This window comes from Phocoena phocoena, chromosome 7 (assembly GCF_963924675.1).
Source record: "Phocoena phocoena chromosome 7, mPhoPho1.1, whole genome shotgun sequence".
Taxonomy (NCBI): Eukaryota; Metazoa; Chordata; class Mammalia; order Artiodactyla; family Phocoenidae; genus Phocoena; species Phocoena phocoena.
In genome coordinates, this window is record NC_089225.1 from 114,035,509 (window position 1) to 114,099,577 (window position 64,069).

Here is a 64,069-nt window from a genome sequence, read left to right on the forward strand (position 1 = left end):
GCGTGTGCATTAAAATGCCTGCACACAAAACAACACATCAGGCAAGAACACACACGAACGGCACAGATGGACTAAGCACAGGAGCCCCGCCGCCTCTGTTAGGGGAGAGACGGGGGACGAAACACATCAGCAAGCGAACGAGGAGGGGCTGCCGTTGCCCAAGTATGACGACACACCAGGAACTGAGAGCCTGGTCATCTCAATCCTTGGTGTCAGACGTCCCTCCACGCCATCTACACAAAAAAAAACACATAAGGAAGGAGGAAAACAGGCCAAGGTCTTCTCTTCAGCAAAACCACCATTAACATAAGCGAACGTGATACTTTCAAGTGCGTACATACAGAAGGATAGCTACACTTTTATAGAAGGAAATCTTACTATAGATGCTACCTCAAAGTATATTTAATTTCATTTAATGTTAGGTTTAACATAATAGAAGTAAAACTAGTGCATTTTCTAAACTTGAAATATTTCTGCACCACAACAGTCTGTACCTTTGATTTTAAAAATCCCTTGAAATGAAAAAAAAAAAAACAAAACACCAAAACTGGTTTTGCATTTTGAAAGATCACATCATGTGCACACACACGTACACGTGTGCACACCCACCCACACGTGTACACCCCATGTGTGTACATACACCCCACTACATGTGTACACAGGTGTACACACACAAAACACATGTGCATTCCACACATACACACACACATACCCCCCCATAGGCACACCTTTTAAGTTCCTTTTGCTGGAAGCTCCACTTCAAGAGCACCAATTATCCTTATGTTGGATTGTCTTGTCTATTCTTAATGTGAACTAGGTTTACACAGTTCTTAATAAAAACCTATTTAACTTACTTCATTTACTGGGTCATCTAAACCAGGCTGGGTGCCCCTCTGCACCCAGAGCTTCTGAGTCAATATGGTCTGCCTGAGAATCTGCATTTATAACAGAGTTGCTGGCACCGTTGGTCCAGGGACCACACTCCGAGAACACTGCTTTTCGTCCCCCGCTTGATCTCAGCCTTGTCTGTTTTGCTCCTTGCTCTCTGTAATTCATTTATTGGTTCTTTATTGATACTGTTTGGTTTTCGAGTTGTTTTCTGAGGTCTGGAACCTTATTTTCATTTCTTAGTCTTTTGTATATTTTTGATGCTTATCTTATGAGTCCGTGTTCTTATCAAACTATTCTCTCAGCCAGAGCATGGGAGGAGGTTTCGTTCTGTTCCCTAGCTATGTTTTTCCTAGGTTGGGTGTGTAGTCATCTTTGCAGGCTATGACCCTGTCCTGTGCACTGAGTCACTTATTTTCCCGTGGTTGTTTGCACACAGCCTGGTCACCCCACCCCTTTCCATCTTGTTCAAGCCTGAGTGACTGTGTCCAAGTGTCCCACTGCATCTTTAACCCTTGTCCCTCCAAGCCTGGCAATGATGTTTTTTTCCCATCGGAGGCACAGATGTTTGTGTTCTGGATGACTTGGGATGCTTGAGGGGCTGGTGGCAGAAGGAAGGTCTCCACGACCTGGGAGGGGTGTTGTTAGAAGCCCGACCTTGCTTCCTCCTGAAATCCCGTGAAATGTCCTGGACTCACAGTGGGAGAGTGGCACGCCCAGTCCCAGATCCCAGGCCACTCGCATGGTCGGTGTGCCTGGAGCCTCCCCTTCGCCCAGGGAGGGCCAGCCCACAGCCTGCCCCATTTCTGCTATGCCACAACCTCCCAGGGTCCGTATGTGCAGACGATCCAGGGTTCCCAGCCCCCAGTCACCAGCCGGCGTGTTTCCAAGGCAGGAGGGCGGGCCCGGGCGCCATCTGGTCTGCGCCTCCGCTCTGCTGTGGAGCCCTCCCCTCTTTCCTCAGCAACCTGTGTCTGAAGTTTATGACCTAGCTAGTTTTTTGCTGGGATTCTTTTTCTAATTTGTCATCGTTTCCTTTCTATTCGTTCAGGGACCGGGGGCAGGAGCGTCTGCCTCACCTGCTATCTTTGACCTTTTCTTTCATGTTCACAAGCAGGGACAACTCTTAGCCCCACAAGAGCATATCTGATTTGGGGATGCTGGGAATGTCCCTGAGAAGGGAAAACGTAGTGTTTTAGGGCCACGACTGGAGCGCAATCCAGGTCAAAAGAGCAAAAAGTAATATCAAGGCCAAGAAGGGAGTCGTCCCCCAGGCAGGTTCCGGACCTGACGACGTCCTCCCAGGCGGGACTCGGGCTCCTTAGAAAGCGAGGCGCTTCCCAGACGCCCTGCGGCCGGCGAAGCCCGAAGCGGGTGGGCCGTGCGACCTGGATGCCGCGCCGGGGCTCAGATGTCGCGGTGCCCACTGCTCCTGCACGGCCCGCCCCGCCCTCCCCTTGAGCTCCTGCCCCCTCGGTACCTACCACCCACCCCCTGCAGCCGCGCTGACTTTCCAGACGCAGGACCGGTCGTTCCCCGCTCCTGGGAACTGACTCCAGGGCTCCCCTGCTCTCCCACCCTCCCCACCTCGGCCCACCTCCGGGACCCTGGCCCATCTGTACACGGCCCCCCACCCCTCGCCTCGCTGCTCCGGCCTCTCAAGAGTGATCCTCAGGGCTCTGTGTGTGACCTTCCACTCGGGCCCCTTCCCCCCGTGCCCCATCACATCCTCATCCCCCGCAGGTGGCCGCGGGCCTTCCCACCTCCCTCAGTGCTGACCCCTCTCTGCAGAGTGCCTGGTACCCACTGGAGCTTTATAAAGGTGGGAGTGCGAGTGGGGGCAGGTGAGCGTGGGAGCCTGGAGCTCCCGCCTCCTCACGTCAGGGCCCGGGTCCCTATGCCCCTCCCCAGGGATGGACCTCGGCACGCAAGCGCTCGGGGCAAAGAGCTGAGGTCAGCCCTAGCCGGCCACCGTCGCCGGGGGACCTCAGACTCCAGGTGCCCTGCTCCCTCGTCCCAGGGCATCGTGGGGCCTCCCCCGGCATCCTGAGGGTCTGCGGCCACCCAGACTGGTCCTCCCGAGGACACAGAGCACGGATCCAGACCCAGGCTGCTGATACAGGCTGGACAACCCCTGCCGGGCACTGCGGTCCTCCTGCTAGGAGCCCCAGGCCAGACCTGAAAGGACCCGTGGATGCTGAGGCCTTTCCCATCACTCGACGTAGCGGGAGTGCGGGGTGGGCCTCTGCCCCCCGCTGGGGACCCCCGAGTGCAGTCCCAGAGGGTGGAGACCCCCAAGGCCCAGGCTGTCAGACTTGCTCTCAGCGAGCCCTCGGGGATGGGTTTTCTCTCCTGTGTTAACTCAGCCCTGGCCTAGACAGGGCAGGGAGGTAGGGCTCCCGCCACGCTGCTTTGGGAGTGTCTTTCTTCACGGGAACTGGCAGCCTGGATCAAAAAAATCATCTGCAATTCAACAGAAGCTGGGGTCTTCCTGGGAAGCAAGATTGAACTCCGGGAGCGCGGCTCCAAGGCCCCCTGGCAGCGCTCACGATGGTGTCCCTGGTCTGGGGCTGAGCCCCATCCAGCCCTCCACCCACCCAGAGCCTTGTCAGAGCACAGGCGTGGCCGTGAGACCCCGGGAACCCGCCGACAGCTGAAGCCCGCAGAGCCCTCGAGGCGCCTTCCCCTTGGAGATCAGGAGGGTGGCCAGGCCCTTCCCTGCCCTCGAAGACACTGACTTGGGAATCTGACTGATGTAGGAATCAGAAGCACAGACCCACTCTCCCACGCCCATCTGAGGCTGCAGGCACTGGGCTCGGGGGTAGCACCCATGACACCCCGCTTCTTCATCCTGGTGTCTGGGGGCCCCTCGCGCTCTGCTGTGTCCTTAGAACAGGCAGACATTTGAAGGCTACTGTCCCATATTTTACAGGGAAACCGTTCTCACGACTCCCGCACCTGCTTCAGGAAGGTGTCCTGTCGGCGTCCAGCTGACCACATGCCGGCCACGGCTTCCGTGCCTCTCCACTCCCGCCCGGCTCCCTTGGCAGGTAGTTGATCTTGGGAGGGCCCTGCCTCAGAGGATCCGCTAATTAAGTGAAAACTCCTGAATCAACAGAGACGGTGCCCACGGAGGCCTCTCCTCGCCAGGCTGGAGGTTGCCGGGCTCTGTGGCCCCTTCTCAGGTCCACGCGTGTCCTCGCTCGCGGGCAAGCTCGGCTGAGACCACTGAGAGGCGCAGGCATCAGAGCTGTGCCCACCACTGCCCGATGTCCGGCCACAAGGGATCAGGGAACGTTCATTTTGGAAGAGGGAAAACCAGCAAAGCAAAGTGGCAGAGGTACCAACGCCAGCGGCCCCGTGAGATGCCCGCGGCACTGGGCCAGGGTCCACCGCTCAGCACGCTCCCCCCGGTGCCCTGAACCCCCAATACAGGGCACACTGGCCACTGGGCTCAGGTTAGAAACCCCAGGGTGGGATCACAACTTCCATCCCGTCTGGGCAGGGGGCACCGAGCGCCATCACACTGTCTGGGAAGGTCTTTAAGGACGTGGAGAAAGAGAACACAGCTGACTCCGAAGTCCTCTTCCTTGTTGCCGCCTGGAATCCCTAAAGTGTGTAAAACGGTCACACGGTACTGGCGCATCAGGAAGTGGGGAGGAAAGATTGTAAGGAAATGGGGTACTGATGCCACCGGCTGGGCTGGGGCACTTCCCCAGAGCCCTGACCTCCAGGGCCCCGCCTGGTCATCACCCAGACAGCAGGGAGGGCAGGAGGTGGGAGCGTCCCTCTCCGGTCCTGACATCCCCTCCCGTCCCCGGGGTCGGGGCTCGAGCAGCGGCTGGTAGGACGTGCCCAGCTCAGCGGGGCCACGGTACCCAGACCGCGCTTGGGAAGGGGCTTTGGTGCCCAGCACTCCTGTTCCCGCCCAGCCTCGGGGTCCGGCCCACGGTCCACACGAGGTATGTGCACGGTGCCCCGCCGGGCCCGGCCCACGCCGTCACACACGTGGCCCCGACGCTGTATCTCAGAGGAGCTGGGCCACGGGTGGAGAGCCGGGCGTCTTCTGGGTGGAGCAGCTTGCGGAGAGGGACGCGGCAGAGGCCCCGGGAGACAGAGGCTGCAGGCAGGCCCGGGGAGGGGTTGGGTGGCCGGCAGGGCTCCGGGGACCACAAAGCAGGGCGGCAGCAGAGGGCGCACCCCAACCCGGGCGGGGAGGAGGCGGCGGGTGTCATGGACGGTGAAGGGCCGGGAGGCCAGCGGCTCTGGCGGGGACCCTCCCCAGGGAGCAGCCACCACGCTGGGCAAGCCCATGGAAACTGCTCAGAGCCGCCCCCCAAGGTGTGGGCAGCCGGCCTGGGTCCAGGCGGGGTGCCCCGGGGAGGGCAGGGCCCACCTTGGGAGCTGCTGGATCCCAGCGAGTGTGGGGCCGGCTCACAACGGCCGGGGCTGTCGACAGCTGCTGGGGACAGCAGGGTACAACCCCGAGGTGGGTCTCAGTGCCGAGCACCTTCTCCAGGGATGGACCTTCCCGGCCGGGCCCCTCGGGAGACGGTCAGGACCGCCAGGAGCACTGCCAGGCCATCCCCGTGGCCTTTAAAGGGCCTTTCAGTCGTTGTGTTATGGGGTTCGTGGTGGAGAGACTGGCGGCCCCTGAGATGTCCACGTCCTGGTCCCGGAACCTGTGGCTCTGACCCTGTGTGGCAGACGGGGCTCTGCAGATGTGATCGGGGACCTTGAGACAGGACCCCCGGCTTATCTCGGTGGGCCATGTCCTCACAGGGCCCTCAGGAAGGGAGGCAGGAGGGCCAGAGTCAGAGGAGACGTGCGGACAGAAGCAGAGGCCAGCGGTGCGAGGAAGGGGCCGCGAGCCAGGGCCTGCGGGCGGCGCCCAGAAGCTGCAAAAGCCAGGGAACCGGCCTCTGTCCGCTGAGCCTCCGGGAGGAAACAGCCCTGCCGGCAGCTGGACCCAAGGCCCCCTGCGAGAGGACACAGGTGTCCTCTGACCCCCTAAGTCCGTGGCGGCTGTGACGGCCCCACCCCAGGCCCCACCGAGCGCGCCCCGCAGAATCACGCAGGGCTCCGGGCACCCACCGCGGGCCCCTCCCGCCTGGACACCCGCTCCATGTGCCGGACACCGCCCTTCACAGGACGGCTCCCCACCGCTGCCTCACCCGGGCTCCAGGCCTGGCCCTGCAGGGAAAAGCCAGTCCCCCGGCGTCCCCATGTGCGCTTGCTGCAGCTTCCTCTGGGGTGCGTCCCGGCCCCGGGGTGGGGCAGTGGTCCACCGCCAACCGGCTTCCAGAGCAGCGGCGTCGGGGTGCAGGAGCGGCTCCGAAGGAGGGCGAGGTGACTGCACACTCGGCCGGCCCTGCACCTTCGAGGGAAGCAGCAGCAACAGACATGGACCCACGAGAGAGCAAACGTGATGAGACTTGTTGGCGGAGAGAAAAGGGCTGTTTTATGTTACAACAAAGAAGAAGGTCTGGGGTCTTTCCAGTCACCTCTGACCAGGTAAAAATTATCATTAGATTTTTTTTTTTGTACTCACAGATGTAAAACCTGCTGACAGCTGGAAAAAGCCAGAGCAAGACCAGAGATGCCTGACTGCACAGCACGGCTGGCAGGCAGTGACTGACGCCATGACGCTGGCTTCGAGTTCGTTCTGGAAACAAGGGTCCTAAGACCCAGGCGTCACCGCCATCACCGCCGCCACCCCTCCCTGCCACGGGCAGCCACGCTTCCTCGGACAAGTGGCTCATGTGCCGGCTTTTTGCACTGGGGATTTCTTGCCAGCTGGAATTCTTTCTGCATCTAAGCTACATTCTCTTGGCAAGACTGTCGCCCTTCGCAGAAGGGATTCATTTTCGTTTCAGCTTTGACGGGTGCGTTGCAAGTCTTGCTTTTTATTTCAACAGAAACGGGTTTTATTGCATTTATCTCCTAAGAAAGCAAGCCTCACATTAAGTACACAAATACTATAGATGTATATATGTGGAAAACTGCCCTGAGAGCAGGTCATCTCGGCAACCTCAGCACTTGGGGGGCTGGGGGTGGGGGAAGACCCTCCTGCAGAATGTGAAGGGGCCAGAGGAGGGTGGAGGTGCCCTCGGGGTGCCTGGCTGTGTGGCGACCGGGCGCCAGCGGGGGCGTCCAGGCCTCAGGATGGCAGAGAGCTCATGGCAACGGGACCAGGATGCGGCTGTCCGGCAGCCAAGCCAGCGCTCGGTGCCCAGGCCTCCTCATCCAGGTCCGGCCCACAGGGCGCACGCTGACCACCTGGTCGGCCCCTCGGCTCCAGGCTCACGGTGCCCGGTACCCGGACGGAAGAGCCTACGAGGTGAGGGTGAGAGTTGTGAGTCCACTGAAGACCTGCCCACAGGCAGCCTGGGCTGAGGAGGCGGGGAAGCCGGGGCCGGCACTGGGGGAGGGGGCAGCCACCGACCCACGAGCTCTGCGGGGACTCCGCCGCCGGCCCCCCCCCCCCCCCCCCCCCGCGGACATGCTCTCCTCCAGCGGCAGCACTGCCTCCCCGCTGAGGGACCAAGGGCAGGAAGGGTGGCAGCAGCGAGGCTCGGGGCTGCATGCACCCACGCTGCAGGGGGATGGGCTGGGTGCCCCGGGACTGGGACAGGAGAGGAGGCAGCAACAGGACAAGGGGCCGGGGCCAGGTCAGGGGCCTGGAGTCATCCCTGGAGGCACATGCCGCGCTGACGCAGACACACTCATCCCTGGCCCCCTGACAGAAAACTGAGCTCTGGACACGCCCCTGCTGACGCGCCGCCCACCTGAGCCCAGGTGAGCCCCCAGGGCCACACAGGTGAGACGCACAAACTCAAGCAGAAACACTGGCGTCTTCACCGCGTTTCAGGTGACGCCTCCAGAGGGAGAACGGGTGGGAAGCAGCAGCGCAAGCAGGAGGGGGCTTAGCACTGGCTCCCGTCCGGCCAGGGCCCTGGCCTCACTTAGCGCACGTCTGGGAGATTAAAGTCGAAGTCCTCCTTCAGGCTCCCAGACTCCCACGAAAGGGTTCCAGCTGTACACTCCACCGTGACACTCGGGGAAGATGTGGCCTCCCCGGCCCGAGTGTCCCTGCGTCTCGGGAGGGAACGCTCAGCCCGGGCGAGGCTGCCCCCGTGACTCCCAGCCGTCTCTTCACGGCGCTTCCCAAGCAGACGAAGGCTCGGCAGCGAGGAACGGGTACGTGCTCACCCTCGTGTGCTTCTGGCGTGGGGACTGACTTTACAAGAAGGCTCAGTGGGAAACTCGGAATTTAACAGGACCCTGGCCTCTGCTCCCAGCTGTCCCCACGTGCTTCCCTGCCCCACCTGGTCCCCACCCACCAGGCTCTCCGTCCACCTCCGGACGCAGCTCTTGCCGGGGGTCACATCCCCGGCCGTCTTCCCGGCCCAGATCCTCCCAGGACCTCGGCCCGGCCACCTCCCAAAACCACGCTGTCCCCCGACCTCAGCTCCCGAGTCGGTGCTGGGGTGCCCCGGGGGCCGGCCTGGACCTCCTCGGCCGACACGCTCGCCCCGCCGGTCACCGGGCCTCACGGCATCCAGCGCTTCTCCGCACGAGGGACCCGACAACTGGAGCTGCGGTTGGTGTCTGTTTCTTCTTTGCCCTCCGTCCAGGGCCGCAAACGGTGCCTGGGACCCAGGAGGCTCCACACACCCACGTGTTAAAGGACCCACCACCACGCAAACCATGCCGAGGAAAAGGCCTTTTTAAAAATGAAAAGCTGGGATTTTATTACAGTCACTAGCATAGCCTCGTGATTAACAAAAAGTTAATTCCGTGAAACTACATGGTACCAACCTGAGTACTTTCCAAATCGCCAGGAGCAGCCGGGTCTAAGCACGGAGCTTCAGAGCCTCAGCGAGGAAGCACCACTTGCGAAACACACGGCATTCCTCTTCTTACAATTTTTCGTCAGTAATTTCAAAACTAGCCAGTCAACCGTATAGATGGGGAATTTATTTACGTGTTTGAAGATAAAGTCTGACCACGCTTCACTGCTTCCTGAGGGGAGAATCCTGACGGCAACTTGAGCCAAACTGCGAGCCCGGTGACCACCTGCGCGGGGAAGCGTCACCTCTTCCTGCAGCCCCGAGGGTCCCGACACCCCAGGTTCATCCTGGCCAAGCCCCCAGCACCTCCCCAAGGAAACCTCTGGTTCAAGTCCTGGATGTGGACTTAAAAGCACACTTTCCTCAGCAAAATTCAAAAAAGTATCAGGCGGTCCCTGCAGCGGGGTGGCACCGGAGCCGCTGCCCTTGCGTTTTCCCGATGTTCCCGAAGGAAGCCTCAGGCTCCCGCCTTTCATTTGCAGCCACATGAAAGCCCCAAATCCCTCGGGCGCACGCTTCCATTCACCTAGTCCTGACCAGCCAGGGGCTGCTGCCCACACAGGCGTCTCCTCTAAAGCCCGACGTGACAGTAACCGCAGCTTTCTCTCCACCCGCGCTCTGCCAATCCCCGAGTCTCACTAGCTGCACCCAGTGTGAGCACAGACCGTGCTTTCCTACAAAAAGGCAGTGAAGGCTTGCTTCGTTCTGACACGTACAAACACCTCCAAGAACGACCAGCCCAGAAATGGGTAACTGGTAAGGACACAGGACACAGAAAGGTCCCAAGCCAAGCTGGTGGCTGATGGGCTATTTGGCGGGGGCGGCGGGGGGGGGGAGGCTTTTGACAAACAAAAGGGGCTTTTTCGGCAGGCAAGGCAGGCACGCCTTTCATTCCTGTTGTATCACAGACCCCAGCCCTCGAGGTCAGATGAGAACAACGTAACCAGAGAGTCCTCGGCACACCCGCCGTCTGAGGAGCCTCGTCACCTGCCCTCGCCCGGCCACACGCCTTGTCGGCACGAGGCCGCAGGCCCCGGCGGGTGACTGCCGAACGGCTGCGGCCAGCGGGGGACGGTGAGGCCGGGGCGACCCGCCGGCTAGGGCGGACGCAAGGAACCGTCTGTCGTTTGCCTCTGGGCAGCCGACGTTCTCCCCTTTCTGCTTACAAAACCTGATAGAACAAAAAACGTACTTTAGGAAAAGAATGAGCACTTTTTCCTCAATACAGAGTCTCCCGCCTGGAAAAACACACCTTCGAGACACGTAACCGCGTCGTTCCGTCCCGATCCTCGAGCAGGAAACACTCAGAATGCAGTGTGACTGCCACCCTGGGTCTGCTCAGGGTGAGGCGACGACGCGGCAGCTCTGGGGGAAGACGCGGCGTCGGCTGGGCCCCTCGGGGCTTCAATGTGCAGACTTGGGCACCATCCACTTGCTCTTCTGCCCAACCTCACGGGAAAGGAACCACCGAACGTGACACCATTCACCCTCTCAGCCCTACCAATCACAGAGCCACACCCCGTCGGGGGTGCAGGCTGCCCCCAAAGCTGGAACCGGCCTTGCCCGCCCGAGAGGCCTGTCTGCCACCCAAGTCCTCTGGCCACACGCACGCCGACCCCGGCGGGAGGGACACTGCAGGGCGGCGGCGAGAGAAGGGACGCGCTGGCCCATTACAGCCCAGACGCCAGAGCAGCCAGGACAGTTGAACGTGGTCCCCTCTTCCGTCCTCCCCTCTCTAAGGGGTCTGTGCGGCGCCCGGGCCACGAGACTGCAGGACTGGCCCCACGCCTGGCGCACTTTCAGTCAACCGTGAAAGCGCTTTGGGTTTTAGTGAAACGCAAAATGTCGCCCACTTAAATCTAGACTCCAACTCGGAAACTGCTGGGAATCTTTACGTTCAGTTCTTAAAATCCAAAGAGAGAGAGAAGGAGAGAAGGGCGAGGGGAGGGAGGGAGGGAAAGGAAGGATGGGGCGGGGGCCAGCGGGAGCTCCAACACAGCCACGCCTCAGGGCACCTTCCACGGTGAGGATGCCGTCTCGCCTGCACCGTCCGGGACAGAAGCCACGGGCCACGTGGCTTCCGAGCACCTGAGCTGTGGCCAGCGCATCTGAGGACGTGGATTTTAATTCGTTTACATTTAAATAGACACGTGCGGGCTTGGAGTGACCATGCTGAACACAGTGGGGCTCCACAGGAGAAAACCCAATCTAACAGGACTTACAGCTTAACTTCGGAACTAAAACGCGGACCTCAGCAATTGGCCTTCAGGGAATCTTACTTTTGTTTCTAAGTTTCAACAGAGGTGAATAAGCAAGTGCGATTTTCTCTCACGTGACTCAGTTTTGATCAACAGCTTGACTTTTGGGTGATAAAGAGAGTATGTTTTGCTTTTGTGTTTTACCCACTGAAACTCTGTGCTTGAAAGTCCCCTCAGGAAGGAGTCGCACCACCAGCGACGGGGCCGTCACAGGAGACTCTTCCCAAAGCCCTTTCACAGCCAATACTCTGCTCTATGAACCTAGGGTAACTGCTTCCTCTTTTTGGTATTTCCTCTTTGCTTTTTTCCTTTTTCTCTAATGTAGTAGTTACATTCTAAAACAAAAAGAAGAAATGCTTCAGAAAAACTCTTCAATCCTAATATATGTCTTGATCAAACCAAACCACATCAAAGCAAACTGTTGGCTAACGGTAAGTGTGTGTGCGTACTCACGTATGTGACACGTATGCGTGTGTGGGCAGATGTATAATGGAGAGATGTGCCATAGAAACGGTTTTATTTCTTGAAGTCTGAACACACAGTGCACAAAACCTGCCTGACACAGAGCATGACTGTGATGAAATGAGATTCTCCAAGTGACACCTGCTCTTTCACAGCAGACTGTTTCTCCCCAGTGATCATCGTCCCAGAATAAAGCTGGAGGGCCCCCCCTTTAAATGGGGGTGCCTCCTTCCACTCCCGTAAGTACACTGCAGGGCAGACTGCTGTTTGCTGGGCCATTTCTTCCACTGTGCAACTTCAGGATCATTCACTCCCACCCCCGATTTTAAGCTACGTGGAGTCCAGGGGAGTCAGGCGGCCTGGGTGCACCTCCATCCTCGTGAGGCAGCTTCCACGGAGGCGGCCGTCACTTCAGCCAGATCCATCTGTCCCCCACGTCCTTGTTGTACCCAGGGCTGTACCTGCGGCCCGGCAGCTGCGGGAGGGAAAGCCGTGGTCACCAGCAGTTTACAACGTCCGTCCGTCCCCGCAGCTCACCCGACGGCTTCCTCCGCTCCACCCTTCCCCTCCCCGCGCCGGCGGGGCCTGCTTCTGGCGGTCCCACTGTAAGGGTGAGGGGCCCCGCGGAAGGAAGCACAGCACGACCTGCCCTCGGGAGCCTCCATGCTGCTGGGGGGCTACAAACGCCAGTGGCCAAGCCACGTGTCCGTGCTGCTGTTGGGAGGGTGGCCATGGAGCCTCGGGCAGAAGTGGCACTGACCTAGGGGAGCCACAGCTTTGGGGGGGGGGGGCGGGAGGGGAGATGTCTCAGCCCCTCTCTCTGCCCCACCTGCCCGTCTCCTGCCAGCACCTCCTGCCATGGGCCCCACCACAAATCGGGGGCAGGGGCCCCAGGGGTGCAGGGCACACACAGGGTGGACCTGGAGGGGCACAGAGGCTCCCTCACATGGCCAGGAGGGCTCGCAGGGGAAGGGAGCCTGCGGCGAGGGCGAGGGGTCCACAGGCTGGGATGGCGCGTCACAGGGTTGGCCTCCACCGTGGAGCGTGGAAGCCTGGCTCTGAAGGCCAGGCTGGAAGGAGTCTTGCGTGGGCCAGGCAGGGAACAGGCAAAGCACAATGAGATTCATCCAGTTAACAGTGGGGACAAAATACGGAGTTTTCTTTTTCCTACCTTCCAGTTAATGTGGTCCAACAGTAGATATGTACATACTACATACTGCACACAGAAATCTTCCACACTTTGCCCTTGAGAACAAGTACTGAAGCAGCTTAAAAAAGAAATCCGCCTTTCCTTGATTCTCATCAGCAGAGGGCATTCATTACCAGCCACACCGAGGTGGAGGCAGAGGCTACAGTGCAAGGAGGGCCAGACACAGTCACACCCGAGGCCAGACAGCCCTGCCTGGACACGCCCCGCGGCCACACTACCCATCCCGGCACTGAGCCTGCGTCCCCTCTGGCAGGTGCACAGGCCTGCAGTGGGCGTGCGCGGCTGCAGGACGCAGAGAGAAGCGGGGACCTGTAAGTGGGGAGGACCGAGGTGCAGGCTGACCGCAGCTTCCGGCCCTGGGAGCCTCTGTGCACCTCTGTTTCGTCCAGGTGCTAGAAGCATCCTGGGTATACAACAGAGGAAAAAGGAAACACCCAGCTCCCCCCCAGGAGTCATCCTCTTGGGCGGAGACTGGGAAGGGAGCCAGTGGCACACGACGGCCCACGGTGCCCGCCAAGGGGGAGCCGGCGGGGGGCGCACACAGAGCAGCAGAGCCCAGGGACGGGGCGAGCGGGGACGCCTGGCGTGGCCACGGGAGGAGCAGGGGACAGGAGTGGCGGGAGGACCCGGGAGTGAGGGCGGCGCCCCTGCTCTCCAACTCCGACAGGCACTGCGGCAGAAGGTGGTCGCTGGGCCGGAAGAGCTGCAAGTGCGGCCCTGCGCGAGGGTCTCAGCGACCTCCACGGGCCTTAAGGGCTCAGGAGAGCCTGGGCAGCACAGCGGAGCACAAGCAGGGGAGAGGCGGGTGGCGCCCCAGGGAGGCGGGCACCCCGGTTGGCTCCCAAGCGGAATGGGAGCAGCACGTGGGCCGCCGCGGGGAGACCACCAACGGGCAGGTGGGGAGCTGGGTCGGTGGCCGAGAAGGCGGGGCTGTGCTGGAGACCCAGCTGCACAGCTGCCGCCCGGCATCTTGAGGGAGGGGCCACCATCCCAGCGAGGACGGCACGGGGGAGAACCCGAGGAGAGGAGGGGCCCCGGAGCCTGCAAGCAGGGGGCGCTGTGTGTGGAGACGGGGTGTGAGCAGAGCCTCTGTGTCAAGGGGGTACTGAGATCACAAAATCCCCCCTAGACTCCCACGCCCTCACCCCCAGACCCTGTGCCTGTGCAGAGGGACCTCGAGGCGGGGAGACCGCCCTGGACTGACAGGTGGGCCCAGGGTCATCGTGAGGGTCCTGGGAGAGGGTCAGCTCAGGAGATGCGGTGGCAGAAGCAGAGGTCGGCCTCACCGGGGACGGGAGCCAAGGTGCGAGGGGCCCTAGAAGCTGGAAAGGAAAGAAGCAGAGGCTCCCCAGAGCCCCAATGGGAGCACAGCCCCTCGCCTGGGTTTGTGCTCTGACCCCCAGAACCGGAAAATGACACGGGCACCTTCTCACCCGCTCCGCCTGTGGCCGTTCGTTACAGCTGCTACAGAAAACCCATGCAGCTTGTTCTGCGTTTTATGACGGAGACATTGGGCGTGTCTGTACGAGAGAGAGGCCGTGCTGAGGCCGTGGGAGAGCGGCCACCCCCTGGGAACAAGAACCAGGACGGGGGCAGAGGGGCCACAAAGCAGGAGCTGCGGGTGCATCTCCCCACATGGTCTCTCCCTGTCCACAAAGACGTTCCCAGCCACCTGCTGTGAATACACGCCCGCTGCAGCAATAGAAGAGCAATCTTAATTTTTATCACTCTGTAATTTTTTTCACACCAGAAAGGGATCTCTTTTCATCGGAAAGGTTTTCAAGCTTCGCCGACACCAGCACACCGGCACCGGGCCAGCCCCCAGCACCTGCTGAGGAAGGGCCGGGAGGCCACAGTTTGACTCTGCTGTCTTCTTTGCAAATCAAATTTTAAACCACAGAGCAGAGAATAAAAACTCGCAGGATGTGGAACCGCTGAGTGCAGCCAGCGTCTATCAACTGCATCACAAAATCTGCTCTCTGGACCTCCTGGGGCAGCACCTAACTGGCCTTTGACACCCAGACAAGGGTCCCCAGACCCTCAGGGTTCCCTTTCAGTGCAGTTAAGCCAACAGAGAACCCCAGGAGTGTTCCCATTTGGGATGTTTCACAACGAGAATGCAAAACAAAGCCTCTTCCTTTTCACCACTTCATATCTGCATCTGCTTCCGTAAGTCAGCCTTCAAGCCTCCCAGCCCCCGTCCACCACATTCACCACTTGAGAAAACACGCTCTGTGGCCCTGTGAGGACTGAGTGGCCCAGGACCTCCTGGCGGGAGCATCTCTCAGAAGCCGACGCGGGCACCTGGTCCGACCGTCAGCACAAGAGCGTGGCTCCTGGACGCGGGCCCGCAGTCAGTTTTGTCCTGGGTCAGGCCGGGGAGCCGCAGGCATGGTAGGTCTGAGCTCAGGGTGGTGCGGCTGAAACAAAGTGATGCTGCTGAGTTTGACTGTGAGGACACTTTAAACCCTGGGTGAGTTCTGATTTTAGAAAAAGGCACCCATCTCTACACGCCACAGGCCGGGACGGCATGGGTGCCGTGGAGTGGCTCAAGAGGTCCGAGCTCACAGAGGCTGCTCCTCCCAGGCACGGCTGTCACACGCAGCTCAGAGACGCCGGCACGGGCTTAAACCGCCCGCTGCTTGGACAAAAGCCAGCTGAGAAGAGGAATATATATGCACTCATCCTCCTGGAGGAAACTGTGCATTCCTTCTACACTTGATACACTGTGTCCTGGCTGCGTTGAGACACGAATAGAAGTCCCATCTTCTCTAACCTTATAAAATACACAGAATATATAAACCAGTTGGGAAGTGGGATGGTAGCAGGTGGAAAGTCAGGTCAGGGAGGAGTGGAGGGGATGCAGAAGTCCTCCCTGACCGACCCGGACAGCGGAGAAGAGGACACGGTCAGGAGGACGGGGGGGCAAGGGTGACAGGATGGGGTGGAGCGCGTCCTGCTGGAGCCGCCGGGCGTGGAAAGCTGCTCCCTGATGGCCACGACCTCAGTCACCTTGGCCTCTAGCAGCGCCACTAGGAACGGCCCAAGCGAGAGGCCAACCCATGCCAGGTAATGCCTGTAGTTCCCGCCACGAGGGAGTAATAGGGCCTGGACTCAACCCCTGGCCACACGCATCTGGAAACTGGACCACCTGAGTGTACTGGTGGCACTGAGTAGACATGGGCTGAGCGCTAAGGGGAAGGACCTGGGCAGAAAAGAGCCACGTCAATCCAGCGCGTTTGGTCTCTAGCTGAGCAGCAGGCAGGGTGCGTGGGGCGGTGCCCCCGCGGCGGGTGGAGAGCACCCCAGGCAAAGGACGTCCCAGGGTGTCTCCGGGTGAGCAGTCCAAGAGCTGCCCTGGGGCTGAGCCATCCAGAGCAGAGGGACCGCTCACTGCACACCGGGGACCGGGCTAACCCTTCCCTAGAAGACAGGCTGCTCTAGACCCACCAAAACGGTTAAACATCAAGCCCCCAAAGCTTAAACTGACTTGCAAGTATCTTAACTGCCTGCCAGAAAGAATTCTAACACTCTTCAATAGAATGAAACAAAACCTAGTGCTCATAAACATAAAAATTCATGATTTATGGCAACCGATGTTCTAGACACGTGAAAGAGAAAAATGTAACTTGTAACCAGGGGAAAATAATCAAGCAGACTAAGGACATGACAAAGATGATGGATTAGGAAACAAGGACATTAAAACAGCTATAAAAATATTCAACGTAATCAAGAAATTAAATGGAAAAGGAAAATAATGAAAGAACTGGAAAATATAAAAAGAACGTCTAGAATTTAAAAAAACCCAGGATTCCCGAAATACAAATTCCACTGGGTAGGTGTGGCAGCCATGCAGATGTGCTGCTCAGATGCCCTGCTGCGAGGAGGCCCGAGTGGCCGAGGGCCCAGGTGCTGACCCTCTGGGCCCGCCACCCTGTTCACGCAGAGGCCACGCCTCCCACGTAAGGGTGCAGCCCACGGCCAAGGGCAGCAGAAGTTCCATGGCAGCGCATCCGTGGGCCGTGGGCCTCTTTCAGCAGGAGCCTTTGGCTCTAGGACACCCCGTCGGCCTGGCCAAACCCTTCCTGGACTGTTCCTCCCCAATCTCCTCCCCTTCCCTTCCCTGTCACAGGGCCAGACTCCTTCCACCTCAGGTCTGGTCCCTTTATCCTTCACAGGGGCTTCCTTCCAAAACCTCATCAGTGTTTACTCCCATCCTGGCTTCTGTTTCTCGGAGGACCCAAACTAACACAATGAATTAATGGCGTTATTACATGTGACCGCAGAAGAAAACAGCAGTGAACTTCAAGACTGAGCAATAGAAACTACCCCAAACAAGACACAGAGAGAAAAGGTCAAGGGCAAATGGACAGACCCTTAGTGGCCTGTGGGGCAGGATCAAGTCATCCAGCATCTGTGCACTCAGAGTCCTCGATGGGGGAGGAAAACGATCTGAAGAAATAACGACCAAACATTTTCCAAATGATAGGAAAACTAGAAACCCTCCCAGCCAAGAAACTCAATAAATGCCAAGCCGGACAAACAGAGAGGAAACCACAGGAGCACATAATAATTAAAGTACTGAAAACCAGTGATAGAGAGAGTAAGGGGAAGTCTTAAAAGCAGCCAGAGAAAAAAGCTCCGTTAGGTACAAGGGCCAAAGATAAGAATAATTTCATATTTCTCATCAGAAACTGTGCAAGCCAGGAATCTATGGAGTATCTTCAGTGTTGGCAGAAAACAACTGTCAACCCAGAATTCTATGATGAATGAAAAACCTACCAAAATGCAACGGAAACACATATCTTTCTAAACAACGGCTAACAGAAGTCATCACTAGCAGGCCCGTAGCATGAGCTCAGCTATTGAAGGGGGCTCTGCTCAGCCAGGTGAAGCCTGGACCTGCGTGAAGGAACCGGGCACAGCCGGAACCACAGCTGCAGGAGGAAGGGCAGGAAGGAGGAAAGACGGAATAAAAAGCTCGAGTGAACTGTTTAAAGCCAAAGTAGTAACAGTATATCCTGAGGTTCCTAACATGTGTGGAAGTGAAATACACACGCGTAACGGCACAGCGGACAGACGGGGGAGAGAAGCCGGCTGCGAGGGGCTCACGTCACGTGTGACGTGGCCCGATGCTGGCTTTCCGGGGGACCGTGACAAGGTAAAGGTGTGCACTGCACACCTCACAGCAGTCACTAACGATGAGATAAAGAGGTGCAGCGGATAGGTCAACGGAGGGAATGAAACGGAACCACGGAAAACAATCAACTAGCACACAGAAGCCAGGGAAAGAGGGAGTAAGACGCTGCTGCAGGGCTGAAACGTGAGCAGGTCAGGAGCAGCGGGTCCCTCAGCGGAAGCGCCTCGCCCTGACCCAGGAAGCCCCTCCCCGGAGGCGGCTGACAGCACAAAGGTCACGGGCGCGCCCCCTTCAATGGATGACCTCGGTGCCGGTACTTCGGTTTCTGCTCAGAGAACGTCTAACTCTCCAGCCCCAGCTGCTACTGCACGCAGTTATCTACCAGTTAGAGAATCACTCTCAGGAAAGAAGTCCCGTAAGAAAACTGCCGCTTTATGAAAACTAACGATTCGGGAGGAAAGAACACCCGGTGAGTCTGATGACCCGATGCCCTTGGAAATACCATTCGCGAGAAAGCCGACCACACCCCCGCTGCTCAGCCCCCATCAGACAAATCGAGGGTCCTCACGGGCCCACAAGCGAGCCTCCTGGACGTGCGCGGACCCGCTCTCCCCGGCACTGGCTGCCCGACCTGGAGCGCCCTCCTGAGCATCTATCTCTTCCTCCTGAACGCCTGCCCTAAACGATGCCCGCTCCTCCATGACACCTTTCCTCAAGCTGAGGGAGCCAGCACCACTCCTGGGAACTCCCGAGTCCACTGTCCCATCCTCTGGGTACCCACCTTGGTGACGCCTGCCGCAATCAAGATGGACTTGGATCCTAGAGGGCGGCCTGCCTACCAGTCCCATTCCCAGCACCGTCTTGGGATCAGACACGTGAGGTCAGCAGACAGGCACTGTCTCGGAGGTAAAAGATGTTAAGTGACGCGCTCGAGGTCACCGGGCGAGAAGGGGCAGGCTGACACCCGAGCCCAGATGCTCTGACCCTCGAATCCAGGAACGTTTTGCCCACCACCCCCTGCAGATATCCGCTGTGTTAAACGGCACGTCTCCGTGCGCTGTTAGCGCGTGAAGTCCCTGCACCACGTGGAGCTTTCCCCTCCTGTCAGCCGGTACACACTGAGCTCTGCCGCTGTGAGACTGCAGGACGCATGTCAGGGTCCAGTCCGCAACCACCCTGCCCTGGGAAGGCCCTGCTTTTCCTGCCCTTTTACGTGTGCCTCAAAGAACTACCCAGGGAGCAGGGGCACTTTTATTTCTTAGCACCACCTCAGGGGTAGTCAGTGATGCTCGGGGTTTCCTGGTTGGAAGAGCTTTCCTGGAGGACTAAATATATGTAGTAATTCTAGCATCAAATCCTGTGTTGTATTACCGTAAAAAGGAGAATTTTTTAAAAAAGGATGGACTACGCCTTGCCCTTCTGGATCTGCTTTACTCCACTGGAGCAGTAAATAGTACTACTAGGTACTATTGACTCTGCTCTCTCCAGATGCACCAAGGAGCTGAAAACTACTAACTAACTGTGGGGTGGCTCGGGGACTCCAATCTCCCACCCCTGCTACTCATTGCATACGAACGCTAAGGAGCCCGGCTAAGAATTTCTCATTCATTTTAAAGAAGAGCACCAGAGAAATTAGTTATTAAAGTTACTTCTTTGATATACAATTTCCCCAATTTTCCATTAACGTTAAACATAAATCAAGTATAAAAAAAATGAAATCAACTTCCAAAAAATCTTATTTTATCCAAGTCCATTTTCAAAAACAATCTTTTTATTTTAAAAATGAGTGCCTCCGATTTTTAGCACACGAACACCACAGCCTATTACAAATACATCCACGCTGAGGTCCTATCTTCACACCACAAGTGTCACAACATCATATACTTTAAATGTCTGAATCCCGTTTAACTCATATTAACTGTGAAGAAGAAAAGCTCCTAACTCAAGCGCTCGTTCAAATACCTGAAAGCGGGATGTGTCCTAAAACTTCTAAAACCAAAGTAATGACTGGACACACGCAAAGTCCAGGCACCCCTGGTGGGTCAGGGTGCGTGTGAAACGCTACCCTATCATTCGCACCAGCAGGTCCCTGTGAAAACCTGCAAGTGCACACAAATCAGTGCACCTGGTAGAAGGTCCACCTTTTATACACTAACTTTCTTCTCCAAGGGACATACGTTATTTTCTGCACGCAGAAATATAAATGGGACATGGAGACGAACACTGGACTTCGATCACGAGTTTTCCATGGAGCACGCACTGAGGGCAGAGGGCTGCGTGCCTCTTCCAGCCACAACTAATGAAGGACGGACTGAAGACATTTAGCACCTACTTTCACGTTAAACGACTTCTAAACTGAGAATCGGTATTTTAACATAAAAGATAAATACCAAATTAAGCTCTAACTAAGGTTTGAACATCGAGAGGAAACATGAAACGACAGAGTCTGTACCTTTCTTCTTCGGCAGGTTTAGATACATTGATCCTAAGGCCTTCCTGTTTATTGCAAGTTTGTCTTTATTAAGGTGAACTTCGTAAAGGCAAGAACATACAGTGTTAACATATTAAAGTTATTAAACATCTCTATTTTTAAAAATGGTAAAGAGGAACTTGATACGGAAAATGAAAATAGTAACCTGAGATAGTAAAGAAATAAAAATAGCAGGAGAGAAAACCGAAGATCCTGTTGTCCTAGCAACTGTCTTGGACAAGATCAGATTCATGGAAGGAACGCAGTATCTTAATAGCATCTGGCCTCCTTAAATTGGAAAGAGATGGAATCGGTAAAGTGGAGACCGACTCACAGTTTGTCTACCCCAAGGGAGGGCTGCACAGTAACAAGAAGTGACCTGGCACAGTGCCTGAAAAATGACTTTAAAGAATTAGCAGGCGCTCATGCACACGCTAGGTATTTGTATGAATTTGTCTATAGGGTCACTTCCAAACAGAAAATCGGAGGGGCTGTGTGAATGAAAAATGCGTTGACACGTGCTTCTCAGGCTCCGGGTACTCACGCCCTTCTGAGATCCCCGGGCAGGCCCTGGAGACCAGATGGGAGGCTGAAGGCCAGCAGGACCCCAGCCAGGCCAGCCACAGGACTGAGCCACACGCCCAGGCCACCAGATCAACCAAACCAAACCAAACCGACGTTACAAGTCCTTCTGTTCTATGAAAACCCGAGCTCCCTTCTCTCCTAAAAAGGTCACTCCGCACTAGTGGAGGCCCCAGGGCCACAACACAGCTGAAGGGGCAGTGCTGGCCCAGGCTGCACGGGAGGCCCCGCGGCACCAGCCGGGACCTGGGCGTGAAGGGCTGCCTGCCATGGACGGCAGACGCCGTGGCCTCACCTACCAGCGGCAACAAGAACCGTCATGCCTTCCTGTGGGCACAGCGTGGGGCCCGCTCACACGGGGGCTCAAAGCTGGCCAGCGAGGCCACTTCCTCGTCAGCCTCCTCCCCCACCCCGCTCCCGTCCCGTGCCCTCAGGCCCACTCCCACCATGACCCTCCGGCCTCACCCGCAGGCCGGCCTCCCTGACTCCCGCCTGCTCCCGCCGCCCCGGGTGCCCCAGGTGCGCGGCCGCGGGGAGATGCCTTCCTGACCCGACCTCCACCCCACTTCTGCCCGCACACCTCCTCCTACCAGTGTCGCCCTGGGCTGGCCCCCGAGCCTCACGCCCATCCCTTGTCTCTCAGGTTCTCCTCACAGGGCTTCTTGCAGTCAGTGATTCTAAACAAAGCCCGCAGCTCATCCCAGGGGCCCACAAAAGCCCTTTCCCCGCAGCGAGACTCAGGATCCCCGAGCAGCCAGGAGCCCCCGGGACCTGCCTCGGTTCCCAGTCCTCACCGCTCCCCCTTCCCGTCATGAACACACGCCCTGGAGCCAACACGCCAGCCCCCCTGCCCGCGGCAGCCCCGCCCCGGCAGCCTCCAGCCCTCCTCTCGGAGAAGACCCAGGCCCCCAGGCTCCCGACGACTCGGCTCACCCCCTCGTGCTGTAATCCCGACACCCGGGCCACCACCGTGAAGCCCTCCCCCGTCAGCCCCCAGCGGGAACCACGTCGCATCCTGCGTCCACGTGTCTGTCTCTCCCACTGGTCGGTGACTCTCCAGAGCTCTGTGTCCTTAGAGCAGCGTCTGGCACTGAGAGTGCAACGAATGGGCACCGGATGAATACACAGGACAGGGCAGCTCCCAGGGCCTCTTCCTGGCTCTGCGGTGTGACAAGCGTGGCCACCACGGAAACGTATCACTCTGCACCCTGCGGAGCCAGAGAGCAGGCGCCCAACTCCAGGGCTGCAAAGAGCTGAGAGGCCCCATGAAGAAGTTCCCAGAAAAACAGGCCCCTTCCCAGGATATGGGCCACCTGTCGGGGCATAAGTCACGCAGACCGCATGCCCAAATGTCAGCGTGGACCTCAAACTACACAAGGGCAAGCAAAAGAAAAAAATTACAAAAGCCCAAGAAGCAAAATGAGTTGTCTGGACCCTGTGACCTAGACACTTCCCAGCTCAGGTCCCGGTGCCCCTGAGTCTGTCCAGCCTCTAAAGGAAAGACATCCATAAACCAGACTGCCTGACGGTCTACAACGAAAGGCCACTGTTGCCACAAGCAACTCCCCCTCTTAGGAATCCCCCGCACCCCCACATCGTCCCCACTGCCACCAGCATCCAGTTCAGAGCACACCCAGGTGTGGTCTACACTGCTCCCCACTCTCTTCCTAGGACCATACACCTGAGTCTGAAAGTCGTAAGACCAATACCCACGTCCATCGCAGGGACCTCAGGTGCCCACTCTCCTGTCTCGCAGTCACAGCCCTTCCCCTGTGGATCCTCTTTCGTCTGAATCCTTCAATGATAGTTTAGTTTTGAAAACCTAGGGAGTAAGAACAAATCTGGCTGCACAGGGAACAGCGAGGTTGCCCCGGGAGACAGCAGCTGCGGGGAAGGAAGGTGAGCTTGTCCTGGTCACAGCCATGCCTCCGTCGTCTCTCACCCATACCCTGAAGCTCTGCTTCCCCGCCTCCACCTGTGCCCCAGTCGACATCCAACACGGCACGCAGAGCCATCCTCCTAACACGTGGTTCAGATTCTATCGCTCAGAGCATGCCAACGGGCCACAGCTTTGCTGCGACTTCAACCAAAATCCTCACGCCATAGCCCACAGGCCCTTGCTGCGCGCGCCTTGCTACCTTCTCACCTCACCTGCACTGGGCCCGCCCCTCCATTTCACCACGTGGACTCTTCCTTTCCTAGAACGTGCCAAGCCTGCCTCTACCTCCCAACCCTGCCCCCTCCCCCAAGTGTAGCCGGGACACCCACGTCTTCTGGTACCCAAGGCCCCTCTCCACAAAACAGCTCCCACCCGGGACGGCTTTACTTCCGCCCCACAGCACTCAGAGGCCCCCCTACGTATTTGGTGATCGCTTGCCCATTCTTCCCCCAACTCTGTCTTATTCCCCAATATCCCCAGTGCTCAGAACAGTGCCTGCAACAGAAAGTATTTGCTGAGTGGTAAGTGACTCGATGTAGAACACGGCCTGAGATGACCCCGCTGGGGCGTGTCTGCAACGTCAGGCTCAGCACCACGTGCGCGGGGTGAGCCACCACCCCTCGTACCACTCAGTGCTCTGGAGATGCCCGAATAGCTCTCCCGGACAGAATCCTCCCATCACCACACAAGCCTTTTATCCTCTGCGTTTCCCTCCTACGCCTTCAACGCTGGCGACTGAAAGATTTCTCCATCCCGGGGGTTCACTGAGCAAATACATACTGAGAAAAGGGAGACACAGAGCTCCCCACTTGGACCCTCTGTGGAAGGGACATGGGAAGAACCAGCACCAAGTCAGCTTTCAGATCATACAGAGAAACAGACGCCTTCCATTTGCAGCAAAACAACAGCCCGATACCCTGAAAAACCTCTTGATATAAAACCTCTACAAATGCTTTTAAATGCACTGATGGGCTCTGCGAGAAATCATAAGGGGCTGAGATGAAGAGCGAGCTGGAAACCAGAGGGAGAGTTGCAGCCTCCGCCACGCCTGGGCATCTGCAGAGCCGCTGGGAGGCAAGGCAAAGTGGCGCCCTGTGCAGGTGGACACCTGTGATGCACCTCTGCACACATGCGCAGCTCCGAGGGCGCACCCTCAGGGGAAGGCGGGAGGGAAGAAAGCGCCCTGACGGCAAGGGGGTCTCAGCGGGCGTCTTAAGAATTCACAGCCTCAGCCTGTCCTCACACACGTGTGGGGTTCCAGTCCTCACCATGCGGGGCCTGGAATCCCACAAGCAGCAAAGGAAGCTTAAATCCCGGTTCCTCCTGAATCTCAGGGCCTGGAGGCGGCAACAGTCCTTCCAGGAGCAGGGCTGTCAGCGTTAGCAAACAACACAGGATGCCCCATGAACGAAATATTTGGGGCGTGCTTACACCGAGAGTCTGGGTTCACCTGAAATCAAACGTCCCTGGGGCCCAGGGATAAATACCCACGAAGCATGAACTCAGTGTCCAAAGTGTCCAAAATGCAGAAGGAAATAAGCCACCATGGGTAAGAATCAGAGGAAACATTAAACGACAGAGTCAGACAGGCCTCCAAACCTGAGATCACACACAGAAGACAGTAACTACATTTAAGATGTTTAAAGCAAGAGAAGAAACTGAAAACAGAAGCAAGGAATAAGATCCTACCAACAAATCAGAAAGTACCCACGTAACAAAAAAGAAATTTAAATCTAGACCTATCTTGGTTAAACTCTAAAACACCAAAGACAGAAAGAGTAGAAAGTTCCTGAAAGAGAAAAGGAGACCATAATATTTCATTTAAAAAAAAAAAAAAGGAAGCAGACACTTCTGGGGAAGAAACTGTCATAAAGGGACTTCCCTGGTGGTGCAGTGGTTAAGAATCCAGCTGCCAATGCATGGGACACAGGTTTGAGCCCTGGTCCAGGAGGATCCCACATGCCGCGGAACAACTAAGCCCATGCGCCACAACTACTGAGCCTGCGCTCTAGGGCCCACAAGCCACAACTACAGAGCCCGGGTGCTGCAACTACTGAAGCCCGCACACCTAGAGCCTGTGCTCCACAACAAGAAGCCCACGCACCGCAATGAAGAGTAGCCCCTGCTCACCACAACCAGAGAAAGCCCGTGCGCAGCAACAAAGACCCAATACAGCCATTAATTAATTAATTTTTTAAAGAAAGAAGAAACTGTCATAAATTCCTGTTGCTGGGGTGTTTATGGCCATGAACATATGGAAAATACCACTTGCACCTGCATAAACAATTAGTATCACAAATTTTCTTACCTCCCGTTTGTTCCCCTAGAAACAAAATTGTTCTTCTGATGTAAGCTTCTTGTTGCCCCTCCCTTTCCCTTCTGAAGTTAATCATGTAAGCGTCTAATTTTAGCCATTTACCACCTACTTATTAATTCCCCACATGCATATGAATAAATTTTGGTTTACTTCTTCTGTGTTTAAAGATAAAAAAAACACAAAAGGACGTTGCATGACTTTTTCCAAGAATTGGAAGTGTTGGCCAATAATTTCTAGCCACAAAGTATCAACAAGTTCCGTATCCACTATAAAATATGCATACGATATAATGGCTGTATTACGAGAACACCTCCCTGCTCAGGCTTCCCAAGTGTCTCCATAAGCACAGTGCAAGTGTGCTTCAAGCTTCTTATGAAACCACGAAGTGTGTCTCTGCTGAGTTTACTACCCTTGTTATATTAATCAGGATGATACGGTGGACCCCTGAACAACGTGGGCTGGACTCTGTGGGGCCACTTATCCATGGATACTTTTCGACAGTGAACACTACCGTGCTACCCGGGCCCGGGGTGGCTGAATCCACAGACAGGGGGAACCACAGACCGTGGATACCGAGTCCCGCCTATAAGTTATATGCCCCCACGTTGTTCAAGGGTCAACTGTATAAACTTCTCACGTTGTCAGTGGAGTTTGGCTAAAACATACTTAACACTAAATTTTTTTTTCCCTAGAATATGAGGAACCAGGGAAACTGATTTCTACAGACCACCGCCATAAAAAAGCACCCCATCAACCCCCCCCTTATTCCAGGAAATAAATGGCCACAAAACACCCTCCACTCTAATACTGAACCAGTCCTTCTCTAAAAGAAACAATTCCTTAAAATGTTCCCAAACTGCTGGCTCCCTCCCTGCAGGGAACCAACCGGCGTCTCGGTGTCTCAGAGACACACCAGCCTCCCGGCTGCTCGCCTGGGCGTTTCTAGAAATACGCTCTGCAGCCTGGCCAGGGAACCTTCTCTGAGGAGCAACAAACCTTTCCAGCTACAAACAGCTGCAGAAGACGCTCACAGAAGGGCTTCACTCATTCGTCTTTATCCCTCATAACACGCTTTCTAGAGGGAAATCTGGTAATAACTGTTGCTCATGTCTTCAACACTCAAAAGAAATTCTGTGAATGAAGAAATATAGTCACTCTATTTACATTCTAATTTCAATTTATCATTTTTTAAAATATCAAGCAACTAAATTTCCTTTCAGAAAACAGCATTCCTCTAAACAGTCACACAATTTTTACCCCACAGACCAATATAAAGGCTATGGCAGGCATGGTGACTTCTGGGAAGGGGGAAAGAGCAAACACACAACGGAGAGGCCTGACAGACATACCTCAGCCAGGTGTCAACGTCAACACCAGCAGCGATGTGTCACGTTGATGGTACTTAACCCTGTGGTCTTTCTCCCCCAAACACACACATCCAGGCTAATTTTAAGAAAAACACCAGACAAACTGCAATTGATGGACATTCTATAAGACACCTGACCAGTACTCCTCAAAACTGTCAGAATCACTAAAAACAAGCAAAGTCCGAGAAGTCGTCACAGCCAGGAGGGGCCGATGGAGACGTGCCAATTGAAAGTCACGTGCTGTTCTGCATGGGATCCTGCGACAGAAAAAGGACACTAGGGAGAAAACGATGGAAATCTGAATAAGGTATGGACTTCAGTTAGTAATATGTATCAATATTGTTCAGTACTGGTAACAAATATACCACAAATATAAGACGTTAATATGGGAAACTGGGGTATATGAGAACTCTCCAGTACCTTCATTTCTCTGTAACGCTAAAACCGTTCTAAAAAATGAAGTTATTTTTTAAAAACAGTTAAGCATTTAAAAGTTAGATTTCCCAAATCAGTTAAATATTGATTAAAAATTTCAACATTTCTAAACTTTAAAATTGTAAGCCCAATATAGTATTAATAGATTCCCTTCAATGCTCACAGATTAAAAATAAGACAGAACTTAACAACGATGAAAACCTGCCAAACAGCCTCCCCGTGTCACTGGGTAAAGTGACGAGTATGTCCAGCTCCTGGTGGACTGGTGCAGAGCAAGGCCCCTCCCAAGCCACCAAGAAAAACGGACAACATATGAAAAAACACCTGTGCCGAGACATCAAAGGCAGGGCGGTTCCAAGGCCCCAGGAAAGGAAAGCAAAAAGGACAGCTGCAAGGTGACTGCTTCCCCCCAGGGCCCCGCCCACTCTCACTGGCAGGAGCTTGGGGGCTGAGCCAGCCCTCAGCAGGGAGGGGGCCGTGGGGACAAAACTGCAGGTCAGGACCCACCAAAGAGGAGGGGCTCTAGTAAAAGTGCCCCATCAGGAAGGTCAAACAGGAAATACACCAGACCGCACAAACCTAAGTGCAGCGCCCCCGGCTTGGTTTCTGACAGGCTCGGGAGTCTGCCCTACTAAAACGCGGCCGGAAGACAGCAAGGACAGCGACAGCAGCCTCACGCTAGCTTCACAGCTCTTCCAAAATAACGACTGGCCTTTCAAAAGATACCAGCAAACCAAAACAGACTAAATGTCCCCAAACGGAAAGGATAGACGGAGAGTCAGTTTAAACAGATGGAACAGAGGTCCAAATATTACAGTTACCACATAACTTTGTGATTAACAGGTCAAAGAATTTAGATAACAAAATAATTTCAACAGACAACTCAAAATTATAAAAAAATGGAAATTCTAAAATCAAAAAGGACTACAATTAAAGTTAAAACTTCAAATATAGAAAATACATGTCTAGGAGCAGATTGGGAAGCGCTGAAAGAGTAGTAACTTAGAAGACAGACTGAAGAACATATCTGGGCTGAAGGTCACAGAGAAAACAGAATGAGAGACACAGAAAAGAGGGACACAGCACATGGTGAAACGGTCCAACATGTGGTCAAGTGGAGCCCCAGGAGAGCAGAGAAGACGGGGTGTAGCAACATTGACGAGGTACCAGCAAGACTCTTCTAAAACTGACAATGAACGTCAGCCAAAGAACGTTCTGAGCTACAAGCAAAGCACACACAGAAGCACAGACGCACACACCCCAAGACAGTGCGACTGCTCAGAACCAAGTCAGAAACACCACCTAAAACAAAACAAAACCAAACCTTGCCAGAAACACAGGAAAACGGTCTTCAAAAGAGGTTTGCACCTACATGGGTGGGCAGCAGGACACAGCAGAGGCTGGAGAAACACCAGTGGAAACTGTGGAAGGCAGCAGTGGTAGCAGTGGTGGGAACCTGGTGATACACTGGGGGGACTGATCCAGGAAGGAGACGCACTGACCTGAGGGAAGCCAGGTTTCTCACTATCTGAGAAGGACGTGGCCTGGGGGACAATGAGAACGAGCCTCGTTGCGTCACTCTGGAATTGAAGGTGCTGATGTGAATTCATAGCTGTCAGTATGCTGAGAGACAGAAATGAATATAGATGTATATGGATACAACAGAAATCTGTGAGTCCACAGTGATATAATAAATGAATAAACAGAGCGTTTCTTTATAGTAGAATAGTAACTAATAATGTAGAAGCAATGACAGAATTAGGAGAATTACCTAATCATTAATTTAGCCATGAAAATCAACAGATGCTAACTACTGGGTCAAGGTTGGATGAGAAAATGGATATCTACCTAGTTTCAAAGTACTTCCCCTGAAAATACTTATTAATTACAAGGAGTAAAAGAATAACTTTACAGCAAGGACACTATCTCAGTCAAGTGATCAAAGTTAATAGAAGCAGTGATGGGACAAAGAGGAATCACATGCTACCTGGTAAGATATAATGAGTTCTGTGACCTTCCTACAAAATACACATGAAACCTAAATCCAATCATGGGAAAACATCAAACAAAACCAAATTGAGGGATATTAAAAAGTAACCATCCTGTAATCTTCAGAAGCGCCAAGGTCTTGAATATCAAGGAAAGCCTGAAGAACTGATCAGATTCAAAGATTCTAAAGAGACAAGATAATTAAATGCAGTCCATTATCCTGGATCAGACCTTTTCGCTCTGAAGAACATTCCTGGGACAACTGATTAGCCTTGAACAAGGTCTGTAGATGAGAGGGAGCAATGTATGAATGTTAATTTCCTGATTTTGATAGCTATATTGTGGTCATATAAGAGAACGTCCTTGTTTATAAGAATTACACATTAAAGCAGTGGCTCCCAAACCTTAGTGCATATCAGAATTGGCTGGAAGACTCCTTAAAATAGATTCCTGGGCCCCATCCCCAGAGAATCTCATCCAGTAGGCCTGGGCTGGGGCCTGAGAACTTGCATTCCTCATGAGAGCCCAGGTGATGCTGATATGGGGACCACACTCTGAGAATCTGTGCATTAAGATGTTTGAGGATAATGGGGTATAATGATGACCACTTACAAAGGTTCAGAAGTTATTTTTCTATTCTTGCTATTTTTGTAAGTTTGAAAAATTCCAAAATAAAAACTAGAACAAATTAAAGACCATTTTAAACAATAAGGGTGAGACTTTTTTGTCAGCAAAGCTTCCTCAGTCAGAAGAACTATGATCCTACGTGAAGGTATGGAGACCAGGGAGGGTAAGAGCAGCAGCAGGGCAGCATGGGTCAATCTGCACGAACTGACCACATGAACAATAACCACAGTGTCCCGAGGGCTTAAAATACATGAAGAATTACAATATATGACAAAAACAAACAAAACACAAGAGTCGGGTAAATGGAGTTAGAAGTGTTATGAGGTCCTTACAGTGTTCTGGAACTAGAGAGCTACTAACTTATAACAGAAGTTAATAAATCAAGGATGAATATTGTAATTACCAGGTTAGCCACTAAAAACTATTAAAAGAATGATAACTAGTAAGCAAATAGAGGGGGAAATGGAATAAAAATGTTAAAAAAAAAAACCTCTTAATCCAAAAGAAGGCAAGGAAAAAAGACAACAAATACAAAGAACAGGTAAGAAAAATATAAAACATGTAGTAGGATAAGCTATTTAAACACAAATGTATCAGTAATTACACTAAATGTGAATGGACAAATATTCCCAATATTTAGACTAGACGAAAACTAAAGACATAACTGTTTTCAGGTTGAAAGGTGTCCACTAGAAATACAAAGATACAGAATTAATGAAATTAAAAGATGCAGAAAAAGCAATACCACGCAAATGCTAACCGAAGGGAAGCTGTAGACACTACGTAAGCTTCAAGTAAAGTAACCTTTAAGGTGAGAACCATGACTAAAGTTAACGGGGAAAATTTCATAACACATAAAAGGGTGACTCTATTAGGAATGTAGAGCAAGTCTAAATTTGTGTGTGTCTAATAATACGACCTCAAGATACACACAAAGCAGAACTTGACAGAAATACAGGAGGCAGAAGCCCACACAGAGTGACAGATTTCCAGACGCCTCTCACAGCAAACTGACAGAAGAAGGAAACAAAAATCAGTGAGCATAGAGACAATCTGAAGAATGTGATCAAGAGACTTCCTTTCAATGACGCTGCAAGAACCTTGCACACAACGGGGCAGAGTAGGCCTTCTTCTCAAGGACCGTGAAACATCACCAAAATGACCAATGCTCAGCCGAAAAGTCAGGCTCAGCCACGTTCCAAGAACAGAAATCATAAGACTGTTTCTGACTAGAGTGAAATTAAGCAAGGAATCAGTAACAAAAAGACAATTAGAAAGATTCCAACTGCTTTTAAATGATCCAATATAATTTGAATTCGCACACTGGTCAAAAAAGAAACCAGATTAAAATTAGAAAATATTTTGAATTGAAGGATAATGAAAACATAACATCAAGAATTATGAGATCAGGACTTCCTTGGTGGCACAGTGGTTAAGAATCCGCCTGCCAACGCAGGGGACATGGGTTCGAGTGAGCCCTGGTCCGGGAAGATCCCACATGCCGTGGAGCAACTAAGCCCGTGCGCCGCAACTACTGAGCCTGCACTCTGGGGCCTGCAAGCCACAACTACTGAGCCCACATGCCACAACTACTGAAGCCTGCGCGCCTAGAGCCTGTGCTCCACAACAAAGAGAAGCCACCACCATCAGAAGCCCACGCACTGCAACGAAGAGTAGCCCTGCTCGACGCAACTAGAGAAAGCCCGCGTGCAGCAACGAAGACCCAATGCGGCCAAAAATAAATGAAAATTTTAAAAAATTTTTTAAAAAAGAAAGAATTATGAGATCAAGTTAATTAAGACAAATTTGGAGGGCAATGTGACCAGCTTTACACGCATACATTCAAAAGCAAGACAGGCTGAAAATCAATGATCCACCCACTCATACTAAGAAGACAGAAAAACAGCAAATGAAAAGGAAAAAATAAGGAGCAATAATCAGTGAATTCGAATGTACAACAAACAATACCAAGCAAGAAGCTAGTTCCCTAAATGACAAACTTCTTTCAAGAGTATAGAAGGAAGGGACACACCGGGACCAACAACAGGGATGGAGAAGGGGACAGCAGTCACCATCAGATGTGATCTAATTAAAAACATTAAAAAAGGACACTTTAAACAACTTAGTGAAAGAAATTAGAAAATTAGAAATGAGGGCGATTTCCTCAACAAACACAACTTTCAAACCTAAGAAGTAACAGAATATTGAACATTCCGTATCGATTAAACAAATTTATAATTTAAAATATTTCAACAAAGCTCCATCAGTCAATCCTAAACACTGAAAGAAGCAGTAATAACAATCTTAGGCAAACTCTTCCAGAGAATAAAACGTGAGGGTCCCTCTCAGCTTAGTGTGTGATAGCAGCATGATCCTGCTAATAAATCTGACAAGGATATCACAAGAAAGAAAAATTACCATCCAACATAAACACAGAACTCCTAAACTAAATATGTGAACTAGGTTCAGCTACACGTGAAGAGTTTATAAAGCACACACAAGTGGAACTGATCCAGGAAACCAAGGTTGGCCTCACATTAGAAAATCAATCACTATAATTTTTATGACCATATTAACATAAAGAAGAGGAAAATCACCCGTGACAGACAAGTGTGATAAAACTCAACACCCGTACTCGATAGAAGGTCCTCGGAAACTACTAATAAAATGGAACTTCCCCAACCTGATAAAGAGTATCTACACCTAACCCAGAGCAAACATGATATTTGGTGAATTATTGAAAACTTTCTCCACGAGATCAGAAACAAGAGAAGGACGACCACTGTTACAATTCTATCCAACCATGAACTAGAGACACACCCAGTGTATTAAGGCAAGGAAGAAACACAGGTATAAAGATTAGAAAGAAACAAAACTGTCTTTATTTGCTGGCATGGATTTTCCTTTTTATATGGGACTTTCAAATGCCCATTTTCCACACAGATTTAATTTTTGAAACTTGTAGTGTTTCCCGTAATTGTCGTGACGATGGCCTGGGCTGTTGGTTTGTTGGAATTTATTTGCTCTGAGAAGTGTCTCCTCCCAGCAGTGAGCAGGGCCACCTGGGGCCCTCACCCACTCCACGAGGGACAACGTCGGTGCAACTGGGCCTCCTCCACGACACGTCAGGCCACTCCGTCCCCAGGAGCCCTGCTGGACCTCCTGAGCCCCTCATCTGCCCACCCATGCTTGACCACAGTGCACGCCCCCCCTACCTGGCTACCATGAGGGTCCTGCCTGTTCTGGGTACCATTCAACTTCTCTGGGGTCATTTGGCTCAATCCTCCTTGCTTACAGAGATAGAGATAAACACAACCTGTTTATAAAGAGACATACATTAACAGAAAAGACGAAATTCCTACGAACAGTCTCCCACTTGTAAAGATAACTGATGAAGTAATAAACACACAAAAGCATAAGCTCCCTGAAGACAGTGACTTGGGCCCCCTGCTGTCCCCCGCCCCTCTGAACCTCGTGCTCCCCTTCTCTCCTCACTGCAAAGCCATCTCAACCAGGACCACAGTCACACAACAGTCATACGCTGACAACTTCCAGACTCCAAACCCATTACAGGCAGACCTTGGAAGCAGGTTCAGGTCCAAACAACACAATAAAGCAAGTCACGTGAATTTCTGGCTTCCCAGCACGTATAAAAGTTATGTTTATGTTATACTGTAGTCTATTAGGTGTGCAGTGGCATTATGTCTGAAAAAACCACTGTGCATGCCTTAAGGCAAACCTTCAATCGGTGAGAAACACAGTATCCACACAGTGCAATGAAAAGAGGGCGACCACCCACTCAGCACCTCCTCTGGGGAATAACGAGCATCTCGAACTTGCCATGGCCAATGAAAAATTCTTGATCTTTCCTGGAAACCTGTACCTCTGCGCCTTCCCAAAGTCTGCGGGTTCCAACTCCAGAGCTCTAGTTCCTGAGGCCAGAAACCTAGAAATCAGCTTCCTTTTCTCACTTCCCAATACAAAAGTTCAATAGCCTCTGTCGGGTCTATCCACGACCTGAGCACTGTCCAAAACGCCTACAAGGACCACCCTGGTCCCAGCTGACATACCTCCCAGTCCGTATGCCGTTACCAGCCTCCTGGCTAATCTCCCTGCTTCTGCCTGCGCCCCTACTTAATCAGAAACCAGAACATTCCCACTACCAAGTGCATCACACAAAGCCGCCTTCTTCCCCGTATCCTGCACAGGACAAGCCAGAGCCCTCACACCAGCCCGGGGGGCCTCCACCACCTCTTACTGCTTGTCCCAGCCCGCCCTCCCTCCCTCCCCCTCCACGCTCCAGCCACAGTGGCCTCCTGCCTGTGTCTCTGATGTCCCAGACACGCGGAGCTGCGCCACTGCCTCGGTTCTCCTCCCCGTGTGGCCACCTCCCCCAGCACACCCACCCCCTCCCCTCGCCCCTGCAGCCTCTGCTCACCCATCAGCTTCTGGGTGAGGCCTTCCTGGACCACGACCGGACTTCAAATCCAACTCCCCTAGCCCACAACAGCTGGCCCTGCCCTCCTCTGGGAATTTAATTTTCTCCACAGCACTTGCCACCGTCACTTAACGAATTCTTTGCTTCACCTTCTGTTTATTTTCTGTTTCCTCCCACTCGGATGTAAGTGCCTGGGAGGTCGGGGATTCTTCTCCGGGTCACGCGCTGCTTTGTTCCCAGGGCCTAGGACAGGTCTGGCACCTAGTACACACTCAATAAATATTTAGTGGAATAAATAACTGAACTAATGAACAAATGGAGCAAATGCATGAAAGAACAAGATGAAAGCGCCTGATGCCTGAAGAACCTGAAGTGAGCAGAGGCGGCTACTCAGGTCATCCGAGGGCACCTTGCCCATCAGGTCACAGCTGCATACCAAGTGCACTGCCGCTTACATTAAAAAATGCAATGCCTTTTTTTATTACATAAATTCATTTTAAAAGGAAACTCTGTATCAGCAATACAAGTGAAAAGCCAGTACCACACAACACAAACAGCAAGCATAAGAAAAACCACCGAAACAAAGGCACGTCCCTAAATCCCACTCACACGTGGGTGACTGCACAATCTCTGAACCCACTGCCCGTTGCTTCCTTGTTTAAAAGTGAGGTCACAGAACGTTACAGAGGCGTTAAAGACACATTATCAGTAAATCACTACTCTGGTGTAATCAGAAAAATTTACAAGTTAAAAGGGCAATTTATTTGTTTCAAAACTCTCTGTGCACCACCTCCAAGCCCCCAGGGCCCCGTATATGGACTAACGGACACCACCAGTGAGACCACGGGCGCTCGCAGGGCTGTGATGAGGGAGGGGACTCTGCAGGGGCCAGGGCACCCACCCTGCAGGACCGAATTCATCAGAGGTCACGGAAGGGCTGCAGGCATGGGACAGACTCTGCCGCTTTGGCATTTCAGCTCAGGCACTCCTGCACCGCAGAGGAGGGCTGCAGGGAGAGACCCGACGTGGAGGAGGCCAGAGAGGAAGCTGCAGGACAAATTTAAGTAGGACGGTGGAGGCCGGCACAAGGTAGCAGCCCTGATGACAGGACACAGCCGCCTGTAAGATGGCCTCATCAAGGCCGGGTGGGTCATTACATGTAGGGTGGGGACAGCGACGGGGTGGGTCTCCCGGCCTCGGCAGGAGCGGCATCGAGGCACCAGCGGCCGAGAGGAGCCAGCTCGGCCTCTGGCCTGCCAGCTCCCCTCAAAAAGAGAAAGAGACACCACGTACGCACTCACATCCCCACAAACATCAGGAAGAAAGAAACGTGCCAAAACACTAACTGTAGGTCCCTCCGAGTGACACCTTTACAGTTTTACGTACTTCCCCGAATGTCTACATTTAATACCACGACTTCCAAGGCCACCAAAAGAACTTACGTAAAAGAAAAGGCCAAGTATCTCAGGTAAGAAAGAGAGCAACGGGGTACCCCTGGACATTCGATCGGCGCAGGTGCAAGCAACGTGCTAGGCATCGAATCAGAGAATCACAGTCGCGCACAAATGTCTAACCCAGATTTCAACTCGCCTCAGTACCGACTGCTCAGCTTCAAGTCCTGACCCAAGTACAGTCATTTCACACCTTTGCCTATAGCCAAACACAGCCACCACTGACGCGGACACGGGTCACGTTCTCACTACCCCGCTGACGCCACGATTCTCAGAGGAGGTGCTCACTCACCGGCCAGGTTCCGAGGCGGAACTTACAGTGTTCTCTAAGTTCACCATTCACCATGCTGAAGACAGGTAATTCACTAAAAAGCTACGGAAATTAGAAAGACGACCAACAAACACTCGGCCCCGCCCAGCTCCCGCCTCACTCCTGCCCCTCGCCCTCCCGAGGGCTCCCAGGGCTCCCGTCCAACCGAGCGCCTTCTGCACAAACACACACCTTCCCTCCTTCCGGAGGATGCACCGTGAAGAGGAAGGCGACGCCAGAGTGAAATCTGACATGAAAGGACGTAGAGGAAAGCTGAGGAAGAGAGAAGGTTCTGACGTCAAGACAACACGCTGACCCGGAAGGCTGCCCGCGGCACACACGGCCCAGAGGGGCCCTGCCGCGTCAATACACTGATGACGGGGGAAAGGAGAATTACTGCAGTGAAAACGGAGCTCTCTCACTAAAACAAACAAACAGAAAGCATTCTTCAGAGAAGTGACTTTGTGCCAGTCGTCTGAGACCCGGCACTCGAGGGCCTCACCTCCATGAACTCGTGGAAGACCCGGTCACTCTGGTGAGAGCCGATGGTGACCTCTGGGAGATAGACAGGAATGGTTGTATAATTCAGCACCTCCAACTTGTTCTGAACCCTAGAAGATAAGGCAGATATAGTCACACTAAATATCAAAGTAAATACAATAAAATAAGCTATCAGGCTGATTTTTTCAACATCCCTGTTAAAAAATTCATCCATGCGTTCCGAAGCAGTCATCTCAGAAGCCGAACTTTCCCCCAAAGACCATCTGGGCTGTGGGAGCTGCTCTTCTGAAACCACTTCCACAGCCAGAGACAGGGTCTTTCAAGAGTCTCATGGCCACAGGTGACTCCCTTTGGGGACAGACACAGTTTTGAAAAATAAAAAAGGAGCCGCAGTGTGTTTTAAACATAGGACTACCAGGAATACAGAGCTAAACACAAACACCACATGTCACAGTGCCGCGCGCGTGGTCTGCTCTCATGAACAATGTGCACATTTAATGACTCTTGGGGGAAAGAGAGATGAGCAACTCCCCTGCATCTCCCCCCCACCCCCGCGCCACCGCCCCGCGCCATGCCCACGCCGCCTGGGGGACCGATTCCAGGGACGGAAGCTGACGAGGCCTTCGTGGAACCGCAGGGCGGGGCTGGGGAGAACTGCCCCGCAGGACGGCCTGCTGCACCCCTGCTTATAAACGTCTCCTCCCCTGCTTTTCTCGGCACCGAGAAACACACATGAGAGGACACACTCCTTGCCTGACCATTTTCTTTTGAATGCTAAAATATTTATACTTTGTTATAACTTGCTTATTTTAAATTAAATTCAGTCTGAATATAACCACTATACTTGAAGATAAAAAGCATTTTGAGTGCTTTTAGGAAAAAATGTTAAAATAAAGTTTCCTTTCTTAAGGGCTCAAAACAAAGAAAATGATTCTTTTCAATGGCCCCTTTCCCATTAATGACTTAGTTTCTGTCTGTAATGGCCCAAACGGAAGCTCTTTTCAATGGATCTGGCTCTCAGACGCTTTGTGAGGACAAGCCGGCCTGTCCCCTGCACCCTGGGCAGACCCAGCCGCAGGCAGAACCGCCTGGTCCCAGCCCAGCCCAGGTGACGCTCGGCCCCTCTCCCATAGAGGACCACGGAGCACTGAGAACCTGTGACAGGCTGAATGTGACTGAACAGGAGGCACAGGCACATCCCAGGGTCACCGTAAACACTGTGTCTGTGCCACTCGTATGACAACTAGTAATCCAATAACCTAACATCACGCCAAGCAAACCCTGCTGCGACATCTTGCATATGGCTATAACGTACACGCTCAAACATGAGAAGTTTTTCTCAGTTTTAACCGTAAGTTGGTTATAGAATACCTTTCGTCAGCAGGTATCAATAAAGTACATATTTATTTTTAACACAAATAGAATTATTCTAGACTTATTACAGCAAGGATCATTTTTAAAGTGATCTCACCATAAACAACTTCAACTAAAAATGAAGTTTATATTTTTAAATGTTAATAAATATCAAAGTGGGGTATGATTTGATTTTCTCTGTGGTTTGAAAAACCTAACACAACCCTGAAGAACTGGAAAGAACAGATGGGCCTAGGGTCTTGTGTGGAATACACAGAGCAACGGCGCCATCTATGCTTAAGTTGGCAGAATTACAGTTTACACACAACCCCCCTTTCAAAATGGGTGTATCTTTGAACAAATATCTTTAAACTGCCTTTGGAGATTAAAAAAATAATCTACAGTGACTGTTCTCCCACTTACTCAAACTTGGATAAACTGCTCCTTCACTTTCTGACTACCAGCTTAAACGATGACCAAGAAGAGCCCGTGTGTCCTGTCTCCAGTAAACCCCAAATCTCAGCCTCCAAAAACTACAGACACATTCCAGATTGAAGATAAGCGAGGAACGAAGACAACAGGAAGCCTTTTATGATTCAGGAGCAAAAAGCGGTGAAAGGAAACATTCTGTTCACAGAGCACTTAGTTTAATTAAGGAGATTCAAAACCTGAGCACACGCTCTTCACATCACAGGCCAAAGTGCCCCCCCACCCCCTGTAAGAAGACAGAACATCCTACAGTGTGCTTCACAAAACGAGGTGCTCTGCCACGTCATTCCAGAACAGAAGAGAAAGAAAACACAAATAGCGTTTCCCAATTAACAGAACGCTTATACTTTCTCCTAAAACACGTCCGAAGCATATTCTTTAGTTGCTCCCGAACTGCAAAGTTCTGCTTGAAACTCTATACTTCTGATACCAAACTCATACCCTGCAGTTTCTGTAGCACTGGAATTTCCTGTTAGAAATCCATCCTCCAGGAGCCTTAGAAACACAAGTCGCAGTGATGAAGCAGCAAGGGCGAGAGGGGAGCCCAGGCTCTGGAGGGCGGGAGGAAGGTGGGCGCAGTGGAGGCCTCACTGGTAACAAGTCTCCAGCATGAGGATGAAACCACCAGGGCGGCGCCGGTCAGTTATGGATTACGGATAAGAACACAAAATGCTATCAAGGTTGGGAAATAAGCACTCACACGCACATAATTACACACCACACACGTTCGGAGATGGTACAAAAATGTCCTAAACCAATCATTTGGTCAGGTTCTAGACAAAATGAGTATAACTGGTAAATGGCAGGTTTACCATAATCATCTTAGAAAATGGTCATAATTTTCACTTGAGTCTCCCAAATTACGAAATGGTACTTAAATGAAAGTCAACACAATTACCATTGTAAACCATTATGCAATAACATTGGGAGGCAGAGGAGCAAAAAGCTGCGAGAAGGAAGAACTATAGCATTTATTTCAAACATAATTAAAACAATGGAACGCTGTAATCTGTAAACTGTGAGGGAATGACAGGCTCCCTCTCCATGCTCTGATATCAACATAACCGAATGACTAATAAGATTATGATCTTAAGACATGAACTTGGACATGGTCTAGCATCTAACTGATACACATTCCAGAGTACCTTTAGGAATTACACTGTGCTTACCACCCGTGGAAGGAGTGGAAAAGGCATCCCACATCCCACTGGGTGGCTGAGCCCAGTCTCAGCAAGATGTCAGGGTGCCAGGACAGTCACCTTTTTGTATGTTTTTCACGTACTCTGCCCTGCAGTAGCTAATACTAACAAGAATCACATATAAATCCACATAAAACGACAGCCGGAAAAGTTAAGAGAAGGTTCAAGTAGAAAAGAAGGTGAACAGAGCGAGGCTTAGGAGAATGCTCAGATCTCTGGGTAATTACTGGGCAGAGGGGGAGGTAATGGATTAGGAGACTGTCTGTATCCTGATGGAAGAGGGAGAACCAGATGATTAGGACTCTGAATTAATTCTAGGAAATGAAACTTGGATTTATGCCTAAACCAAGATATGCCACTGAAGGATTCTGAGTAAAGAAAGAACAGGGTCACTGTGACATTTTATAAAAATTAACCTGGCGGGCGTACGCACAGGGGATGGGTGGGATGAAGAAATAACTAACCAAGGAGCGGAGATCAAACCCCAAAGAAGAGTCACCGGAGACCAGCACCACCCTGAGGGCGGGGCCCAGGGGAAGGTGAGGGGTCAGTAGGGAAAAGGAGGGTTCAAGCAGATGACCCCAGGGGAGGAAGCAACGATCCCACCCGGCCTCCAGGCTGAGATAGGAGGGAGGGCACATCGGAGACCGCAGGAGGGCGCGGCAAGCTGAGGGCTGCGTGGCCCACCACGGCTCCAGGACCTCAGCGGGGCAGTGCTCTTGGAGGCCCAGTCCCCCACCTGCAAGAGGACGGGAGTCTCCACCAGGCGGAGTGCTGTGGACTCAGGAAACGCTTCTCAGACACCTCCCAGACACGGTGTCGACGCTGACCGTGTGCCTGGGATCAAGCTGACGCCTCGAGCTCTCAGCAGAGGGAGAGCACCACGCAGCAGCTCAGGCAGACCTCACCTCACGCTGCGTCTCTTACTTACAAGTTGGAGGTTCGTGGCAACCCTGCGCTGTCAGATGGTGGTTACGATTTGTTAGCAATGAAGTATTTTTTAATTAAGGTGTGTACGTTTTTCTAGACATAATGCTACTGCACACCTAACAGACTACGGTTTGGTGTAAACTTAACTTTTCTATGCGCTGGAAACCAAACAGTTCATGTGACTTGCTTTACTGTGAGACTTACTTTACTGTGGTGGTCTGGAACCAACCTGCATTCTCTCTCAAGTCTGCCTGTAAAGATTATTTTTTTTAAACAAGGTTCAGGACGAAATAGTACATAATATCATTTAGGTAAATTTACAAACACATATACATATGTAAGTATCTGACAAAAAACAAAGTCAACCACTAAGCTTTAAAAAACAAAGAGGGACTCCAGGTTCAGCTCCAACAAGGAAATAGCCTGGAAACCACCTCTCTAGTCCTTTACAACAAAGGAAGCTGAGAAAAATGAAAATCAATTGCTTGTCCTGGAATAACAGCAGCAACAACATATGGGTGATTAGAGCACACAGAGTGGAATGAATGACAGCAACGCCATAAGGGATGGAGGGAGGAATCTGCCCCAGCCGTGAAGTGGTATCGCCACCTGAAAGCAGGCAGACGTGAACTGGAAACTACAACAACGATAACAAATTTTTACAGAGTACAACAGAAGTGCTAAGAGAAAAGATAAAATGGAATCATACAGAATGCCCAATTAAAACCAGAAAAGGTAGCAAAAAGGGGCAGGGGAAGGAAACAAAGAACAAATAGAAAATGATGACAAACGTGGTAGAAATTAATCCAAATATATCAAGAGCCGCTTTAAATGTGAACTACCCAAATATACTAATTAAAGCTGGAGACTGACAGAGTCGATTAAAAGCATAAGACCAGCTATATGCCGTCTATAAGAAACCCACCTGAAATCAATCCAAAGACTCAGACTAAAAGTAAAGGGATGGAAAAAGATACACCATTGCTAGATTAGTGAAAGCTGGAACAGATGCATTAATTTCAGACAAAGCAGACTTCAGAACAAGAAAGGATCAGGAATCCTTTACACAGGGGCACTGTGTAAGAGTAAAGAGCTCAGTCGTCCAAGAAGGGACTTAACATCCTAAACACGCACGCAACTTACGGAGCGCCAAAATAAACGAGGCAAAAACGAATAAAACTCAAAGGAGAAACAGACAAATCTGCCATTGCAGTTAAAGATTTCAACACTCTCCTTCAGGATCGGGCAGATCCAGCAAACAGAAAAGCAGTAAGGACATGGATGACCTGAACATCACCACCAATCAGCTCAGTCTCACTGACATTTGTAGAACACGCCGTTTGACGACAGCAGAATACACACTCTTCTCACGCTCGGCCAGACATTATTCAAGACAGAAAACACTGCTGACCATATGAAACGTCTTAACAAGGGTAAAAAGGGCAGAAATCATACAAAGTATGTTCTAAGACCACAGTGGAATTAAACTACAGGGAAATTTATAGCATCGAGTGCATACATTAGAAAAGAAGAAAGATCCAATCATCTAAGCTTCTACCTTAGGAAACTAGAGAAAAGAGCAATTGAAGCCCAAAGGAAACAGGTTAAAAAAAATAGCAATAAAAATTGGAGTAGATGTCAATGAAACTGAAAATAAGAAGACAACAGAGAAAATCAATAAAACAAAGAGCTGGTGCTTTAAAAAGATCAATAAACATGAAGAAAAAATTCACAAAGGACAAATAAATAGCCAATAAAAATACACCTGTTTGAAGTTCAGTGTTTATGAAATGCAAAAATAAAGCAAATGCTTTTCTTTGATACCAAAATCACAAGTTTTTGTTTGCTTCGTATTTTAACTATTCTGTCTTAATAAGGGCTTTCAGAAGACCGGTTCAAGTGTGCCAGCTGGTACACAGCTTCTGGAGAACAATTTCACAACACACCAATAGTTGCAAAATGTGTTCATATAATCTGACCCGGTAACTCCACTTTTATACCTTAAGAAAGTAACCTGAAATGGAACAAAAATAAATACACTATGCTCATTAATGTTATTACGATTACGAAGAAATGGAAATAACCCAAAAGGCTGATATTAAAGAAGCGGTAAATGGATTATGCCTGTATCTCAGAGGTCAACAACGTTTTCTGTAAAGGGCCAGATAGTAAATATTTCAGCCTGAGAGAGCTACGTACGGCTTCATATATGTACTTTTTCCTTCAGTCTTTTAAAAATGTAAGGACCATTCTTAGCAGCTGAGGCCTGGGTGGGCCCACAGACCATGGTTTGCCAACCCCTGACTGGCATCAGTCAATGGGTTTATGCAGTGTGAGCAGCCATTAAAAACTCGAGTTTTAAATATTTAACAAGACAGGGACATGCTCATATTAGAAGTTACAATACAAAGACATAATATTAGCAAGGTTACTTTTATTTAGAAATACGTGAACACACCAACACTTTACAAAAGACTGGAAGAGCCTGCATTAAACTCTGACGCTGGCTCCTGTGGTGGCAGAACTGCAGGTGATCTGGCTCCGTCCTGGACTTCCGTTTCCTGACTTTCTTCCACGTGTGGCTGTGACTCTGACCTCTGACCCTCCCGATCCCAGTCTTTCTTCAGTGCCCCTCCCCAGGTTAAACGCTTCATCATCACACTCACTCAGCTCTCCCGCTCGCCCACATCCACCGGCAAAGCCCGACCCTGTCCGCATGCAGAGCTCTGCCTCACCCCCATGGTACCTCCATGACCGTGCACCCCCGTCCGCAGCAGCCGCCCACAGCTCCTTCCCGGCCGGTCCTCCCCACGGGCCTGGGTGGCGTTCTGGACCTTCTCCTCCCTCCTCAAACTGCAACACAGCCCCTCCCGCCCTCAAGGCCTCTCAGGGCTGATGACCCGTCTCTCATTTCACTATGAAGACAGAAGCCAGCTGACGAGAAGCTCCAGGCGCGCCTGGCACAGACCCACTTCCCTAAGCCCCGCCCTGTCCCCGCCTGCCCAGCGCCAGCGTGGGAAGCAGGAACTGCCCATCAGTGCACCAGCCCACATCCTCCTCCAGGGCCTCTCCTGTCCTCTCGGCATCCATACCCCCAGCCCAGCCACAGGACCTCTCTCATTGGTACAAAACATGCGTTAAAACACACAACAGGGCTTCCCTGGTGGCGCAGTGGCTGACAGTCTGCCTGCAGGGGACACGGGTTCGTGCCCCGGTCCAGGAAGATCCCACATGCTGCAGGGCAGCTGGGCCCGTGAGCCATGGCCGCTGAGCCTGCGAGTCCGGGGCCTGTGCTCCACGATGGGAGAGGCCACAGCAGTGAGAGGCCCGCGTACCGCAAAAAAAACAAAAACAAACAAAAAAAAAACACACAACAAAAACCGTGAAAAATGAATAAAATTTTAAGTCTTAGTTTTAACAATTAAATCAACAGGTTCAAAAGGAAAACTTATTCACTTTCAAGCACAGGATGTGGAAAACTAACGGCAGGTCCATTTTCCATACATGCTCATATTAGGGTGCGTCCAAGTGGAAAGAAACAAGTGCGTTCGCTATTGAGAGAAACTGACCTAGCAAAGTGCTCTGCACCGCGGAAGGCCAGCAGACCAGCTCCGCAGCGCTCACCCGATGGGCTGACGGCAGAGCGGTCACCCAGGCAGAAGGCCACGCGAGGGTCACACAGACGTGTGTTCCCCGACACTGACCGAGCCCCGCCACCGCCTGAGCCCGGGTGCCAGCAGCGCAGGCCGATGCGAGCCTCCGCCAGGCCCCCGCCCCGAGGCACAACGGGGGTCGGCTCCCCGGATCCCTCCAGCACAGGGGCAGTCACCTACGCTCACAGGAAAATGACGTTTCCTGGGTCGGAGCTGTCTTCTCTGCCTGGAACACTTCTGCAGAAGCACAGCTCGTACGCCTACAGAACTTGCCCATTGCTGCGAGCACAGCAGGCCTGCACCGCCGTCTCCCTGGGCTGGAGTACCAAGCCCCATGCACCAGGGACAGCGTGACCACGGTGAGCACCTGCCTCCTTGCTGGGAGGCTGGGACCCAAGGAGGTACTAAAGCAGAGGGCGCTGTGTGACCAGCACCCAGCACAAGTTCTGCGCACTGATCTAATGGGCTTTCTGGGCAAAATACTGCCCATGTGTCACTGCATCTCTCATGAACAAAGTAGCCCACTCAGCATGTCCCCTTCTGCCGTGGCCTCCCCCACCTCCACGTTCACCATGGCCTCCCCGCCCCTCCTCTCCCGGCTCCAGCCCCAGCGGCTCCTGTCTCAGGACCTCTCCACCCGCCGGCATCCCTGCCCCACGCTCACCCCAGACACTGCGGGGCCCAGTCCTCGCACACTCGGGTCTCCTCAGAAGAGAGGCCTTCAAGCCTTCCTCAGAGCGCCCTCTGTCACTCACCCCAGCCACTGGCTGCCCCATTACTCAGGGTTACCTTTCTCCCCGGCCTTTAGCACCCGTATGGCTCTACTGATTCAGTGACAGCAGGACTTTTATTCGACACTATATTCCCTAAATCTGGAACACTGCCTGGCACAGGGCGCAAGCAAAATACTTGGTGAGTTAATAATGGCTGTCTATCAATTCACCGCCAGGTCAGAGAAAGCAAGAGCCTGTGTGGAAGGGAACAGGAAGTACGCCTCAGTATCCGGCAACCTGCAACACAGTTACTTCAAAATTCTATAAGTTCCCACAGCAGGCAACGCGCCACACTGGAAGCCAGCCCTGCCCCACCCCGGCACCGCCCAGCTCCGGCAGACTCACCGCATCCTCAGACTGTGGAAAGTGCGGTCGTCCTGGTCCAGCCACGGGCCTTTCTCGTACTTCAGATACTCAATATCCTCGATCACCTGGACAGAGGGATTTAATGAGACAACATTCAGTGCACGACAAACCACAAATACCTGGCAGGGAGAATCGCACTGTGAAAGTCAAAATGAAAAGAAGGTGGGCAGACAGCCTTCTGTGAAGTGGGGGCCGAGTGACGACGCCCAGTGTGGGCACCTGGCCCAGCTGACACCGGGGTGCTGTGGAAACTCCCTGGCAGGCTGGGAGAAAAGGAGCAGGTGCAGGAAGAACCAAGACGAGGAAGGAAGATCAGCATTCCTCAGACTCCTCATTTCCTCCCATGTAACCTTCTTCCAGAAGGCAAGATTCAGCCACTCGAAACAACAGGACAAGAAAATAAATACATTTCCTAGAGAGCGCCAGTAATCCAAGTTCCTCAGCCCCAAAGCCTGCGGTCCGTACAGCCTGACCTCCCAGCGGGGCGGCCTTTCCAGACGCATTCTCCTCCAAAACACACCGAACCTGGGGGCCTCTCTTTAGCTTTCAAGAATTGGGGCACATTCAGTTATGAACACAAATAATAACCCAGTCTCAGAGAGAATGTATTACTCTTCTGCTCAGGTACATGCCATGGAAACAGTCTGTCAAAGGGACAAAAATTACCCAAAGACAAACAAAAATCAACATCACAGAAAAAGGCGGCTGGAAGGAAATGAAATGCAACTTAACGGGTCCAAGTAGAAAGAGCCAAGCCGAAAAGAACTGCCAGGCTGGGCCCAGAGCCGGACTTGACTGCGGGTCTCCCGTCCTGGAGGAGAGAGGCCTATTCCCTCCAACTCTCTCCTCCCCTCTCCCCAAGCCAGGAGGCAGCTGAGAGCTGTGCTATCATTAAAGCAGCCAACTGCTTTGCAAAGCTTTCTGTCTGCTGTCACCACCTACACCCCAACCCCAGATCATAAAACCTGCATTTTCTTCTAGATTTTTTACACCTTTTGTTGTGTGTTTTTAGTAATTTATGCTTAATATACAACACAAAATACGGGCCTTTTTTCTTTAACGTAACAGATGGTCATTTGCCTCAATATCATTTAAGAAATCATCTATTTTCCTCTATTTTGTTTTTATCAACCTTTAAGGTACTGCCTTTTCCAAGCTAGAGTTACGAACACACATGAGCGCACATATGCACCTGTTTCTGCACTCTGTCCTGTTCCATTAAGGCATTTATTCATCCTTGCATTAATGCCACAGTGCCTTAATTAATGTAAGTTTGTAATATGTTTGCATACTTGGGCAGGAAAATGTTACTCTTTCTCAGAATGTTTGGTTATTGCTCACTAAGTTCTGAAAATTGCAGAGGGTGACCTGATGTCACAAATGCGTGTGCGGATCTGGGGAGAGCTGGTATCTTTACACAGTTGGCTGCTGAATGACATGCTCCACGCGGTCAAAGCCCCGAGTACAACTTGGAGGCGGCCCTCCCTGTGCGTGGACAGTGGTCCCTGCACATCCGCGGTGCCGTGTAGCACCAGGATGTTTATTACTGGAAACTGAAGACCGTGCAGTGCTATAGGATTTACTACTGAAAAAATCCACGTATGAGCAGACACGCACGGTTCAAACCCGTGTAGTTCAAGGGTCAACAGTCTTAATAAGTCTTTCCCGTTAACTGATCCAACTTTCAGTTTTACCATCTGTTTAACAAAAATGTTGGTGCAGATAACCTAAGGTTCTTTGCATCTTCACCATTCCATAATTTTAAGATTCTAGAAGCTGAATAATTTAAAAGAAAATCAAAATCTCATGACCAGGGGAATGTGATGGGTTGGCTCAGTATTTGTTTTAGATTATAAAACACAGACGCCTCTAAGACCAGTAGGAGCTGAATTCATTACCTGATTTGTAAAAACCTTATACATGAATTAAATGTAAGAATAATTATAAATTTTTCAGCCATTTTCTTACCTTTTCTGAATCTTGAGCTTCCCTTGCACCGTACTGTAAAACCTCACATTTTTCACTGTTAGAGAAAACAAGATGACATTCATGTAAATTTTCCACGTGGACGTTACCGTACAAATGAATACCTGACATCAAGGCTCCCACTCTAAATATCGACACTCTACATTCTCTGAACTGGCTCACGGGGCGTGACCAGCTAAGGAGGGCAAGTCAGAAGCAGGGACATGCTCGAGGCTGGACGGTGACGGCTGCAGGTCTGTTTCCCGACTTCCCCTCTGACTGGACCACCCCCCGCTGCATGGGCGTGAGGCCAGCGTCTACAGGGAGCAGGGACACGAGTCACCTCTGCTGCCACGCAAACCATCTCCAGCTGCAGCACTCGCTACAGGAAGGTACAGGGGAGCCCGGGGCCTGAGTGGGACGGACGCACAGAGAGCAGCTAAGTGGTGTTTGGAGGGTGGGTGTCGCGGAGCCAGAGGGGGGATGGCAGGGGCACGTTACTTGAGCTGCTGGAATTTCGGAGACAAATGAAACGCTCAAAATAACCTGTTTCAATCAAACTATGCAACAGGACAGCAGCAACTCGGTTCCCTTAGTCCAGGTCCTTAGTCTGGACACTGAAAAGTCACGCTGGGTCCCAAAAAGGGGGACAGTGGAGTGAGCTTCCGGCACATCTACCCATTTCCTCACCACATCTACTGCTGTGCGGAGACCTGGCTGCCCAGCCAGGCGAAGACTGAAACCCGCCTCCTAGTCAGTGTGCCCTTGCCTCCGCCACCACCTCCAGACCAACCCGAGGAACGCTTCAGAGAGGCCCACTGGAGAGCCTGTCTCTGCAGAAGTGTTTGACTCCGCCCCCCCCCCCCCCCCCCCCCCGCCCCGCTTCCAGGAGGGTACAGCAGAAAGGCAAGGCTGGACCACCGCTCCCATGAACACTGCTCCGCATCTGCTCATTCAGGCATCTTTACACCAGAGTGCCCCCTACTGACGGGAGCTACATCTACACCAGGGTCAATACTCCAAGAACACACGGCCCCCCACGCATATGCCCACAGACAGCTCCTCCAATACAAACTACTGGAAGCAGGGCTCCACCCAACCTTCCTGCAAAGCGGTTCCAGGCGGGAAGCCCGGCCCCCGTGCAGTGTCGGGCAGCAGCGCACAGGACGGCCTGTAACGCCATCATAAACAGAGTGGAGTTTCCTCCTTTCAGGTGAATAAGTGCATCATCTTAAAGTAAACATATTCTGTAGTCACAGTGCCGCGCTACATGTGTCGCGTGAAGAGCAAACAAACATCAACAAAAAAACCTCTTTTTTATTTCATCTGGTTTGCTCACTGCTTATCAAAGTAGAAGCCAGCGTTCGGGCCTGAGGTGCCCGACTGGTGGTGAGTCTGCAAGGAGAGAGACGGAAACAAAAGGACAGCAGCGCAGCCTCTCGGAGTGGAAGCCCGACTCCATGCCCCAACAGGTTCAGCTCCACAGGCAGAGCCAGACCCTTGGCCGCACTTTCCCCTTTCAGGTGGCTGAGGCTGGGGACAAAGAGGGAAAGAAACCAACCTGGGAATCTGGGAAGTCCGCGCAGCAGAAACAGGTCCGTCTCACAACGCACAGTAGGTCTAACACTCCTGAGCGACTCTGAACTAACTGAGCCCGTGGCACTTAACATCCAGACCCAGCCCAACCGGCGAGGACGCCGGGGAAGCCTCTCCCTCCAAGTGCGACCTGACTCTAGGAGAGCGAGCGGCCCTGGCACGAGGGACCAGCAGAGGCCGCAGAGGCCCCACTGTACACGGCCGGCGCACCGCACGTCCTCAGGGGCACCTCCCGACGAGGGCCCCGCACACCACAACGCAGGAAGCTCACCCCGCCCGCAAGGTTCCTCAGAATGAGGTGCGGAGAAAGCTGCTGTTTCAAGCCCGGGAATCAGCTGGAAGGCACGACACCTGCGCCGTTACGGTGAAACCACCAAGCTCCCAGACTGACCCCGCGGGGTGACCCAGCATGCGGCACCACCGTCCAGCAGAGACCAAGAGCCAGTAAAAACCCGTCCTGAGGAACCACCAGTCCATCACCAGCGAGCCACGGCTTCCAAATCGTGCGGCGACCCACAAGGCCCGCGCCCGACCACCGAGGCAGGGATGTGAAAACAGAACTGAACGTCTGACCGTCTGCCCTGACCGGTGAGGATGTGAAAAACCGTCCACTCCACGCTGGGATTCACCAGTCACCAGAGGGCAACGTGCTGGGCTGGGTTCACCAGCGGAGGAGGAGGCGGTCTGGTTGGTCTCCAGCACAACGGAAAGTGGCCCCTCGGGAGCGCTGAACCTTGGAGAGGCCACGAGCTGACTCCCAACGCAGCTCAAGGACGGAGCGCCAAATGGAGCAACGGATACTTAGAATCACTGCTAAACACTTCATGATCAGGAAGCCCTGAGGGTAAGTTCTGGAAAATAACTGCCAGGTACAGGAAAAATCCCACCCCATCTGCAAGTTCAATCTAGGCTTTACTTTCCTGATGTTACAGCTGAACGTCCTATTTGAGAACTTGCTGGGCAGCCTTGTCTCGGTGGTGATTTTGTAGCCAGAAGATCTCCAAGAGGAATCTTTGGAACTGAAATCCTAGGGTCAACCATCTCTGTTTATTCTCATAGCTCTATATATTCCCCTGGACAAGATTTACAAAACTGACTTTTTTCCTGCACTTCTGGCCTTGAAAATAGAGCAGTACGACCTACAGTCCGCCCTGTTGCTTCTACTGCCTAGGAGAGAAAAGCTTATCACAAGCAAGCAGAGATACTATAAGCCTCAATGCTCACAGCTAAAATCATGACATTCCAATTTAAAATCAAACTTTTCTTCCAAAACTGCTAGACATTACTTTGTTTTTATTCACAATTTTACAGTTACTTTGAAATTTTAAACAACAAGAGCATAATACTTTAAGGTATCAAGAGAGGCTTACGTTTTCTAAAAGTCTGAGAAATACTACTAGACCTTCAGTAACAGCATTATTCAAACATCCTAATTTTACTTGGACTTGAGTGACAGTAGGAGATGACCCCTTCCACATGACACACACGCAGACCACAGAATGACCATCCAGAGAGTGGATGAAACCATGAATCCCTCGGTGCTTTCAATAAAGAAAGAGGGAGGGAGAGAAGAAACCAAATGGAAAAAGGTCTGGTGGTGTTTCCATTTAACCCAGACCCCACTTAAGAACATCTTTCAAAAGTATGTACAGACGTTGCTGGCCTTTCACAAATTTTGTGTGGACTCAGCACCTTCAGGCAACCTTCCAGGTAATAAACACGACCATTCAGTTGCCACCCAGAGTGAACACATGCGTTCTCTAACCCTAAAACCTGTCACAGAATACAGCTTCAGCTCACTTCTAGCATCAAAATGTTCTAAAAACACAACAAAAAATGTCTTGGCAAAATAAGCAAATCAAAAAACAAAAGTCAACCCCAAACCTACTAACTCAAACTGAAATATCTGCTGTCACTGTTGCTCACGAACGTCACACTAAAACTCCCCAGACGACATCCGCTGAAATCAACAAGAGCGCGCCCCTGGGCGGGTGGGGCCTAAGGAACTGCACGTGTGGAGTTCTGTCGGATAAATCCTCGCGACTTCCCTGGCGGCCCAGTGGTTAAGACCACCTCTACCAATGCAGGGGGTGCAGGTCTGACTCCTGGTCGGGGAGCTAAGGTCCCACACGCCTTGAGGCCACAAAACAGAAGCAATACTGTAACAAACGGAATGAAGACTTTAAACACGGTCCACGTCGAAAACACCTAGAGTGAAATTAAATAAATACACCAATCCACCATGCCCTGGGCTCACCTCATCTCAGGGAGGAAGGTCCTCTTATAGGCATTCTCGATGCTCTGAAGGTAGGCGGAGGTGATCTTCATCTCATGTGGCTGAACAAAAGCAGAGAAGTGTGATACGTTTGGACTTTTCTTTTACCCGTGCTTATGGAAAATGTGAGACAATCAACGAACAGCTTTCCTAGAACGAGTCACGCCGGGTGCTCTAGGAACTGTGGGGTGATGGGAGGGGCTTCGGTACCGGTTAGAACAGTTCTCATTGCACCGCAGAGAGCACGGAAGCCTGCCCAGGTGAACGTATGGCATGACCTTTCTTTCACAGACTCTAAGAGGTGGACTCAGAACAGGATCAGGAAGAACCCCCTTTACAGTTACGGCCCCGCCTCCCGTTCTGAGCCATGCCCGAGTGCAGGCAATGCAAGACGACACGCCACACGAGGGGACTGGGAGGGGCACTGGGCCACTTCCCCCCCGAGCCGCAGAACACGCCCCCGTGGCCCACCCCGCTTTTCTACCACTCACCCCCACCTCTCCCGCTTTTTCCATCTCCACTTCCCTTTCATACAACGTTTGCCAATTTCAGAAACATCAAGCTCCAATTATGAGTGGCAAGTTTCCATACTGAAAACCTCTCACGGTTTAGCAACGCTAAAGGCTAAGTTATCTGCCACCCTGTTTGATTTTCTTCATGGCATTTGCCTTTATTTCCTGTACTTCTTATTTATTTCCTTGTTTACTATTAGTCTCCCCGCTAGAATATAAGAACACACATCTATCAATGACATAATGTTTCTTTGATAAAATGTCTCCTTTACTTAGACACAGTGGTAATTTTAGCTGGTGACAGTATTCATGGAATACTGGAAAAATAAAAATGTTCACAGCTCTAAGTTGTTCCTCAAGATGGTTTCTAAAATATTGCTATCCAGATATCAAAAGTTATCTAGAGAATTCTAAATATATATCTTCATATTTCTCAATAAACGTCACTCTAATAGGCAAAAGTGTTCAAAATTATCCCACTGAATGACAATTAAATGCTTTTGACTTGCAGTTCCCTCCTTCCGCCACCTGATGGACTATTCTCCAAAGTCTACATTACACATCACACTTAGGAGGAAACTCTCACACAGGTGCAGACTGGTAACCAACAGGGAGCCACGGGTGTCACGTGTGTTCACCACCAAATGAGCAAGGAGGGGCACCCACAGCCTCTTTCAGTTGCAGCAAAGACGCCCAGAGCGTCTCTGCCACCCTGGCAAGGACCTGCCATCAGAGAGGCACTCAACGGAGCACCCGTAAGACTCCCATCGCCAAGGACGGGCCCTGGGATGACAGATATACAGGCAAGCCTACCTTTTCATCACAATGTCAAAAAGAGCATTTCCTCCCAGGAAAAAATACTCCAGGTAGGAGGGATCTTTCCAAATAAGAACTAGCCAAAAGGGCAAAGACGGGCCTTGTTAACCTGCATCCTGCATCACACCTGCAGAGCCAACTTCAAATCGCAGGGTTTCTAGGCACCTGTCTCGACGCCCCTAAGCGTTAATGAACGCGTGTGGAGATCACTGCTCTACTGTTTTAGGGTCACTGAGTAGGAAAAAGAGGAAGACAGGCCCAACATATGGGAGTGGTAAACTGAAAGGGTATTAGAAATTATTTTCAACTTGTAGGAAACAACAGGGCGTGAAAAGCCCGTTAGAAAAACAGAAAGGGAAGTCCTGTCAGGAGATGCACCCATCCTCAGAGTGGCTCAGGTGACCCAGGGTCAGGGGACAGTGGCAGGATGGCACCAGGGACGGAGAGCACTGGAGGAGAGCAGTGAGCGACCGGGGCCTCCTTCAGTCGCCCATCTCACAAGTGCCCGCTCTCCCGGGGGGACCCATGTGCGTGCCCCTGTCCCTGTGGGGGCCATCAGGAATTCACAGTATCCCACTATAAGTATCGGTGTGAAGCGCTGATCTATGTTAAACGTAATGAGGACACATAAAGAGACAGTGGTCTTGGACTTAAAGGCTGAGTTACGTTTCCCTTCTTCTGGATCCGGCTCTGGATCTCGGGAACGGGCACGTCGACGTAGATGACCACGTGAGGGGGCAGGTACTCGCAAATGGTGACCTTCTTCACCTCGTTGTAGTGGTCCACACCTGGCACAAGAGAGGCACCATCTGTCAGCCGACGGTCCACGGACAGCCCTCAGATGCACACTTCTCTTCAAATAAAAGGCCAAAGGTACACGCGGTTCTCAGAGCCACGTGTCGACCTGCGAACCACGTAACAGTCACGGCCGTTACCGCCAGCTGCACACGTGTGAGGCTGGCACACAGCGACCGCAGCACTCACAGCCACCCTGCAGGGCAGGGCTTCTCATCTCTACAGACCAAAAGAGTCAGGCCAGAGAAATCAGGCAACTTATATCAACACTGGGATTTAAGGCCCGGCCTAAGAGCTTTCTAAAGGCCAGATCTGAAGTGTGCCTGGCCACACGGGAGGGTGCAGCACCTTTCCCCACTCCCAGCCCACTGCCCCTCTGGGTCCTCCTCGCTGCTGGCCCCATCGGCCCAGTTGAGTCCACCCTTCCTCTCCCACAGAGCTGACCAGCCGGGCTTGCCAAGAGCGCGCCCGTGTCCAGGTCCGCCCAGCCCAGCAGGCTGCTCCACTGCCCGCCATAGGCCTCCCTCCCGCGGGGCCCCCTCCAACCCCGACTTGCGCCCAAGGCTCTCCTTCTCTGTGACTTGCCTTCCCCGAACTCATCCTTCAGATAAACAAATTCAAACCTAACCACATGCCTCCCGTACCTAAAACCCCTCAGGGGCTCCTCAGTACTTTCAGGAGAAACCTAAGCGTCCCAGCCAAGGTGCCCGTCCTGCTAGTGTGGCCCTGCCCGCCCCTCCGCCAGCACCCGGCCCCCTCCAAGCCGCACCAGCGCCTGCTGCCCTCAAAGCTCCTGTAGCGGCACCACCAACGGCTCAGCCAGAGCTCACTCCTCAGGGACGCTGCCCACAACACCCCGTCTCCCGACTGGTCAGACACTCTCGACACGCCTCCTCTGCACCCGGGGACCACGCTGCGCAGCCAGCAAGTGCGCTCACTGCAACCACGCATCTAGGCTGCTTTCCCACCCCTCCCCCCAGGATGGCGGGGGCCTTGTCTCACCGAGCCTCACACCCCTCTCACCTAAGGCAGAGCCCGGCACACAGCGCGCACCCCGGAAAGGCTGGCTGGCTGGCCTTGAGGCTGTCGGAGTGTCTGTGTGACTCAGTGCCTGGCTCAGCAGCACGGGCTCTGGCTGCCCTCCGCACACGCACCAGGACTGCGCAGACAGCAGGACGGGCCCGCAGACCAAGGGCGGCCCCCTCACCGCTCAGCCTTGGCTGGCTTCGGTCTCCCCATTCAGGAACCCACCGCTCGTACTCTGCGCTCCAGATCTAGCCGCCTGCTGGATCCAGGCGACCAAGCTCGCCGTGAAAATGCCCACAGGCTGAACGACCACACGGCCTTTCCACAGCCCTCTCCAGCACACGCCTAGCTCCAGACACCCCGGCCCCAACCGGACGGGTTCCCTCACTCCTCATGGCCAGGCTACTTTAGCCAGGAGCCTTTATTCTTGTCACTGGCCACTTGCCAGACTTTCAACAATCCCCCAACCCAGTGCTAGTGTCCCTAAGAGCACTAGACCAGCACGTGCAGGAGAGAAGGAAAGGATGAGAATGCTGCAGTCACAGGGGGCAGCAAAGAGGAGTGAGGGAGGCACGGGAACAGGACCGCTCAGTGAAGCTAGCCACGGGCCACAGAGCCACGGAGCTGTGCCACTAGGTGGCTGGAGAGCCAGGGAAGTTTCCTGGGAGGCTGTGTGGAGACTCGGCTTAAGCTGTGCGTTCAGGATCCAGTACACCACTGTGCTTTCACAGGGAGAGACGAATTTAGGAGGGAAAGAGGGTGGAAGGAATTGGTTTTTCCTGTGGAATGGCATTATTCATCTATTTAACAGATGTTCACAAAACGCATACTAACTGCAGGGTGAGTCTAGCAGGGCCTTTACCAAGTTACCCCACGCGCCCGGGAAGGCCAGCCTGCCAGCCGGACTCACACTGCTTCCGGATGAAGCCCTGTCGGTACATCGCCTCCACAAAGACAAAGTCACTGTAGACGGAGCGCTCCAGCACCACACCCTGCCCTGTGTAAAAACATGGAGACAAACATCAAAACTCAGATAGTAATTAAAGCAACGAAAACTAGCCCTTTCATTTTAGAAAGGGAAAAAATTATTTACAATTCCACTTCCAAACCAAATATTGTCAAGAGAACATACTTGCACTTCTAAGTGGGAAATCATTTTCAAAACTACAATACTTTTTTGGTTTTGGCGATACAATGTTCTGTTTCATTCTTTCAGCCCTGATGAAAGCATCCGGCTACTAGAGAAAGGGATTTCGTTTTGGAACCACAGGTCCTGCCCCGTGCCCCGCCCCCCGCCCCTGTCCACTGCAACCCTGCCCCCATCCCAGATGCTCTGTAAGACCCCCGGGGCGTCCGCCCCACGCCCACCACCGTGGATCTCAGAGAATCCATGATCTTATTGGAAAGCCAGAGCTTGCCTCATCAAATACCCTTTAAAAAAGCTCTAATGAGCAGCAATCTAAAACGACTGCATTTCAGAAAAGGGTTCAAGCGCAGCACACGCCCGACAGCTACCCAACCACCGATACCGCACCTGTGCTCAGCACGTGCTCCAAGGCGTCCGCGTACTGCAGGAGGCGACTGGCGTACAACCAGGACTGCAGGCGGTAGCTGTTGCCGTCGTTACTCTTCGGGTCATCGTAAAACTTCTCCAAACTGCAGTTGCTGCTGAGCTGTGTGTCCAGGGGTTTCCCATCCCCAGTGGTGCTGGCTGCATAATGGATCCCTGCCTCGGGAAAGTGCTTCAGGCCTGAGGAGAGAAACAACCGGACAAAACATGCTATGGGCACGGCGCATCCCACCAGCAAGCGGCGGAGACGCATCTGAACACCGCTGCTGAGGCCGGTCGGCGAAGACCTGGGGAAAGTTACCCTGACACCTGTGTTCTTGGTGCGTGAAAGGGAGCACACGAGACATGGAAGACGACATGTCTGAAGCACGTGTGCAAGGGCAGCATGAAGCTCCAGGGCTGCATGGCAGCGCTTCCCACGGTACCGTCGTATGAACTCCTCCTGAGGAGAGCTGCCCCTGAGCGTGGGTGCCCGCTGCATGCAACTGGGCTTCGGCTTGTCAAATACTAGAGAAAGGCACGGGGACGACACCGGCTCCAGAGTCGGGAAACGGGGTGGACGCCTGGCCCTACACAAAGCAGCCTGTGACCCAGCTTCTTACTGAGGTTGCCCGTCCGTAAGTGAGAGCAGAATGTCAGCCCTGTTTCACGGGCTGTTACACAGTTCAAACGAGACTGCTCCCGTGAAAGTGCTCTGCTTACATGGTCAAGAGAAAATCCCAATTCAAAGTGACAACCAGCATGGACTTCTAAATTTTTCCAAATCTGAAAGACTAAGAACAGCTTTTTCAGTAAATATTTCAAAAGCGTAAAATACCTACCTTAGGCGCAATTCTACCTACTCAATATTAAAGTAAACTCCAACTCAGATAAGTAACTGTATATCTGAGAAAGTCGTGTCACTCTGCAGGACACAAGTTCATACCTAGCTTCTCTGCTATTTCTTCTGCAAGCCTGCCTTTCCCCGAACATATGTTGCCGTCCACAGTTATCACTCTGCTCTTTCCCGTCAGCTTTTTGGTCGTTCTTTCACCAAGCAGGTACGCCAGCGGGCCGTACCGCAGCTTGCACTGGACACTTGTGTGAATTCCTCCCTGAAAAACACACAGCAGACAACAGCACGTGAGCATTCTGGCCACCGCGGGCCCCAGCAGCTATCAGGTAAACATAAATGCCAAGAAGACCCCTGGTGACAAAACAGCCGACACCGACCTCTGTATAACCTATTTGTTGAATTACTGCCTCTCAGCCCCACCAACGTAAGTTCATAAAGACAGCGACTGCCTGCTTTGATCACTGCTAAATCCTCAGGGCCTGGAACAGGACACGCTTACCACGTTCAATAAAAATTGCATGGACGGATGGATGGACGGATGACAGAAAGGCAGGAAGGAGGGGGAGGGGGGGACAGGGCGGAAGGGGATAAGGAACATTTCTCTAGTGCAGGCTCCCGCCCTGAGCTCTGGAACGGGTTATGTCATGCCTTTAAACAGCTCCTGATGTCCTAGATGTCCTGAAAGTACCTGAAAGCTAACAGACCTAAAACTGAAATTCAGCACCCGCACCCCGAGCCCCAATCTGCTCCCCTCACAAGCTCCCCACCCACCAAGCAGAGCAGAGCGAAGCCACGAGGCACCTTTGATACCCTCCTCCTTCCTCCAACTCCATAATCACTCACAAAACCCTACTGATCCTAATCTGAAGTCTCTGGGGCCAGCGGCCCCTCCCCACCCCCAGTGCACCGATTCTGCGACAGCCTCATCTGCAGCGCAAATGCCTGCTCTGTCTCCTGTGTCCAGTGTCCCAATCTACTCTCCACACTGAAACTCAAACAACCCCTATCCCTGAAAAACAAAACAAAATAACCCCACAGGTCAGCAAGGGGAGGAGCTGGAATGACCCATGCAGTACCGCATCAGAGCTACAGACACAGTATGGACTCATGTTTAGTGGACACAGGGAAGTACTTACAGATGTGGGTATGTACACAGGTTAGCATAGTACACTTCCTTGCTCTGTCTGCTGAGAGGACCTAGAAGCAACAAAGCTCCAAGATCAATCACACGGAGTACCTAGGTCTTGGTTTCTAATGCCATTCTCCAGTAAAAGGAACAAGGGCTCCTCAGAGAAATGGCTGATTCTATGACTACCAGCTTGCCAGGCCAGGTAGTAAGGAAGTGCTCCAACACACACCGTGAGGGGCAGGTTACAGGGATACAGGAACCACCTGAAAGAGCTCCCAATGGCCACAGCTGGAACGGTCTGAGCAACGAGGTAGAGCTGTACTGAACTTTACCCCGAAATATAAAAAAAATATACACAAGTCCATACTGGTATAAATAAATAAATGCAGAGAAGAGACAAACCTCCCATAAAGAAGAATTCCAAACGATTTATGTGGCTACTCTGCCTTCGAGGAAGGGAGCCTAACCCCCCACTCCCTGCGTGCACGCAGTGACTCCCCTCCACAGAGGACACGATGGAAAGGGGGAAGCAAGAGTAACTTCACAGCAGAGACGCTACCACCACCTCAGCCGGGTGACGAAGGTCCTCAGTGATAAGTCATGCTCACAGTGTACCTTTCATATTATGTGATGAGAACAGCACTTTGCCTCTGTGCCCTTCCTCCTAAGAACACACAGCCCCAGTCAGGTCACGAGAAAATATCAGATGGGTCCCACTGAGGGACGAACTACCCACACAGTCCTGCTCAAAACTGCCAAGGTCAACAGAAACAAGGAGAATCTGAGAAAACACCACAACCAAGAGAAGCAAACAGGAGGAATGATACATATCAAAATGCTCATAGAGTAACACCTGCAACAACAAACGACGGGAACCAACCAAAGGTCCATCGACAGGAGACCAGCAGAGTAAACGGCAGGATACTCTCTATATATTCCAAAACTCTCAAATCCCAACAACTGCGAATACCTAATTTACTCAGTTGCAACTGTGTGTCATTCACTCGTTCATTTACTCATTCAGCAACTGTTTATTAGATTCCCATACTATGCAGTCTTTTTTCTAGACGATGGGGATACAGCAGTGAGCCAAAAAATTCCACAGGATAACAAAACAAGTAATTATACAGCATATTAAGTAAGTGCTGTGAAGGGGAGGACGGTTTACGGGACGGGATGTACGTTAAAACGGGTGGTCACGGAACCCTCGCAGAAAGAGTGACATTTGAACCGAGACTGGACGGCAGTGAGGGAACTGGCCACGTGGCTACCTGGAAGAGGGTCTCCCTCCCGGGCAGGGGGAACAGTAAGCGCCAACGCCCTGAGGCAAGATAGCAAGGCCAGTGTAGCTGCTGCCAAGTGGACTGGGTGCGGGAAGAGTAGCAGATGAGATAAGTGACGGGGTGTTAATCATATGGGTACCTTGCGCCCCAGAAATTAATCCCTCTCTCCTCCAGGTTACCTCTGAGCCATGTGCAAACTGTTTCCCATCCGTGTCCCCAACTTGAATATACCTCGGATGTGGCACACGGCAGGTGCACAGTGATATGTGAATAAAGCAATCAACTTCCCTGACTTCAAATCTTTAGAGAGTGCTTTTTTACGGTTATGACAGTTTTTCTATTATTTCCCATCCTCAGTCCCATTCTTCTGCTCTCTGGAATCACATGGAATAAGTGATCTTTCACGACACATTTCCAATTCCTTCAATTATTCCAAGTAACAAGCTGTATACCCTTTTCATCTTATTCATTTTTCTCTGGACCTACTGAAGTCCATCTACATCCCCTGTAGGGAGTAGCGTCCAGAGGTGAACACAGTTTTACAGGTGGGTCCACCTAGTGTGTGCCCGGCAGCCCCCTCTACTCTGGGGCCCTCACTGTCACTAATGCAGGGAAGTACGCTGGGTGCTATAGACAATCACCTTTCCCTCTTTCATTCTTTCTCTCTTTCTTCTATTTTGCAGCCCGAGTTATCTCCTGAAACATTTCTATGACTTTTTAATAAGGCTATTGTACTGTTCTGTTCAAAATCCTTTGCCCATCAAAATCCTGAGCACAGAGGCCAAGTCCCTTTCCAGTTCGACACCAACGCTGCTCCAGCCACTAGTATCCAAAGGAGCTAGGATACAGTCACTGTCATAAAATAGTTTTCCTAAGGTTTCCAGCCACAGTTCATTTGCTTGTCTTGCTGAATCCGCGTACAACGTCATTCCACTGTCTCTACCGTAAGAAGTTCTAATCCTCCCAGATCTAACCTGAACGCCTTCTGCTCAACGTCACATCGCCCCTTACCTGGCCCTTGACAGCGCTGCCACATGAATTAATGAATGAATGAGCGCCCCCAGGCTCTCGGGGCTCGCCCACACCAGCTCATTCGTCTATCGCACAGTCGCACTGGGTAATGATATCCGCAACCTGGCCTCCCCGAGCAGGGCGGCCAGGCCGCCTATTCCCCTCCGGGCCCCACGTTCTGCTCGGAGCTGAGAGAAAACGACCTGGAGAAGCTCGCGGCGGCCCTTCCGAGGCCTGCCCTCGCGACTCAGGACCAAACTCTCCAGGGGACAGTGCGATCCCCCCCGAGAATGACGCCGGGAGGCCCGGGGAGGTGAAGAAGGGGCGGCGCCAGGAGGACAAGCCAGGTCCCACCCGCGGACCCCGCCCGCCGCCGCCTCACCACGCGCTGGACGACCGCCGCGAGGCCCCGAGAGGTCGCGGACACGGGGACCAGTCTCAGCAGCCTCAAGGCCATGACTCCGCTGTCAGCACCGACTCAAGGACCCGAGGGGACGCAGTCGCGACGGGGCCCCTCCCGCGACCGGCGCGCCACAGTGACGTCACTGCCGGGATGCCCGCGCCGCGCCTGTCGGGAACTTCCGGACGGCGGACGCAGGCGCGCAGAGCGCGGCCGGGGGCTGATTTGCCTCGGGTTTCCCTTGGCGTCCGTCCCCTCTGGACCTTGTAGTGCCCGCCCGCCGCCTGGGCTCCAAGGGGAGGGTCTCCCGCCGCCCAGGCTCTAAGGGGAGGCCTGCCCACTGCCCGGTTTTGAGGGCGCGCAGTGCGAGGAGCCGAGGCCGCCCCAGATCTCGTAGTTACTGCTGCAGCACATCCCGCGTCCAGGACGCTCCCCACCCTCCCAAACTCCCTAGACCGGCAGGTGCGGATCAAAACCACCTCCTTGAAAGTGTCTCCATAGCTCACAAACCACCCGAGGCTAGGAAGGCGGCCTGGGGCTGGGGGCGGGGGGTGAAAGGAGGGCCGGCGTGAGAGCGACCCAGGACGAGCGCGGGCGTCCGAGAGGCTCTAAAGAAGGACCGTAGACTGACCTTACCGACCCACGGCGCTTGTCCATCAGGGCCGGCCTGGCTGAGGTCCGCGCATCCTCCACCTCCCCAGGGCCCATCTCCCCGCCTGGCTCGCGACTCCAGGTCTAAAAGGTCTCATACCCCTTGGCGGGCCTGGTGGTGTCAACACCTTGAGTAACATGCAAACAAAAGCTGTCCTCATTCCCCTGTTAAAACCTCAATCGATCCAATGACCGGGGGCCTCAGTTCCTTTCAGGTTAGAAGGTGACTTTAATATGAGATTTCTTACCTACCAGGCTGCCGTTTGAAAAGGCTTTAAGATCCTCACTCTCCTCCTCGGGCTTATTGTTTTTAACACCCTAACTTTTCTTTTGTTTAAATTTCATTTGGTTTTCAACTTTTCAGAATGGTCATGGAGTTGTAAAAACAAAGGTCCTTTCAATGGCTGTTTCTCTAATAAGAGAATCCCTGCTTGTCCAGAATACAGATTCCTAGTGCCCAGTGCCAGAGGGTCTGATTTAGAAGATCTGGGATGGGCCCTAAAATGTGTTTAACAAGCTTCCAGCTAATTCTGATGTAAATGAGCCACATCGAGAGAATAGTGTTCTACACCCTGCATTGTCCAGCAGCACGGGCCACTTCCAGATCCTACACCACTGTGCCCCCAGCCCCAAGCAAAGCTCCTAACACATCACAGGTGCACCTCAAATACAGTTGGATGAGCAGGCGTGACCAGGTAGCCCTAAGTCATCCAGCCCTGTGGAATCACCGCTTATTACCCAAGGCTTGGCTCTACATTCTGATATGTCTGAGAAGCTCCGTGTCCTTGCCAGCGCGTCTGAGAAGTCCCGGGGGCGGGGGGGGTGAGGGTGGGGACACCTCCCTGTCAGACTCTCTGGCCTTGTGTCACTGTCCACACCATTCGCATCTTCCCTCCAGCACTCCGGTTGTGTTTCCTGCTTCACCCCAAGCAAACACACATCCTTCATCTCACTTCCCAAGACAAAGTTCCGTGTTTAACAACTTTTACTGATGGCCTAGTGAAAAAGGGAGAGCGATCCCAGTAGGAAACAAAATAACCTTAAATTAAATATCGGACATCACTGTCCTAGGACTAGGGAAAGAATTCTTCGGCTTGACACCAAGTGCATAATACAAAAAAGGAAAAATTGGTAAATTGGACCTCATCAAAATTTTTTAAAAGTTTTGCTCTGTGAGAAACTCTTAGAAGATGAAAAAGCAACTGTGGGGATGGGGGTGGGGATGGACACCTGCAAACCACAGGTGTGACCAGGCACTCGCATCTAGAACACATAAAGAAATCTCAAAACTGAACAGTAAGAAACAAGTAATCCAATTAAAAAGTGGGCAAAAGACATGAACAGACATTTCATCGAAGAGGTTATACACATAGCCAATAAGCACATGAAAAGATGTTCAACTGTGATCAGCCATTAGAAAAATGTAAATTAAATCCACAGTGAGATACCACTTCACACTTATCAGAAAGGCCAAATGAAAAACATAGTGATAACACCAAATGGTGGAGAAGATGAAGAGAAGCTAGTTCACGCATACACTGCTAGTAAGAATGTGAAAAGGTACAGCCGCTCTGCTAAAGAGAAGTTTAGCAGTTTCCAAATTGGAAAAGGTGTGAAACTAAAAATGAACTGTAATACAGCCTAGCAATTACAGTCTTAAACATTAACCCCGGAGAAATGAAAATTTAGGTTCACAGAGGAACTCGAATGAATGTTCGTAACAGCTTCATTCCTAGCAGCTAAAAACTGAGGACCACCCACCTGTTCTTCAAAGGCGAACAGCTAAACAAAGTGTGGTACATCCATACCACGGAACACTGCTCGGCTAGAAAAACCAATGGACTGTTGATACAGGCAACAGCCTGGACCCCTGGAGAGAATTACGTTGAGTGAAGAGAGTCCATCTCAGAAGATTACATACAGTGTAATTCTGCTTAAGTAACATCCCTGAAATAACAAAATTATATAGAGATGGAGAACAGATTAGTGGTCACCAGAGGCTAGGGAATGGGGGGTTGTGATGGAAACGTTCCATATCTTGATGGTGGTGGTCCACGAAGCTACACAGCTGACAGAATAGCTAGAGCTACAAGCGTATCCGTATACGCGTGTGCACACACACACACACGTGCACGCACATAGGTGAATGCATGTATAACTGGTAGAACCTAAGTTCCATGGATTGCATCAAAGTCAGTGTCCCAATGTGGAGGCTACCATCATGTAGGACAGTGTCATCGGGGAAGACAGTGTCATCGGGGTGAAGGATGCACAGAACCTCCCTCCATCTTTCTTTGAAACTTCCTGTAAATCTGTAATTGTTTCAAGAAGAAAGTTTAAAAAATTGTGTTCTATGTACCAGCAACAAGAGAGAGAAAAATTTTTAATTTTAACTTTAAAAATTTAAAAGAAAGGATGCCATTTGTGTTAGAATTTTTTTAAAAAAACCCAAAAAACTCAAATCCCCAGAAACATGTGAAAGAGCCCTACACTGAAAACCACAAAAGTATATCAAGAAATTGAAGGACTTGTAAATGAAGAGAGGATTTGCCTTATTCTTGGATTAAAAGTCTCAAAATTGTAAAGAGGACAGTTACCTCCAAATTGATCTATAGATTTAATAGAATCCCAATAAAAAAGCCCCCCAAGTTTTCTTTTGTTGAAATTGACAGGCTGATTCTAAAATGTATCTCCCCTAACCCCCATTTGGGAAGGACTAAGAATAACCAAGGCAATCTTGAAGAAAAAAGAACAAGGACAGAGGATTTACTACCAGGTATCAAGATACATGAAAAAGCTGTAGTAATAACAGTGCAGGAACAGACAAACGGACCAATGGGACAGAATGAGGAGTACAAAAAGAGATAAGGGTAGATAGATAGATAGATAGATGATAGATAGATAGGTATTTGGTTTATGAAAAGGGTGACATTGCGGAGGGGAAAGCATGGTCTTTTCAATAAATAGTGGGTTCTTGTCAATATCATATCCCTGTAGAAAAGAATTAACGTTGACCCATATCTCATACCATAAATAAAAATCAGTTTCGGATGGACTGAATCTAAACATGAAAGGTAAGACAACAAATCTTCTGGAATTAAACAGAATATCTTCATGATCTTGGAGGCAAACAGATGGAAAATAAAGAACTAATATAAACGGGGAAAATGAACAAATTGGGCATCAAAATAAAGAACTTCTCTTC

At 52.0% G+C, this 64,069-nt stretch overlaps 1 protein-coding gene across 1 annotated transcript; it reads right to left on the bottom strand.

Moving 5' to 3' along the window:
• Nucleotides 1-11,777: 11,777 nt before the first annotated feature.
• NDUFA10 (NADH:ubiquinone oxidoreductase subunit A10) lies at nucleotides 11,778-60,346 on the bottom strand. Its single transcript, XM_065880482.1, has 10 exons — nucleotides 60,196-60,346; nucleotides 56,481-56,649; nucleotides 55,520-55,735; nucleotides 54,896-54,982; nucleotides 52,831-52,952; nucleotides 50,819-50,898; nucleotides 46,969-47,023; nucleotides 44,980-45,065; nucleotides 36,239-36,347; nucleotides 11,778-11,936 (listed from the first exon to the last, which is right to left on the bottom strand). The coding sequence occupies exons 1-10, from the start codon at nucleotides 60,268-60,270 to the stop codon at nucleotides 11,868-11,870; spliced, it is 1,068 nt and encodes a 355-aa protein (XP_065736554.1). The 5' UTR covers nucleotides 60,271-60,346; the 3' UTR covers nucleotides 11,778-11,867.
• Nucleotides 60,347-64,069: the final 3,723 nt, after the last annotated feature.

Excerpts from the sequence above, each read along its gene's own strand:
- NDUFA10 (XM_065880482.1), bottom strand. The coding sequence starts at position 60,270 with ATGGCCTTGAGGCTGCTGAGACTGGTCCCCGTGTCCGCGACCTCTCGG. Across the intron at positions 50,899-52,830 it reads GGATCCAGAAGAAGGGAAAC|CCACATGAGATGAAGATCAC; the intron begins GTAACTCAGCCT and ends GCTTTTGTTCAG. Across the intron at positions 11,937-36,238 it reads TCTTCCACGAGTTCATGGAG|CTGCCGGGCCGCAGGTACAG; the intron begins GTGAGGCCCTCG and ends TCCCTCCCGCAG.